This window comes from Primulina eburnea, chromosome 6 (genome assembly GCF_022965805.1).
Source record: "Primulina eburnea isolate SZY01 chromosome 6, ASM2296580v1, whole genome shotgun sequence".
Classification (NCBI taxonomy): Eukaryota; Viridiplantae; Streptophyta; class Magnoliopsida; order Lamiales; family Gesneriaceae; genus Primulina; species Primulina eburnea.
In genome coordinates this window covers 2,352,878-2,424,966 of record NC_133106.1, presented here as the reverse complement: position 1 = coordinate 2,424,966, position 72,089 = coordinate 2,352,878, and the positions used below count along the sequence as shown (strand labels likewise).

General features: G+C 36.8%; 3 protein-coding genes, 1 long non-coding RNA gene and 1 other non-coding gene across 21 annotated transcripts; 1 reads left to right on the top strand and 4 right to left on the bottom strand.

Annotated features, from left to right (window-relative positions):
• Positions 1–11,934: 11,934 nt before the first annotated feature.
• LOC140833753 (dephospho-CoA kinase-like) lies at positions 11,935–15,427 on the bottom strand. 8 transcript variants are annotated; one of them, XM_073198123.1, is made up of 5 exons: positions 15,302–15,427; positions 15,020–15,159; positions 13,688–13,871; positions 13,336–13,481; positions 11,940–12,489 (listed from the first exon to the last, which is right to left on the bottom strand). In XM_073198123.1, the coding sequence occupies exons 3-5, from the start codon at positions 13,793–13,795 to the stop codon at positions 12,045–12,047; spliced, it is 699 nt and encodes a 232-aa protein (XP_073054224.1). In that variant the 5' UTR covers positions 13,796–13,871; positions 15,020–15,159; positions 15,302–15,427; the 3' UTR covers positions 11,940–12,044. The 8 variants fall into 8 exon arrangements, with proteins under 8 accessions (XP_073054230.1, XP_073054227.1, XP_073054228.1 ...); XM_073198129.1 differs by lacking the exon at positions 15,302–15,427 and having other exon boundaries at positions 11,935–12,489; positions 13,723–13,926; positions 15,006–15,269; XM_073198126.1 differs by lacking the exon at positions 15,302–15,427 and having other exon boundaries at positions 11,939–12,489; positions 15,016–15,265.
• A 21,283-nt stretch (positions 15,428–36,710) lies between these two features.
• Positions 36,711–36,781, top strand: TRNAG-CCC (transfer RNA glycine (anticodon CCC)). Its single transcript has one exon. It is a non-coding gene; the product is annotated as a tRNA-Gly (tRNA).
• Positions 36,782–37,635: 854 nt separating this feature from the next.
• On the bottom strand, positions 37,636–40,377 carry LOC140833752 (autophagy-related protein 18a-like). Its single transcript, XM_073198120.1, has 4 exons — positions 39,473–40,377; positions 38,604–38,811; positions 38,115–38,241; positions 37,636–37,895 (listed from the first exon to the last, which is right to left on the bottom strand). Exons 1-4 carry the CDS (start codon positions 40,364–40,366, stop codon positions 37,805–37,807), a joined length of 1,320 nt encoding a protein of 439 aa, XP_073054221.1. The 5' UTR covers positions 40,367–40,377; the 3' UTR covers positions 37,636–37,804.
• Positions 40,378–41,528: 1,151 nt separating this feature from the next.
• On the bottom strand, positions 41,529–47,017 carry LOC140833751 (metal tolerance protein 2). Of its 10 annotated transcripts, none has more exons than XR_012118551.1 (12): positions 46,531–47,017; positions 46,315–46,384; positions 45,054–45,151; positions 44,819–44,973; positions 44,529–44,644; positions 43,969–44,065; positions 43,414–43,498; positions 43,030–43,092; positions 42,853–42,900; positions 42,581–42,726; positions 41,907–41,998; positions 41,529–41,822 (listed from the first exon to the last, which is right to left on the bottom strand). XR_012118551.1 is itself a non-coding variant. In XM_073198113.1 (12 exons), exons 1-12 carry the CDS (start codon positions 46,906–46,908, stop codon positions 41,705–41,707), a joined length of 1,524 nt encoding a protein of 507 aa, XP_073054214.1. In that variant the 5' UTR covers positions 46,909–47,015; the 3' UTR covers positions 41,529–41,704. The 10 variants fall into 10 exon arrangements, 6 of the variants coding, with proteins under 6 accessions (XP_073054214.1, XP_073054220.1, XP_073054217.1 ...); XR_012118552.1 differs by having other exon boundaries at positions 42,853–42,896; XM_073198113.1 differs by having other exon boundaries at positions 42,795–42,900; positions 46,531–47,015.
• Positions 47,018–60,845: 13,828 nt separating this feature from the next.
• LOC140833754 (uncharacterized) lies at positions 60,846–61,502 on the bottom strand. Its single transcript, XR_012118555.1, has 3 exons — positions 61,317–61,502; positions 61,003–61,103; positions 60,846–60,883 (listed from the first exon to the last, which is right to left on the bottom strand). It is a non-coding gene; the product is annotated as an uncharacterized lncRNA (long non-coding RNA).
• Between the last annotated feature and the right edge of the window lie 10,587 nt (positions 61,503–72,089).

The window sequence follows — 72,089 nt, the reverse complement described above, 5'->3', positions numbered from 1 at the left end:
GGAGGTGAAAGGTTGTTGATTACTTTTTATTAAAAAATTCCAAAAGCATGCAACTTTTGAGAGACAACTTTACACAACAACCTAGGCTAGTCTCCCACACTCAACTCTCACTTCACTTGGCCGAAATTTTTGAGTGTTTTCTCTCTCATTTTTCAAGTTTTTGTTCTTCATTTTGGAGAGCAAAAATCATTCTCTTTGAAAAATCCTCAAGTTTTTCTAGTGCAAAACTTGAGGGGATTTACCTTGTTAAGTGGTGGGCTTGATTTTTGGAGGAAGGAAGCTTGTAGACTTATCTTGCCAAGAAGACCTTAGTTGCTAGCAACTAAGTTGGAGCCATCATCAACTTCTTGAAGTTGATAGGTAAAAATTCTAAAACATCCTATATATGTTTTGTTTTGTAAATATTGCATGAAAAACCAAGGTGGCCGAAATTTCTATGTTATTTTTCGAAATTTATGCTTCCGTTGCGTTTCCGGCCACCGTAACCGGTCCGCTTTCAAGTGGTATCCGAGCTAAGGTTACGGTTTTTGTGCTATATTTACGTAATATTGTATTGAGATCGATTTCTAACCGCTTGAGAATTTTTTGTGCAAGATTTGCAAAGGGCCGAAAATTTTATTTCAAAAACCAAAAAAAAAAATAAATTTTCGGGCAGCATATTGCTGCCCGAGGGCTGCCCGGAATTTTCGGGCAGCAAAGGGCAGCCCGAGGGGGCTGCCCGAAAATGCAGTTTTTAAAATAAAAATTTTTTTTTTTTTGTTGCCGGAATCCGGCGACGGAGCTTCGGCGACGGCGATGACGGCTAGGGTTTCCAAAAGTGTTTTGGACAATCTTAGTGTCATGGGCCTTGAGTTGTTGGGCCATTAGATGGTCAACATAATTTTGTGAAATTTAAATGGGCCAAACTATTTTTGGTGAAAAATGAGTTTTGGGCCCTTAAGTTTAAATTTACAATTGTTGCACATATTTTCTCATAAAATAAATAATTGAAGTAGGACTTTAATTATTTATAGTAAATTGTGATTTACAAGAAATTCGATTATAAATAAATTAATTTGAAAGTAGACAAAGGTGTTTGTATACTTTGTTGATTTAATTTATAATTGTGGCGGTTAGTGATTGGATCAAGATATATAATATTGGATCAATTAATTATAGTGATAATTAATTGATGGTGTATGATATGTGATATTATGCATGAAGGATGATCAAAAGCCCAAGCCCAATTTGCTAGGTGTATGCTAGGATATTTGTGTTGTATGATTGTAATAATTATCAATTTATAAAGTGGGCTTGGTTTATGGCCCGTTCCCACCCCCATGAGATGTATCTCTATGTGCCATGGATATTTAAATGTAAATATTAGAATAGTGGAAGATCAAGATTGGAAGATGGTGGCCTTGGTGATTATGAAGATCGAAGACATGTAATATTGGATGCTAATGTAATAATTTAGTTGCATTGCATCCCTGCATTTACCCTAGGATTGGACCTAGGCCCGTGTTTGGCTCACACGGGCCATTAGTTTTGGGGCAATTGATCATCCTTGCACTGTTTTCTATTTATAATATATGCATGATATGTTATAAATAATGAGTATGTGCGTTATTATTATTATAATAACAAAGTTGCATGAATCCGGCAAACATACGATCAAACATGACGAGCTTTTAAAATAAAATTAATGATGAGACCTTTCAAAATTAAAAACCCTCATTTTGAATAAGATTCAAAATTAATATCAAGTCCGAAAAGGGGAATTATAAATTTGTTTATAATTTCCTTGTCTTCCATCGACAATGGATGCATGATGAACGCTACCCGTACTCGGGGCTTGGCTCATATTATTGAGGGGGCCCTGGGTGCCGGAAAGCTGTGACATCCATTGACATGGTGATGTGAACTACGTGGAACTCCCATGATTTCGGCTCATATTATTGAGGGAACTCATGGCGACCGTCTATTAAGGTTCAATATCGATGGGTTAGGCTTGACACGTAAAGATGAACGACGTCATATTATTGGGTCCTAATCAAACGTGAGACAAAAGTATACGTAGAGGGTTGCATGGCGATGCAATTGGAAACTACCTTTTAGGAGTTGTGATGGCCGATATTATTCGGGATCACAATTCGCTAATTGGACCTTACGTACCTACTGAGGAAAGTGTTTCCCGTTTTCACTAGAGGGTAGTGAAAATGTCAAAAACAGTGGGAGCGATAATTTATAAAGTAAAAGTCCAAACTTTATATCTTATTAAATATTTTAAAATAGTCATTAACAGTTATCTGTTTTACTTTTCAGTACAAATCTGTGACAATGTCATCAATTCGCAACCCGTTTTCCGTTATTCTCGAAAAACACGTTCTAACCGGACCAAACTATATCACTTGGCTAAGAAATTTAAAGATCGTCCTAAACTCGGAGAGAATCGCATACACACTGACTGAGTCGCCCCCTGATGAGGCTCCGACTGACTGCAGTCCCGAGGAACTGCAGACCTACAAGGATTGGTGCGACCATGACTTGAAGGCCAAGTGTTACATGCAAGCTTCGATGAACGATGAGCTGCAAAGGCGATTCGAGGATGCAAAGAATGCTGCTGACATTCATTTGCACCTCAAGGAGCTCTTCGGTGAGCAGACTCGGCCTTTGAGGCATGCCACAGTAAAGGAGCTCATCACTTTACGCATGCGAGATGGGACTTCGGCCCATGAGCATGGCCTAAAGTTGATTGGGCTCATGGACAAGCTCGTGGGCATGGATTTGATCTTGCCATCAGAGTTGACCACGGATGTGCTACTGTTGTCACTGCCTAGCTCTTTCGATCCTTTTGTCGTGAACTTCAATATGAACAAGCTCGAGCCCAGCCTTGAAGAGTTGGTGAACATGCTTGTAACCTTTGAGTCCACCATCAAGAAGGAGAAGTCGGTTCTTTATGTGGGCTCTTCATCTGGCACGAAGACCGGTCCACATGGGAAGGGAAAGAAGCGTTCTTTCCAGCGCCCCAAGAAGAGCGAGCCCTTGAAGAGGCAGACTCCGAGTCCCGTAGTGGCAGCCGCGCCAGCCAAGGCTGAGAAGACTGTTGACATCTGTCACTACTGCAAGAAGCCTGGACATTGGAGGCGTAACTGCAGGGAATATCTTGCGCAGAAGGGTTCTGGCAAAGGTATGTTCTACATTGAAGTGAATATCTCCATTAACTCTACTTCTTGGGTATTGGATACCGGCTGTGGCTCACATCTCTGTAATGATTTGCAGGTGATGGGAAGAAGTAGGAAGCTCAGGGAAGGTGAGACCTTCTTGAGGTTGGGCAATGGAGCAAGGGTTGCTGCCAAGGCTGTGGGAGATGTTTATTTATGTTTGAACAATGATTTTACTTTGGTTTTAAGAGATGTTTTATTTGTACCAGACTTGATCAAAAACATTATTTCCATTCCTATGCTTGATATCGATGGATTTTCTTGTTTATTTGGCAAAGGTGTTTGCAATATTTACAAGAATGAATGTTTAGTTGGTACCGGTGAACTTGAAAACAATCTCTACACCTTAAAATTAAAAGATATTCCACTTAACAATGTCCAAACGATAACAACAACAAATAAGCGCAAACAAGATACTCTTAATTCGGCACAATTATGGCATGCTCGATTAGGTCATATATCCTTAAGAAGGATGAACAAGTTAGTGGGAGTTGGCATGTTTGATATGTCCGATATTAATGCTCTCACGACTTGTGAATCCTGTCTGAAAGGAAAGATGACCAAAATTCCCTTTAAGGGCCATGCGGAGCGAGCCAAAGGGTTATTGGATTTGATCCATACCGATGTGTGCGGTCCGCTTAGCATCACCACTAAGCATGGACATGCCTACTTCATCACCTTTACCGATGACCATTCGAGGTATGGGTATGTGTATTTGATGAAATACAAGTCTGAAGCCTTTGAAAGGTTCAAAGAATTCAGAAGTGAAGTAGAGAAGCAATTGGGACGAAGCATCAAGACACTTCGATCGGATCGAGGTGGTGAATACTTGAGTGCCGAGTTCCAAGAGTATCTTAGAGAGAATGGGATTCTCTCGCAGTGGACTCCGCCCGCTACACCACAGTTGAATGGTGTTTCGGAGCGTCGTAACCGGACTTTGATGGACATGGTTCGGTCTATGATGGGGTTCACGGAGTTGCCGCCATCCTTTTGGAGATATGCGCTTGAAACAGCGGCACTGTTGTTGAACAATGTCCATACAAAGGCAGTTGACAAGACACCATATGAGATATGGATGGGTAAGCCTCCCAAATATTCTTATCTTAGAATATGGGGGTGTCCTGCTTATGTGAAGCAGACAGTGGGAGATAAATTGGATATTCGATCTATTTTATGCTACTTTGTGGGATATCCAAGGAATTCCATTGGATATTATTTCTATCATCCTCAAGAAACAAAGGTGTTTGTTTCTAGGAACGCAACCTTTTTGGAAAAGGAATTTCTATTGGATAGAAAAGGCGAGATGATAGAACTCGAAGAGGTTCGAGAGACACCCACAGTTGTAGAACCCACACCCGAGAAGCCAAGTGAGGAGATACAAGCTCCTAGAAGAACCGAGAGAGTCTCGAGACCACCTGTGAGGTATGGTCTGCTTCTTGAAGAGGGCCATGATGAGCCTAATCTTGGATGTGATCCAAGGACCTTCAAGGAAGCGTTATCGGATGCCGATTCATCCAAATGGCTTGAAGCAATGGAATCTGAGATGAATTCCATGCATTCGAACCAAGTGTGGAATCTTGTGGATCCACCTGAGGGAACTGTTCCCATAGGGTGTAAATGGATTTACAAGAGGAAACTTGGGGCGGATGGGAAGGTATTGACCTTCAAAGTGCGATTGGTAGCGAAAGGGTATACTCAAAGACAAGGTGTTGACTATGAGGAAACCTTTTCTCCAGTTGCGATGTTCAAGTCCATTAGGATATTGCTAGCCATAGCTGCATGGTATGACTATGAGATATGGCAGATGGATGTAAAGACAGCCTTCCTTAATGGGGATATTAAGGAAGAAATTTACATGTCTCAACCTGAAGGGTTTACATCCATCGGAAGTGAGCATATGATATGCAAACTTCAAAGATCTATTTATGGTCTTAAGCAGGCATCGAGGAGCTGGAACCTCAGATTCGATAGTACAATCAAAGAGTTTGGTTTTACTAAGAATCCTGAGGAACCCTGTGTGTATAAGAAGGTCAGTGGGAGTGCTGTGACATTCCTTGTTCTTTATGTTGATGACATTCTACTCATTGGGAATGATGTAGGAATGTTGCAATCAACAAAGATATGGTTAGCAAGTAAGTTCTCAATGCAGGACTTGGGTGAAGCATCTTTTGTATTGGGAATACAGATCTATAGAGATAGATCAAGAAGATTGCTTGGTCTCACACAGTCCACATACATTGATACCATCGTGAAGCGGTTCTCGATGGATGAGTCCAAGAGAGGACATCTACCAATGTGTCATGGCGTGTCCCTATCCAAGTCTATGTCTCCCAAGACTGATGCAGAGATAGCGGCGATGACACGAATTCCGTATGCTTCGGCTATTGGTAGTATCATGTATGGGATGATATCTACACGTCCTGACGTGGCATTTGCACTAAGTGTAGTGAGTAGATATCAATCCAACCCTGGTCTTCCACACTGGAAAGCTGTGAAAGACATCCTCAAGTATTTGAGAAGGACCAATAAGTTGTTTTTGGTCTATGGGGGTGGAGAACTGAAATTGGAAGGCTATACCGACTCTAGCTTCCAAAGCGATGTTGATGACTCGAAGTCAACCTCCGGATTCATATTCATGCTCAATGGTGGTGCTGTCTCTTGGAAGAGTTCCAAGCAAGACAGTACTGCGGATTCCACCACTGAGGCAGAATACATTGCTGCATCGGGTGCAGCAAAGGAGGCTGTTTGGATTAGGAATTTCGTCCAAGAGTTGGGCGTCATTCCTAATGGAGTTGCTCCTATCCCGGTGATGTGCGACAACACGGGAGCCATAGCTCAGGCGAAGGAGCCAAGGTCTCATCAGAAGTCCAAACATGTATTGAGAAAGTACCACATCCTCAGAGAGATCGTGGAAAGAGGAGATGTCGTGATTGACAAAGTCGGCTCCGCAGATAATGTTGCTGATCCACTAACTAAGCCTTTACCAGGACCATCGTTCGAGAAGCATCGCGAGTCAATGGGTCTAAAGTATATAGGTAGTTGGCTCTAGTGCAAGTGGGAGATTGTTAGAGTAGGTGCACGTCGAGCCAAGTGTTGGCCGACTGTTCACAATGAAACTCTTTGTATAAACGATCTTTATTTTAATAATATTTCAATTTATTAATTTGGCGCATCTTTATCTTTATACCCATGCTAGTTGCATAGATAAAGTCCTTGAATATACAAATAGTAGAAAGAATATGAGATGCTCATATGATGAGTATCATGAAACTCATATTTGGAATACTGTATATTCTAAACCGTTCCTAGTCGATTCAGCCGCCACTAAGAAGGATAAAGGCCGCTCGAGTTAGAGACTAGTATCTGCGATGTGAGTACCATGTTTCATTGGTAGGGGACATTGTGATGTCCGAGCATGCAGATAGGTGCTCCTGGTAGAGTGCACTGAACAACCCTCTATAAAGGACTTTCCAAGTGGTTCTCACTTATCGAGTGGAAAAGTCCTAGTTTATGGTTGTACACCATTAGTCCTTATGACCCGGGACAACATTGAGACTCTATATGCTAGCGTTTCACTTTGACTTGTTTACCGACTCTTATGGGGTCATCAGGTGGCAAGGTTGGGTGTTACGGCGAAACATATAGGAGTCGATGCATTGTAGCCGGGGATTCACCGCTTACCTACGGGTATGGATATCCTATGTGTTTTGCATGTATGTGTGGGTTGAAATCTCTGATCAGAGTATGGTGGTAATTATGAAAGGGGTTTCATAGATTACACCATCGATGCAACCACAACATGACACATAGTATCGATTCATTGACAACTCTCGATAAACCAATAGTTGTCGAATCGGTCGGGATATATGAGTTGAAGGGACCGTACTGTACGCTAACCATAATTGAATGGTTCTTGCAGGCACTATCATGTGATACCTAGGGAATCACGTAAGCGATGCTGCTAGGCGTTTAACGTGATTGGTTGGGTACTATCAGACTTGAGTTCTGACGTTCTTACTATCAAAGAGTTGATAAGTAAGAATGGAGCAATTGGGGTATGCTCGTATAAGGACATGTTTAGTCCGAATCACATTGAGATGTGAACCCACGGCTAGTTGTATCAATGAACCATTGAGGGCCACACAAGTACTTGCTTAGTAAATCCCGAAGAGAAGTAAAATAGTTCAATGTGTTGAACAGCTTATAAATGTGTTTATAAGCGTAAAGAAAATTAGAAGTATGACTTCTATGAGAGAAATATAAATTTTAATTTATGGAAGTGTTCCTAAGATTAAAATTTGGCCAAGTAAATAATGTAGTTGAAAATTGTGATTTTCATAAACATTATTGTGGACTAAATTAAATTAATTCAAGTGTTGAATTAATTAAACACTAGTGGACCTAGTAGAGTCTAAATAATTAAATTAATTCAAGTGTTGAATTAATTAAATAATATTGAGTCTTGTAGAGCTCAATTTAAATAATTATTTAACTAGTGGGACTTGAGTAAAATCAAGTAATATTTAATTAATCTCAAATGTGTTTGAGATAATAAAATTTAGTCTATGGTTTTTTAATGTGTTAAAAACCATATAATATATGTGAGACATGCTAGGGTTTGCATGCTTGGGAGGTGAAAGGTTGTTGATTACTTTTTATTAAAAAATTCCAAAAGCATGCAACTTTTGAGAGACAACTTTACACAACAACCTAGGCTAGTCTCCCACACTCAACTCTCACTTCACTTGGCCGAAATTTTTGAGTGTTTTCTCTCTCATTTTTCAAGTTTTTGTTCTTCATTTTGGAGAGCAAAAATCATTCTCTTTGAAAAATCCTCAAGTTTTTCTAGTGCAAAACTTGAGGGGATTTACCTTGTTAAGTGGTGGGCTTGATTTTTAGAGGAAGGAAGCTTGTAGACTTATCTTGCCAAGAAGAGCTTAGTTGCTAGCAACTAAGTTGGAGCCATCATCAACTTCTTGAAGTTGATAGGTAAAAATTCTAAAACATCCTATATATGTTTTGTTTTGTAAATATTGCATGAAAAACCAAGGTGGCCGAAATTTCTATGTTATTTTTCGAAATTTATGCTTCCGTTGCGTTTCCGGCCACCGTAACCGGTCCGCTTTCAATATGAGTTCAAATCCTTCGACTTGTGTTCTTCTACATCCTTCAACTTCAATTCTGCCTCATCTTTGCATAGGAATTCCTCCCACTTCACTTCTGCCTCATCTTTGTGTATGGATTCCTCGAAGAATTCTTCTTCCTCCAGCTTCGCTTCTGCCTCATCTTTGCATAGGGGTTGCTCATAGAATTCTTTTTCCTGATTGGTCATTAATTGATCAACAAAAATCGCTTCGTCCTCTTGGTTGATTTCGGACACTGGTTGCATTAGAAGCTCAATCTGTTCATCGATGAAACACAAAGAGTTGACCATCTTCTTCCACTGGGCTATGATTTCATCTAAATGTGCACTACGCTCTTCTTGTTGCTCAAATGGTTGGTTTACAAAATCGGGGCAAAATTGTGGAGGATATTGGTGACTCCAACCCTGCAGTGAAGGATCACAATGCCAGTGGTAGTCGAAATCTGCCATATCATTTAACAAGTGCATCGCACTGTTGTATTCCCTATTAAATAAGTGACTACCAGTTGCCAAAGTCCCATAATTTATACAACTTCTTGTTGCCTCGTCCAAACCAAAATAGAAAATTTGAATAAGAGTGTAGTTTGAAAAATCATGAAACCGAAAATTGTTTGCCAGATCATTGAATTTCCCCCAAGCAGAATAGAATGGTTTCGAGTATTTTTGGGCAAAATTCGTGAACACTCTTCGATGATCCATCTTGAAGTACCTCGCAATAAAACAAATAAATTAGAAAAAAAAAAGTTGATGTTTTTTTTTTTTGGGAAAAAAAATGTCTAGTCTCAATAAAGCAATTTATTCCAATATTCAATAAATTAGTCCCCAGCAACGGCGCCAAAAACTTGACCGACGATTTCGGTTGGGAATAAATCTAGCAAGCGGACTAGGTCAAGTTATAATAAATGGATGATGAGTCCAAGTATCGATCCCACAGAGACTAATATTTAATTACTAGAATTTATATCACTTAACTTAAGCTAGACGAAATAAATAAAAAGATGATATGTGGATTATTAATCTAAGCTTTAAATAAAATAATTGCAATTAAAAACGACGGATTCAGATATCAAGGAGGGATTCAAATTCAAATAAATAACTAAGACACACCACGGTACCAAACTCTACTATGTTGACACATGTTAAAATTCAATTAATTATTTAATTCTTGACAATTACGGTGAAATCCCCAAATTTATTTATTAAACGATTCCTCGAGTTAATAAACCTATTTAAGTCTAACAGTCCAATTATTTCTAATTGAATTTAATTAGATTTAAATGCATTAAATCTTTGTGAAATTTCAGTTTTCACCTAAAACCGCACACTGAAACCGAATACTATTTCTAGTCAGTTTAACCATGTGTTGATGACGTCTTTGTTGCTATATTTAATCAATCATCTTCCGATTCGTGATTAATCAACATACATGTAAATAGTTGATCAGGCTATTAACAAGAAATATTAAACCAACGTCAATCAATAATTAAAATCAAGAAAAATAATATAATGAAAATAAAACAAATATCAAATAAAATATTGTTTGGCCCTATCGTGGTCTTAGTCTAAAGAAAATTATTCCATGAATTCAAAAGAAAAGTGAGAACACATATTTAAGTTCATAGAAAAAAACAAAATAAAGAATGAGTGGAAGGAATTCTCAGTGATTTGTAGTGTGTGTGAGGAATTCCTCCATGTTTCTTCTATCTTCTTCCTCCCTGTAGCCTTCTGTTCTACGCTTCCTTCCTCTTTTCCCCTTCTCTGGTGTTCAATTCCGTTCCCTCTCCTTTCTTCTCTGTCCTTCTCTGTCTCTCTCTTCCGCACGCTTCTCTCCTCTCTCTTCCACGCTGATTTTTTTCTCTTTTGTTGCGCCTCCCTTTTGCACGTCTCAGCCTCTTCTCCTTGTAAATAAGATTGTAGATTTTATTTTCAAATATGAGACTCCATCTTTATCAAAACTTCAATAATATCAAGATAATAAATATAAGAATATTTTATTTCTTTTCCTTTGGTATTTTCTTTCTTTGAAGTCTTGTAGATTTATTTTATTTCCAAATTTAATCATTTTTCCTATTTTATTTAAATCTACAATTATTAATTCAATTAAGCATATGATTAGGGATAAAAAGTCTAGATAAGGACAAATATTATCAAATCAAATCCTTAAAATCTTTGTAACATTCGGCCTTATCAACTATCCACTTATTAATTATACAAGTCGCACATAAAATTCATAATTCAATTATAATTCATTAGATAATTTAAATCATGCAATGTGTGTTTTAGTTATATATTTAATTAACACAAACTCTAAACACATTACAGTGATCATATCACAAGTAAATTTCATTTTCAGTTAGGATCATTTGATAGATTAATCTACAAATATAAATATGTATCTATAAAGAAGATTTGAAATGAAAATAAAACATAATTAATATATATATATATATATATATATATATATATATATATATATATATATATATATATATATATATGTTATTTGTTCTCTAACTCACTACAAATCTCTTAAGCCTGGAGGTAAGTAATTTTCTTCATTAATTATGTTTTATTTTAATTTATGTTATTTGTTCTCTAACTCACTACAAATCTCTTAAGCCTGGAGGTAAGTAATTTTCTTCATTAATTATGTTTTATTTTCATTTCAAATCTTCTTTATAGATATATATATATATATATACATATATATATATATATATATATATATATATACATTTGGACCATTTATTGGGCCGGGCCCTGAGTCAACCGCTTGGTTGACCTCGTAAAAGGTCCGACTCTGGATATTACGGTGACGATGGAATCAGGTGGTAGGACAGTTGACGGCGACGACAGCGGTAGGGCGGTGCGAGAGCTGCTGCGGCCATTGACATAGTAAGACCAACCGTCTTATCCCATTAACGGTTGTCATTTAGTTGTCGCCTCTCGTTTTCCTGCTTTTTAATTTAACCATAATAAATGAGTAGGTCTTATGTGAGACCGTCTCACGGATCTTAATCTGTGAGACGTGTCAACCCTACTCATATTCACAATAAAAAGTAATACTCTTAGCATAAAAAATAATACTTTTTCATGGATAACCCAAATAGAGATCTGTTTCACAAAATACGATCCGTGAGATCGTCTCACACAAGTTTTTGTCTAAATATAAATCTCATTTTATTACTTCTTCATTTTGTTTATTTAAATTTAAATAAATAACGATATATTCCATTTTATTCCCAATATTCATAATCACTTTCCATACCCAAGTCGGGACGAAATCTTGCAAAATCCATTGATGATATATTTTCCGATTCAAGGATTGGATTTGCATTTGGCACGTATATTTCAAAAACACGAGAAGCTCAAATTATCTTTGCCTAAAACCACGTTCCATGTTCGTTGTTCAATATTTTTTTATTGAAATACATTGATACATTACAAGAGTATACATGTATTGAAATACATTGATAAGAGTATATATGTACAAAAGAAGGTTTTTTTAATACACAAGACTCACATTTCATGCGAGTTGCGACACATATCACCACGTGTTTTTCTATCACAGAAGTCTAGTTTTTTAAAAAGTTTATGCACATATGTGTTCTTGCAAATCATCCAACAGTATAACAAGTATAATTACATTGAGAGTAACAAGATTAGACATGTTTTTTGGTTAGGCAGAATCGAACAAATTAATTGGGCTTCAACGCTTTCCTACATACGATGACACCAAAAAGAATAGAAACAAAAGCCACAATAGCTCCATCTCTAGAAAGTGCAAATTCAGTCCATGTTAAAGGTTTCTTCACCTGCATCAACACTTCCCTGAAATTGTCATTCAGTTGCTCTATACTTCCCGTGTTGTCAATCACAATATCAGCCTTGGTCTTTTTCAAATCTAGACACATCTGAGAACCAATCCTACTGCTGGCCTCTTCGACTGTTGTCCCATCTCTTCCCATAAGTCGTCGAAGCTGAGTCTCCGAATCAACCCAAACCACAATGATGGGGTCAGTCCACTTGTCCATCTTTGCTTCAAACAAGAGAGGCACGTCGAGAACGATAATCTTGAAACCCCTCAACCATAGCTTGAACACTTCTAGAAAAATCCCAGATGAAATGTAAGGTGCCAGTAACCTGTTAAAGAATTCAGAACATCAGTTGAAGTTTCAGTGTTTCACATAACACAAAAATAGGCAGGAAAGGACAAGCAGCTTCATATGAATTTGTTGAAAATAATTAAGGAACGGTGATATCCAATTAGCTCAGTGCGTTCTGGTGGGTAGATTAACAAGGACCGAGATATTGGTTTCATTTCAGGGTAATAAAGAAACAGTTGCTGAGAAGTGATTTTCAGAGGCAACGATAATAGCTTTCAGAAATAACAACAATTGAAACATGTGGCCAACATGCTCAATCAACACAATGAGAAGCATATAATATAACGAATTAGCTACGAGCATGAGCATGAGCATGAGGATTTCCACCAAATGGTTTTGAAAAAAACTTGATAGTTACAGTTGAATATTGACAGAAGTAGCATAGCATTTGACAATTAATTCAATAAAGCACGATTATTTTTCACCAAATGCTGAACAAGGAGTGAGGACAACATTTACCAGAAGCCCTGAACATTTTGCTTGCTTTTAGAGTGTCTTCAAGCTTCTGCATTTTTTTCCACACCTCCACTTATGTTTAACACTTTATACAACATAATACCACAATAACTGCCTTCTAAAACAAACCATTCAGTAAAAGGCTTAATGGAATGTGATTTTTAGTTAGTCATAAAACATCCCAATTTTCGCCCCTAAAAAAAACCCAGGTTTCCTCATCATACACTCACCAAATCGATAGTCGACCAATGGAATAAATGGATAGAAAGAAATTTCAAGTACGACAAATCCTTAGGCCTTAAATAAAATATTTTAGTAACTACTGGTTCCGTCATCGCGTCATAAGCATATCCTTCATAAACAATACCTATTAAGAACTTGTCGCATATCAGAGTTGTTGAATACAATTTGTCCAAGCTTTGGGCGATCCACCTCTCCATCAGGCAGTAAAATCTCGTCCCCAAATGCTGCCACCACTTTTCTGCAGCCACCCGTGCCTTTCTTCAATACATTCTGTAACATATAGGAAATTATTACCAATTAAAAAATGTTCATATCCAATGAGTGGGAATGGTCAATACTAGTAAGTCTGAAAAGAGGGATCTGGAAAGATGGACTTAGATAAGATGAGGTAGTCACAGTAGTAAAATTTCATAAACATTAGATAATTCGAGCTAAACTTTTCAACAAACTTTAAGAAAATCAGGGCACAAGCATACACGAGCAACTACGTCAGCATCAACGATGGGAATACCATGAGCTTTGAAAAGATTGGAGACTGTACTCTTTCCGGAACCGATTCCTCCGGTCAACCCCACTATCCTCATGCCTGTAAGTATCCCTGGAGAACTTGAATGCCCACTGAACCTTCAATCTTCACGTTGGAATCTTCAAGTTCTGTGACTTAATTAACAAATAACAATGAATTTGGCTGATAGATTGGAGAAGAATTAGAAATCTGCGAGATAAATTTCAAGAATTATGATCAAATAGAATGAAAATATTACATGAACAACTGTATTAAATCAGTTAAACAAGAACAAGGTTTTTGTCGTGCAATATGATATTTTTTAATTCATTATTTTTCATACGATGATTTTTTCCATAAAAAAACTATAATCTATATTTATTTTAGCCCACCCTCGTTAAGTATCCTAGTTACATTCCATGCTCCCAGTGATATTACTATTCCACATATCTAGTGTTGCTCCACCTATTGTATGATTATTGGAAATTATCAGATACAAATGCAAAGCATGATGCCGACAATGTCGATGAACTATGAAATGGGAATCTCAAATCCACGGTCCTAGCGTCCCTCCAATCCTTGCAAATGCCACTCAACGAATCATTCAATAAACGGATATGGGCTCAACACATATGACTGGCATGATTCACAGATGTAGCAAGATGTGTGTTTCACAATAAATTCTCATAATCAAATTCATTTCCTTTGGTCCTCAATGCATCACTAAATCACGACATAATGATCTCAAATAATTGATTTCACTTGATCAGTTTCAGATATTCACATTCCATTATGTATTTCTAACATCTCGCATGTTACGTAGTTGCAGCATACTTTATTTCGTCATATAACGCCTGGATTAAGTTACTATGGCGTAAAGATTTGCCGTGAAATCAAATAATAGAAAAAACTTATCAAAATCCAGAATTTGTTGTGCATAAGTAGCTTAATTCAAGGGATCTGCTAAATTACACTAGTTTAGATCCAACTTTCTCAGTTCAATTTACATAACGGATCATCATAAAATTTAACAACTAATAACCCAGTTAACCAAACCTCGGTGAATCAGAAACCGTCAACAACACAAGAAACCACAACCAATTCAAGAACGCAGTCCAGCAAAATGAAAAATATAGGAAGCTGAATAATCCCAGAAAAAATCCAAACTACCCAGGATAAATTAAGAGAAGTTAATCCAACGAAACACCACGTGGAAGATAGAAATTCAGAATAACGCTATTAATCACCATAATCAGACATAATTAGAGAAGCCGCAAGAAAATAGTAACTGAGAAATACTTGCAGTAGAGCAAAGTTTCCCAAATCCCAACACAAGGGACACGGATAGGCTCTGATCTGATTAAGTTTCAGTTGTAGGAAAAGAAGAGAATTAGAAGAATTTTTTCCAGAAATTTTGGGCCACTCCACCAACAAAATCATTACCTGTTCAAAACTTACCACTCCACTCCACCAAAGTGAAATTAAACAAGGAACGGGAAAAACAAAAAAAATAAATCTTTAAGCAAGTAACTATATATTATATTAACACAAAATGGATTGGACTTGAGTAAAGTTGAAAAAAGACACACATTATACCAAGAAGCCAGCAATCCGTAGAATAAGATTTGAGTATCTACTTGGATATAAAATCTTTCCAACAGGAATCAAAACAATACAAAAAAAATGGTGTAAACAATTATAGCACAACAAATGATGTAGCCCGGTTAGATTGGGTGAGTTGCGGTGTGCAAACTATCCGAGCAGAGAAGTATAAATGATGTAGCTCGGTTAGATTGGGTGAGCTGCAGTGAGCAATCTATCCGAACAGAGAAGTATATTTTTCTTGTAAAGATTTTAATATAATAGGATGAATATGACCTGGCCTGATGGGACGATCCCGGGTGGTCTGGCTTGGTCTCTTAGGTGCTCTGTCTTGGTCTACATGGGTACTCTGGCCTGGTATGCCCGAGTGCTCTGTCCTAGACTGCACTGGCCTGGGCTGCCCTAGTGCTCTGGCGTAGTCTGTCTGGGTGCTCTGTCCTAGACTGTGATAAGGCCAACTCTTACAAAGATTTTAGGGATTTGATTTAATAATATTTGCCCTTATCTAGACTTTTTATCCTAATTATGTGCTTAGTTTAATTAATAATGGTAGATTTGAATAAAAAAAAGAAAAGTGTTTAAATTGAGAGATAATATAAATTTACTAGATTTCAAAGGGAACAAAATATCAAGAGAAATGAAATTAAATACTCTTATATTCTATTCCTTGATGATATTGAAATCTTGGAAAAATATATGTAAATCTATATAAATATCTTATCTACACTTTCTTTTACAGAGATGAGCTTAAAAAAGAAAGGAAGGAGGAGGCTCATTAAGAAGAATAAAAGGGCAGAAGCGTACAGAAGAAAGGGGGCTGGCCTAACAGAAGCACAGAAGGAGACGGAATAGGAGAACAGCGCGGAAGAAGAAAAAAGGGGAGGAAGAAGGAAGGCAAAACCAGCGAGGAATTCCTCACACGCTACAAATTACAAAGAATCTCTTTCCATTCCTTCTTAGTCATGTTTTCTGCATTGAATTTAAACAGTGAATTGCAATTTTATTTTAAGTTTATGGATTAGATTTTTATAGACTAAGGCCATGATAGGGCCGGGACATATTATTTTTTGATGTTTTGAGTTTGATTCAATTAGATTATTTATTTTATTCATTGATTGATGTCGTTTATCACGTGTTCTTTTAATTTGGCAAATTAAATAGAATATCTGTTGGTTAATCTAAAACCGGAAGGCGATAGATTAATATTTGCTTCACACATCAATCAACACATGGTTAAATTGACTAGAAATAGTATTCGATTTCAGTGTGCGACTTTAGGTTGAAAAACTGGAATTTCACAGCGATCTAATGCGGTTGAATCTAATTAAATTCATTTAGGAATAATTGGACTGTTAGATTGAATTAGGTTTATTAATTCGAGGAATCGTTTAATGAATAATTTTGAGAATTCCGTCGTGAATTAAATAATTAATTTATTGAATTTAAATTTGACACGTGGATTATAAGTTTGTCTCGATACCGTTGTGTGCCTTAGTCGTCTTTAAATAATTTGAATTTTAGTCTAATTTAATAATTTGGATTTTTTTTGCTTTAGTTAATTTATTTAAATTGTTTGATTTAGTTTTAATTAATTTATCTCCCCTCAATTGACTTTATTAGCCTAAATTAGGAAAAATAATTCATATTCTAGTAATTAAAACATCGATCTCTGTGGGTACGATACATGGACTCATCTCCAAATACTATTAATTGACCTAGTCCGCTTGCTAGATTTATTCCCAACCGAAATCGTCGGTCAAGTTTTTGGCGCCGTTGCCGGGGATTGAATTGTTTAATATTAGGATTTATTATTTTCTTGAGATTAGGTTTTTATTTAATTTTGTTGATTCTACACATATTCGTACGTTTAAAGTTTGTTTATTTATTTTCAGGGATTATCTTACTGTGCATGAGCCGTGTTAGAGGAGAGACAGAATTAGAGCCGTTTGATCCAGAGATTGAGAATACTTTTCGACGGAGACGTAGAGCACAAAGGGAGAAATCCTCAGACTTTGACGTGGAAGAACAATTAAAACAAGAGGAGAAAGTTGAAACAACAGGGATTGAAGCAATGGAGAACGCGGAAGATGATCTCACTGTCTATGATCTTACTAGACAAACCACTAGAGGTTATGGTTCTAGCATCACTCGCCCTACTGTGGAAGCAAATAATTTTGAGTTGAACCCATCTATCATTCAAATGATACAGTATCAAGTGAGATTTGGAGGATCGCAGACCGAGGATCCTAATGCACATTTGGAGGGATTTCTATCTATCTGTGACACAATCAAATTCAATGAAGTGAGAATGGATGCCATAAGATTGAGACTGTTCCCCTTCTCTTTGCATGGTGAAGCAGCAGAATGGCTTAGAAATCTACCAGCTGGTTCTACTACTACATGGAATGGTTTGGTGGAAATGTTCATGAATCAATAATTTCCACCCACCAAGCTAGCACAACTGCGTATTGATATATCATCTTTTCGCCAGAAGGATGGGGAGACACTACATACAGCTTGGGGAAGATTTAGAAAGATGTTGAGGAGGTGTCCTCAACATGGTTTCTCTTCATCTGAACAAGTTCAGATTTTCTATAACGGAGTTGATCCTTCCGTGCGTTCCATGCTAGATGCAGCAGCCAATGGTAGCTTATACAGGAAGACCCCACGAGTTGCACTTGAAATAATTTCAAATATGGCTGAAAAGAGTGCGGGTTGGACAGATATTAAACGAGAAAAGAAGGCTGGAGTTCTTGAAATGGATGTGTTGAATACACTTACCGCTAAGATTGATGGGTTGGCCCATCAATTCTCTCAACTGAAATCGAATCAAGCAAATCAGGTCCAAGGAATAGTCATCGAGGAACAACCCATCTTTGATGAAGAAGCAGTGAATTTTGTGGGGAATCAATGGAGACAGCAATCCAATGCATACAGTTCCACATACAATCCAGGATGGAGGAATCACCCTAATTTATCTTGGAAGAATACGGAGAATTCCCTCAATCCAACACATATTCCTCCACTGCCCATTCCTCAACAAGTGAGACAACAAGGATTATTGGTACCTGCAGCACCTCCAGGATTCAAGCAAAAATATCAAAGACCATTTTATGAGGATTTTATGATGAAACATGTTGTGGGAATGGAGACGAGACTGCAGAATCATGACGCTATCTTGCGAAGGTTGGATGCTCAAATGGGTCGAATAGCCAATCAATTAGCAAATCGACCCCTTGGAACACTACTAAGTGATACTGAGAAAAATCCGAAAGGAGTGAATGCAGTGAGTACAGTGGTCAAGGCCGAGAAAGATGAGCCAAAGAGGCAGAATTCTACAGATATGGAGGAAAAGAATAATGGAGGAATGAAACCAAAAATGGAAGATGCTAAGGAACAAAACACTCAGACTACACGGAAGACAGGTAAGAAAGGTAAGGAATTTTATTCTAATGATAATATTGATATTAATACACTTCCTTTTCCTCAAAGAGCAAGGCAATTACAATTGGATCAACAATTTTCGAAATTTCTTGAAGTTTTTAAGAAATTGCACATAAATATTCCTTTTGTAGAGGCTTTGGCTCAAATGCCTTCTTATGCTAAATTCTTGAAAGATATTTTGACTAAAAAAATAAAACTTGTTGATTTTGAAACTGTTAAGCTTTTTGAGGAATGTTCAGCTATTTTGCAAAATAAATTGCCTCCAAAGCTTAAGGATCCAGGTAGTTTCTCCATTCCTTGCACTATAGGTAATTCTAATTTTAACAAAGCATTGTGTGATCTTGGTGCTAGCATAAATCTTATGCCTTATTCATGCTTTGAGAAATTGGGGATTGGAGAAGTTAAACCAACCATTATTTCCCTTCAACTTGCTGATAGGTCTATTAAATATCCTAGAGGGGTTATAGAAGATTTTTTGGTTAAAGTTGATAAATTTATATTTCCAGTTGACTTTGTTGTTCTAGACATGGAGGAGGATCGTGAGATCCCCCTTATTTTAGGCCGTCCTTTCTTAGCTACTGGAAGAGCACTCATAGATGTTCAAAAAGGTGAGTTAGTTTTGAGGTTGAATGATGAGAAGGTAACTTTTAATGTTTTTCGTAGTATGAAATATCCTGGATCTTCTGATTGTCATAGAATATATGCTATATATTGTTGAGTGTAGTGTGCAGGATACTTTGATTGAAGACCCACTGGAAAAGCTTTTGGTTAGCCCAAAGTCCACGGAATCCAGCAGAGAAGAAGTGGAGGAATGTATGAACTTTTTAGAGGGATCAAAGCCACTGCCAAGATCGGTGAATTCGAAGATTGGGGAGCTTGGACATATTCCAAAATCACTTAAACCTTCCATAGAAGAACCCCCATTCCTCGAACTCAAACCACTCCCTCCTCATTTAAAATATTTATTTTTGAAGGAAGAACATAAACTGCCAGTAATTGTTTCTTCTTCCTTGACAGGTGATGAGGAAGATAAGCTCTTGAGAGTGCTGAAGGATCACATATGTGCCATTGGATGGAGCATAGCTGACATCAAGGGAATAAATCCATCCATGTGCATGCACAAAATTTTAATGGAGAAGGAGCACTCTCCCACTACTCAACCTCAAAGGAGATTGAACCCAGCTATGCAAGAGGTCGTCAAAAAGGAGGTAATCAAACTCCTTGATGCAGGTATGATCTTTCCTATATCCGATAGCAAGTGGGTAAGTCATGTGCATGTTGTTCCTAAGAAAGGGGGAATCACTGTTGTTGAAAATGAAAATAACGAATTAATCCCCACTAGAACTGTGACTGGGTCGCGTGTTTGTATTGATTATCACAAATTGAATGATGCCACAAGAAAATATCACTTCCCCTTACCTTTTGTTGATCAAATGTTAGAGCGTTTGGCAGGTCATGCTTTCTATTGTTTTTTAGATGGTTATTCTGATGTGAATCTTGACACGAATAAATAGCAAACACGATTAAAAATAAATCGCACCCTCTATTCAATTACGATATTAAGATTCGTGTGTTTTTCCCGATCTTTTGAATCAAGTATTGTGTGATATTCACCTCTAAACTAGCAAGAGTTTAGCAACAAATAAACACGAGGATAAACAATCGAAAACTATACGAACCTTCGAAGAACTTTGCCTACGACAATCCGCACAAGCAACGATCGACAAACGCCACAAAGTTAAAAACTTTGATAAGTTTGATTTTGATTTAACAAATCTTGGCTTTGAAAAGTTGAGAGAAAATTCTCAAAGGGTTTGATAAACTCAAAATATTATGTGTATTGTGTGTAATTTTCGTCCCTAATACATTATAATAAAGGAAAGATATCAAAGATCTAGTCTCCCAAAATAATAAAACTCTAGAAAAGGTAATTTTTCTCGGCCAAAACTCTAGGACACGGACCCCGTGTGTGCCTCCGTGTCCGGGTCCGTGTACACTCAGGTAACAACTTCAGCTGGAACAAGGGACACGGACCCCGTGCTCACCTCCGTGTACGGGTCCGTGTAGACACGGTCTTCGCCTATGTAGTAGGGCACGGACCCCGTGCCTGGGTCCGTCTTCAGGTCCGTGTAGGCTCTGTAGTTGTTCATCTCAGGGTGTAAAGGGCACGGACCCCGTGTGCAGGTCCGTGTGCTGGTCCGTGCAGACTCGGCCGATGAGAATAATGTTTGAATCATGTTCCTTTGGCCTTCCAACATACTCCCATGCATCAAGACCCCTTCATCATTTTGCTCCTCGCACGTAAATCCATCTTCTTTGCTCATACTCCCGTGCAAGGCTACCACGATCGCATCATCCTCCCCTTCTTGAAAAGGATTTGTCCTCAAATCTTGCCCCCTTGCACAAAAACGAAGCAAGTTAGTAACAACAAAGAGGATATTATCAACATACTTACCTTTAAGCGCAAGTTTGTAGATGCCATTGCCCACACGCGCCATCAACGCCTTGATCCCTAACTCCATGGCAGCATTCACTATCAACTCACCAACATCAACATATATCAAATAATAAATGACATAAAATGATAGAATACCGTTAAGTATCACAAAAATCAAGTTCCTCCCCTTCTTAGACCTAGTCAACACAAAAATGAAATCCATACACGTGTACGACCATAGCTCACTAGGAATAAGAAAGGCTTCAAGCAACTTATAGAAATCAAGCTCAGGTGCCCTAGCCCTATAGGCAATGCATTCTTTGCTATTCCATTTAACATACCTCTTCATATGCAACCAACATAGAAATCCATGAATTTTGTCAATGATGAAATCACAACAATACGCCTCACTAATGATTATTTCATAAAATGAGCATAACATGAACAATTTAATCTCCTTAAAATTATATTCATCATGAACAAAGAAATTATTATATTCATTTAACTCACCACATGAATTTAATTCTAATGCACATAGGTCATTGTCATGACAAAGTGTCAATTGGACAAACTTTGAACACTCAAAATCAATAACATTCGAATCTAATTCATGCAATACATCTCCCTCCTCATTTCTATGACACTTCGGCAACAAGATTAAATCACATTCATATCTCCTAAACATCACATTTTCAAGTTGCTCCCATAATTCTTGAAGACAAGACAACAATGAATTAAGGTAAAGAAGAAAATCATACCTCATAGTTGTTGTAGTGGCAACTAACCTTACCTCGCCGTGATTGCACTTGCATTCTCTAGGCTCAAACTTTTGGGTTCTCCCTTCGACAGGATTCACTTGTCTCCTTGTCATGATAACTCCAAGATCCTGCAAATAAGAAATAACAATGCTCGGGATTGAACCGGCGATTTCATCACAATATGGGTAAACCACTTTGTACAAAGGTACATGTAATGGTTTTTGCAATAATAAACAACTCTCAACCTCACTCTTTTCACTCCTTTGGGCCATCAAATGATTTTTCTTTTCTTTTTCTTTGGCCTCTTTTTCTCTCTCTTTTTTCTTTTCTATGGTCATCTCACTCTTTTGTTCACTCTTTCTTTCGACCATATATTTTTCTTTTTCTTTTTCTAAGGCCATCTCACTCTTTTGGACACTCTTTTTTTCGGCCTCATCTCTTTTTTTCTTTTTCAATTGATCCTCAAGTATTTGTTTTGGTGACAAAGGTATTAATACAATTGGTTCTTTGTTTAGGACAAATGAGTACCTATTCTTGAAACCATCATGTGTTACCTTCCTATCAAATTGCCAAGGTCTACCCAACAAGATATGACAAGCATGCATGGGCACCACATCACACAAAATCTCATCACTATACTTTCCAATCGAAAAAGATACTAGTACTTGTTTGCTAACCGTCACTTCCGCACAATCATTCAACCATTGAAGTTTATATGGTTGAGGGTGCTTTAAAGTAGGCAAACTCAACTTCTCCACCATCTCAACACTAGCCACATTAGTGCAACTTCCCCCCATCTATAATAACGTTGCAAACCTTTTCGTTCACAAAGCACCTAGTATGGAACAAGTTCCCCCTTTGATTGGTCTCCTCCTCCTCGACTTGGCCAATCATGATACGCCTAGTCACCAATGATACTCCTACAACCGCCTCATATCCCTCATTGGGATCCTCCAATGCAGGCATATCATCATCACTACCCTCGCTTTGGGACTCATACTCACCATAAGCATTCGAAACCATCACCCTCTTATTAGGACATTCACTAGCAATATGACCCAACCCTTGACATCTAAAGCATTTAGTATCCCTAGAACGATTAGAAGGAGTTTCAGATTTACCTTGGACTCCTTGTTTAGGCGCCTCTTGCTTAGTGTCAAATCTTGGCTTGGACTCCACTTTATTCTCCTCACGCTTCACAAAATTGGATTGCCAAGAAGAAGACGAACCTCCAGTTTGGTTGGTGCGGCCAACTCCACGCCTTTTTAGTTGTTGCTCCACCTTTATGGCCATTTGCACCATCTCGTCTAGATCCAAGTAGTGCCTAAGCTCAACTTGATCTTGGATTTCCCTGTTTAAGCCACAAAGAAAACGAGCCATGGTTGCTTCATTATCTTCCTCAATATTGGCCCTAATCATGACTACCTCCATCTCCTTATAGTAGTCCTCAACACTCCTTGACCCTTGCCTCAAGGTTTGAAGCCTCTTAAACATCTCCCTATAATAGTGATTAGGCACAAACCTTTTTCTCATCACGCTCTTCATCTCATCCCAAGACTCAATAGGCCTCTCATTACACCTCCTCCTAGTGGTCACTAATTGATCCCACCAAATGAGAGCATAATCTAAGAATTCAACCACCGCCAACCTCACCTTCTTTTGTTCGGAGTAGTGGTGACATTCAAAAACAAACTCTACCCTCTTTTCCCATTCTAGGTACGCCTCCGGGTCCGATTTCCCATGGAATGAAGGGATTTTCATCTTAATGCTACCCATGTGACCATCTTCCCTAGTCTCCTCATATCTACCCCGCATGGCTTCCCTTCTTCCTCTACCAAATCCTCTATCTCTTCCATTCCTACCCCAATTCTCATTTTGACTCTCATCGCCTCCTCCTAGATCATACTCCTCGTCATCTCTACCCAAATCCTTAGGCTTAGGTTTACCCCCACTAACACTAACCTCAAGTTTACCCAACCTCTCATGCAACGACTCCATTTGGGTCGTCATCGCCCTACTAAAATCCCCAAACAACGCATCCATTTGGGCCTTAGACACCCCCGAATTCGAACTATCTCCTACCTCCCTCTCCATTTAATTTCAAATTTGTACCTGCAAGAAAAGGTTAGTAAAAATAAAATAATCCTCACCCAAATGCTCACGGTCACTCCAAAGAAATTCTCTCGTTTTTTTTTTCCTCACAATTTTGTTTGCTCACAACAAATACTCACCGTTCACTCCAAAGAAAAGTCACTCGCACTCAAGTGTATCACTCGAATTTTGAAAGCTCTCTTGGAAGTGCTCAAGCTTTGTATTGCGGGTATATCAAACAATCAAGGTTCAAACTTGTGAACAAATGCGACCGACTCACTTGGACTGTGTAGACAAGAAATTCGAATATAGGGAAATTTTTTTTTTTTTTTACTGCGAGAGGCAATTGAATATGACTCTCTAAAGGGAATAGAACAATATATCAAAAAGAAATAATGGTGAATTTTCGGAATTTTTGTACTCTTTTTTTTTTTTGGCTTGAGTACTACTCGAAAATCCCAAAAAAAAATCACCAACAAATTTCGAGAATCACAGATTCACGAAAAAATTTACGAAGAACGATAGAACAAAACAGATCTGAAAATAACGAAGAAATAATACAGATCTGCAATTTAAAAACAAGATAACTAACTTGAATTCAATAAACCTAAAGCTCTGATACCAAATGATGTGAATCTTGACACGAATAAATAACAAACACGATTAAAAATAAATCGCACCCTCTATTCAATTACGATATTAAGATTCGTGTGTTTTTCCCGATCTTTTGAATCAAGTATTGTGTGATATTCACCTCTAAACTAGCAAGAGTTTAGCAACAAATAAACACGAGGATAAACAATCGAAAACTATACGAACCTTCGAAGAACTTTGCCTACGACAATCCGCACAAGCAACGATCGAAAAACGCCACAAAGTTAAAAACTTTGATAAGTTTGATTTTGATTTAACAAAGCTTGGCTTTGAAAAGTTGAGAGAAAATTCTCAAAGGGTTTGATAAACTCAAAATATTATGTGTATTGTGTGTAATTTTCGTCCCTAATACATTATAATAAAGGAAAGATATCAAAGATCTAGTCTCCCAAAATAATAAAACTCTAGAAAAGGTAATTTTTCTCGGCCAAAACTCTAGGACACGGACCCCGTGTGTGCCTCCGTGTCCGGGTCCGTGTACACTCGGGTAACAACTTCAGCTGGAACAAGGGACACGGACCCCGTGCTCACCTCCGTGTACGGGTCCGTGTAGACACGGTCTTCGCCTATGTAGTAGGGCACGGACCCCGTGCCTGGGTCCGTCTTCAGGTCCGTGTAGGCTTTGTAGTTGCTCATCTCAGGGTGTAAAGGACACGGACCCCGTGTGCAGGTCCGTGTGCTGGTCCGTGCAGACTCGGCCGATGAGAATAATGTTTGAATCATGTTCCTTTGGCCTTCCAACATACTCCCATGCATCACGACCCCTTCATCATTTTGCTCCTCGCACGTAAATCCATCTTCTTTGCTCATACTCCCGTGCAAGGCTACCACGATCGCATCATATTCTGGATATATGCAAATCCCCATAGACCCCGAAGATCAAGATAAGACAACTTTTACTTGTCCCTATGTACATTTGCTTATAAAAGAATGCTATTTGGTTTGTGTAATGCTCATGCTACTTTTCAACGTTGTATGATGTCGATTTTTCATGATATGGTTGAAAAGTATATTGAGGTCTTCATGGATGACTTTTCTGTTTTTGGTTCTTCCTTCTACTCTTGTTTGATTAATTTGTCAAAAGTGCTAAAGAGATGTGAAGAAACGAATCTTGTACTTAACTGGGAGAAATGTCATTTCATGGTAAAGGAAGGAATTGTCCTTGGTCACAAAATTTCTGAAAAAGGTATTGAAGTGGATAGAGCTAAGGTAGAGATCATAGAAAAGCTTCCTCCTCCCACTAATGTCAAAGGAATTCGTAGCTTTATTGGGCATGTAGGTTTTTATAGGCGATTTATCAAGGATTTCTCAAGTATTACTAAGCCTTTAACTAATTTGCTAATGAAAGATGTTCCTTTTGTTTTTTTTTAGGATTGTTTACAAGCTTTTCAGGCATTAAAGCAAAAGTTGACCACAACCCTGATCATTGTTGCACCAGATTGGCATCTACCGTTTGAACTCATGTGTGACGCAAGTGATATTGCTTTAGGGGCTGTTTTGGGGCAAAAGAGGGACAAATTCTTGCATGTAATCTACTATGCAAGCATGACACTTTCAGGAGCTCAATTGAACTACTCCACCACAGAAAAAGAGTTGCTGGCTGTTGTTTTTTCTTTGGACAAGTTTCGGCCATACCTTGTAGGGAGTAAAGTGATAGTCCACGGATCATTCAACTTTGAAGTATCTCTTAAACAAGAAGGATGCCAAGCCAAGATTGATAAGATGGATCCTTCTATTGGAAGAATTTGACATAGAGATCGTGGATCGCAAGGGGACTGAAAACCAAGTTGCTGATCATCTATCGAGATTGGAGAAGCCCGAGGAAGGTAAGTATGTAATTAGAGATGAATTCCCTGACGAGAAACTTTATGCCATCTCTAATTTACCATGGTATACTGATTTAGTCAATTATTTGTCATGCAAATTTATTCCTTCTCATCTTACATATCAGCAGAAAAAGAAGTTCTTTTCAGATTTAAAATATTATATTTGGGAAGATCCTCTTTTGTTTAGAATTTGTGCAGATGGCATTATTCGTAGGTGTATTCCAGCGGAAGAGGTAAGTTCTATACTTTCTCATTGTCATAGTGGTCCAATTGGAGGACATTTTCGGGCAAGTAAAACTGCTACAAAAATCCTTAAAGCTGGATTCTACTGGCCTGCAATGTTCAAGGATGCACACACTTATGTTTTGAATTGCAATGAATGCCAACGTGTTGGTAATATTTCAAGGAGACACGAAATGCAATTGAATAATATTTTAATCTTTGAATTGTTTGATGTGTGGGGAATTGATTTCATGGGGCCATTTCCAGATTCCTTAGGAAATAAATATATTTTGGTGGCTGTGGATTACGTATCCAAGTGGGTGGAAGCAAGTGCTTGTAGAACCAATGACTCTAAGGTTGTGATCCAATTTTTAAAGAAAAATATTTTTGCAAGATTTGGCACACCTAGAGCCATTATTAGCGATGGGGGAAAACACTTTTGTAATCATTATTTTGATTCTCTGTTAACTAAGTATGGGGTCACGTACAAGGTGGTAACACCTTGTCATCCTCAAACTAGTGGTCAAGTAGAAGTGTCAAATAGGGAGATTAAGAAAATTCTTGAGAAGACCGTTGGATCTTCGAGGAAAGAATGGGCTAGTAAATTAGATGATGCATTATGGGCATATAGAACAGCATTTAAAACCCCTATAGGAACTTCCCCTTTTCGTTTGGTCTCTGGAAAAGCTTGTCACCTTCCTGTTGAACTAGAGCATAGGGCATTATGGGCTACTAAATTTTGAACTTTGATGTGCAAGCTACAGGTTATCAGCGTCTTCTACAACTCAATGAGCTGGAGGAATTTCGTCTTGATGCATATGAGAATGCGAAAATCTACAAGGAAAAGACAAAGAAGTGGCATGATGCAAGGATTGTGCACAGAGAATTTGAGTCTGGACAAAAAGTTCTTCTTTATAACTCTCGTTTGAAACTCATGACAGGTAAACTTCGTTCCAAATGGTCCGGGCCTTTTACTGTTACTGAAGTTTTTCCCTTTGGTGTTGTAGAAATCCGTGGAGATTCTGGAAATCCCTTTAAAGTGAATGGACATCGACTGAAAATTTTTCATGAAGGAATTGTGGAGCAAGAGGAGCCGAGTACTCCTTTGCACGATCCAACCTAATCTATAAAAGGAATTGTCTAGCTATAGACAAGAAATTTAGCGCTTGCTGGGAGGCAACCCAGTGATTTATTTTATTTCGTTTTAAATTTTTTATTTTTTTTACTTTTTCATTCTATTAGTTAATTCTCTGTGATTTTGGTGTGTGTAGGGAATATTGGAATGCAGTAAGATGACTTAGACTCTGGAAAGGCTATACTGTTGAAATACAAGATTTCCAGCAGTGGGGAATTCTACCATCCGGCCCCATGTACCACTCCATGGAACTTAAAACACACTGTCAGGGAAGTGTTCTCTTACTATTCTACATCCAAATTCTATATTCTTTTTGAATGGCATGACACTGAGGGCAGTGTAAATCTAAAGTGTGTGGGGGGGGGGGGGGGTGATTTTATTTGTGTTTGTTTCACGACACCACACTTAACATGTGCTTCAATGTTTAATCCTCGAGCATGAAAATTTTTCTGGTTATTCTTTGAGAAACTGCACTTGTGATTACATGACACACTAATTGATTTTCTAAATCTTTGATCACCCAAGAAATTACATCATACCTAGAATTGATTGAGATGAGCTGTAGTTGTAGCAGAAGGATTTGAGCACAAACTAGATTTGTATCATGTTTTGAGACATCATCTATGCACTTTAGGTCATACTTATATGAATTAATCGTGAATTGGTAAAAGGCGAGCTCATGAAAAAAAATGAGAAAAAAAGATAAATAAAAGAAACATTCTAGAACTTGTCCGATTATCTTTCGAGGCGAAAATACGGAGGAGAATGACTTAGGGATGATTTAGGCGATCTTTGGACCGTTTGAGCCTTTCGAGCCTACCCAATGCATCATTCATATCCCTAGTATTCCCTTTTGAGCCTAATAAATCGAATGGAGTGTGTCAAAGACATATAATTAGCCCCCATTCGTATTCCTTCAAAATCCCACATCAACTACCCAATTTTAGCTCATACATTATTCCTCTACCTTAATTTTGAGAGAAATAAATTCTTTAGCGCTTTAAAATTTTCAATAACTCTCGTGTGCTGGTTGATAAGAAAAATTGGAGGAGTTTGAAAAAAATCATAAAGAATGAGAAAGGAGTTGATGAAAAGATATATATAATTATAAAAGAAAAGAAAGAGGATTGAACGGTGTATGATGTGGTGATTGAAAAACTTAAAAGGGAATGTTGTTGAAGATCGAAAAAAAATGGAGGAAGAGAAAAAAATATGGGGGAATATGAATGAGAGTAAAAGGAAGATGAAAAAAGCTGGAGGAATGATGAAATTCAATAAAGGAAGGAAGATAGGAGATGAAGGAATGCGCTGAAGGAATGATTGTTTATTTTCTCTCATTTTGAATATCCCTACCTTTATTGTATCCGTGAGTCGTGGCCTAACGTTATAAGCTTAAAAAGACCTATTAACCGGGTCATATTCCTCCAACATTTAGTGGATAAAGATATGAAAGATAAGCTTATGGAGAGTTTCTTTATATAAAAAAAAATCCAGAAAATATGAGCATTCCTTGAACTAAAACACCTTTGAGGAATATGAGTTTTGACTTCCACACTACACACGTCTCATTATCTTGATCTTTTCTAGTGAATGCTTGAGTTTTAAAGTTGCAACGAAAGTGAATTTTACGATTTTCGAAGTGTGATATTTTGATTGAGTGTGACGGAATTTGGTAGGTTGAAAAGTGTTGATTGTGTCATTCGTTGTGGTGAATCATTGAATATTCCTCGGTTATATTTTTATTCTCTAATTTGGTCGAGGACGAACAAAGGCTTAAGTGTGGGGGGGATGATAAGGCAAAATCTTACAAAGATTTTAGGGATTTGATTTAATAATATTTGCCCTTATCTAGACTTTTTATCCTAATTATGTGCTTAGTTTAATTAATAATGGTAGATTTGAATAAAAAGTGAAAAGTGTTTAAATTGAGAGATAATATAAATATACTAGATTTCAAAGGGAACAAAATATCAGAAGAAAGGAAATTAAATACTCTTATATTCTATTCCTTGATGATATTGAAATCTTGGAAAAATATATGTAAATCTGTATAAATATCTTATCTACACTTTCTTTTACAGAGATGAGCTTAAAAAGGAAAGGAAGGAGGAGGCCCATTAAGAAGAATAAAAGGGCAGAAGCGTACAGAAGAAAGGGGGCTGGCCTAACAGAAGCACAGAAGGAGACGGAATAGGAGAACAGCGCGGAAGAAGAAAAAAGGGGAGGAAGAAGGAAGGCAAAACCAGCGAGGAATTCCTCACACGCTACAAATTACAAAGAATCTCTTTCCATTCCTTCTTAGTCATGTTTTCTGCATTGAATTTAAACAATGAATTGCAATTTTATTTTAAGTTTATGGATTAGATTTTTATAGACTAAGGCCATGATAGGGCCGAGACATATTATTTTTTGATGTTTTGAGTTTGATTCAATTAGATTATTTATTTTATTCATTGATTGATGTCGTTTATCACGTGTTCTTTTAATCTGACCAATTAAATAGAATATTTGTTGGTTAATCTAAAACCGGAAGGCGATAGATTAATATTTGCTTCACACATCAATCAACACATGGTTAAATTGACTAGAAATAGTATTCGATTTCAGTGTGCGACTTTAGGGTGAAAAACTGGAATTTCACAGCGATCTAATGCGGTTGAATCTAATTAAATTCATTTAGGAATAATTGGACTGTTAGATTGAATTAGGTTTATTAATTCGAGGAATCGTTTAATGAATAATTTTGGGAATTTCGTCGTGAATTAAATAATTAATTTATTGAATTTAAATTTGACACGTGGATTATAAGTTTGTCTCGGTACCATTGTGCGCCTTAGTCGTCTTTAAATAGTTTGAATTTTAGTCTAATTTAATAATTTGGATTTTTTTTGCTTTAGTTAATTTATTTAAATTGTTTGATTTAGTTTTAATTAATTTATCTCCCCCCAATTGACTTTATTAGCCTAAATTAAGAAAAATAATTCATATTCTAGTAATTAAAACATCGATCTCTGTGGGTACGATACCTGGACTCATCTCCAAATACTATTACTTAACCTAGTCCGCTTGCTAGATTTATTCCCAACCGAAATCGTCGGTCAGACTGCCCGGGTGATCTGTCCTGGACTGCCCGGGGTTTGACAATGTGCACACACTCAACAAGATAATGTCAGTGGGGCGCCAGAAGGGTTTTCAGCGTAGCCACTTCGATGCTCAAGTTAGTACAAGGTTCACCAAGTAGAGAGAGAATTTATTGAATGCAGTAGATTGTCATGTCCTGTTTAAATGAGCAAACCTGTGTATTTATAGGGGAGAATATGACATCGATTATAGTGCATGGACATTGTTCCTGATTAGACAGCTGCTCATGCCCTGTATTCTGACAACTGCCTATGTCATGTCATCTGTTAATAGGCATGACGACCCATACTGTTGGGGTCTTGTCATGGGCACTAATTATCATGCTAATGATGCATGGTGATCCACACTGGTCGGGTGACCTGAACCCTGGCGAAATACCCTGGTAGGGCGAAAGTACCCTGGTCGGGCTGGAATGCCCTGGTCAGGCGAAAGTATCCTGGTCACCTTGGTCGGGAGAAAGTACTCTAGTCGGGCTGGAGTACCCTGGTCAGGCGAAAGTACCCTGGTCGGGCTGGAGTACCATGGTCACCTTGGTCAGGCGAAATTACCCTGGTCGGGCTGGAGTACCCTGTCTAAATTTTACTCGTGCTCTACTCTTTACATCATATTGGATTTTAACTTGTTTTAATTTTTCTCTTTCCGCTCAAGTCCAAGAATGACCCGAGCCCTTCCCAAGGTATCATCACTCCCTCCTTAAATAGTCGGGCTAGAGTCATACTCGCTGTCACGATCAATCATGTTTGGACTTCTACAGAAAGTTAGTCAATTTGTCTATAAAAGAATCGGGGGCTTCATGTCTTTCAGAGATGGGATGAGGTGACGGGGTCTCATGTTTCTTGGACTGTAAAATAGTGTGTCGAGGCTTCATATCTCCCGGACATAAGAATAAGATGCCGAGGCCTCATGTCTCCCGAACTTAAGTATAAGATGTCGGGACCTCATGTCTCCTGGACTTTACTGGATAACTCGGGTGCGGAGCCCCGAGCCAGGGAACAGATCCATGTACTTTAATGAATGGTCGAGGTGCAGAGCCCCAAGCTAGGGTACTGATCCCTGGACTTACAGAATAACCAGGGTACGGAACCCTGGCCGGGGAGCGGATCCCGGGACTTAGAATGGTCAAGGTGTGGTGCCCCGAGTCAGGGTACGGAGCCCTGGGCTTATTAATAATCAAGATACGGAGCCTTGGGCCGGGGAGCATGTTCCGAGACTTGGGAATAATCGAGGTGTGGTGCCCCGAGCCAGGGTACCGAGCCCTGGGCTTATTAATAACCAAGGTACGGAGCCTTGAGGCGGGGGAGAACGTCCCGGAACTTGAGAATGGTCGAGGTGTGGTGCCCCGAGCCAGGGTACGGAGCCTTGAGCTTATTAATAACCAAGGTACGGAGCCTTGGGCCAGGGAGCATGTCCCGGGACTTAGGAATAGTCGAGATGTGGTTCCCCGAGCCAGGGTACAGAGCCCTAGGCTTATATAATGGTCGAGGTGTGGAGCCCCGAGCTAGGGTACGGATCTCTGGACTTAGAGAATAACGGGGGCCTCATGTCTCCAGGATTTACAAGAATATGACGGGGCCTCATGTCTCCCAGACTTAATATATGGTGTCGGGGCCTCATATCTCCCGGACTTTAGATAAAGTGTCGGGGCCTCATACCTCATGGACTTAAAAGATTTTGCTTTTTCTGTTGTATTTGTTTTATTAAAAACCAAATCACTAACTTGGAAACACTGAATCCGAATTCATTTTTGGTATAGTGAAACTTCTCTGGTTGAGCTAAATTAGGTGACTAATATAGCTGTATGCTACTTAGTGCATAGCAAATGCTCTTCTACGCCAATCCGGGATAACTGACGAGCTTTGAGCCCATATGAATTCCACATATAACATCTGAGTGTCGGGCTGATCGGACTTATTTTTGAATAGAAACCATATCTAGATCTATAGATCTAATTTCCCACAGACGGCGCCAATGATGTCGCCCGGGTAGATTGGACGAGCTGGGGTGGGAAATCTACCCGAGCAGAGAAGTGTATTTTCCCTATAAAGATTTTAATATAATAGGATGAGTATTACATGGCCTGATGGGATGATCCCGAGTGATCGCCTGGTCTCTCGGGTGCTCTGTCTTGGTCTGCCCAGGTACTCTGGCCTGCTCTGCCCGGGTGCTCTGTCCTAGACTGTCCGGGTGCTCTTTCCTGGACTGTCCGGGTGCTCTGTCCTGGTCTGCCCGGGGTCAGACAATCTACACACACTCAACAAGATCATGTCAGTGGGCGTCGGAAGCCACTCCGACGCTCAAGTTAGTACAAGGTTCACCAAGTAGAGAGAGAATTTATTGAATGTAGTAAATTGCCATATCTTGTTTAAATGAGCAAACATGGGTATTTATAGGGGAGAATATGACCTCGATTATTGTGCATGGACATTGTTCCTGATTTGACAGCTGCCCGTGCTCTGTATTCTGACAACTGCCCATGTCATGTCATCTATTAATAGGCATGGTGTCCCATACTATTTGGATCTTGTAATGGGCCCTGATGATCATGCTAATGATGCATGGTGACCCATACTGGTTAGGTGACCTAAACCCTGGCGAAAGTACCTTGGTCGGGCGAAAATACCCTGGTTGGGTTGTAGTACCCTGGTTGGGCTGGAATACCCCTGGTCAGGCGAAAGTACCCTGGTCGGGCGAAAGTACTCTGGTCACCCTGGTCAGGAGAAAGTACCATGGTCGGGCTGGAGTATCCTGTCTAAATTTTACCTGTACTCTACTCTTTACAACATATTGGATTTTGACTTGTTTTAATTTTTCTCTTTCCGCTCGAGTCCAAGAATGATCCGAGCCCTTCAAGGGTATCATCAACAAACATTCTGCTAGTGTTAGAATATATAAATTTGATAAACAATTTTTTTAAAAACTGAAAATTACATAACACACATCATCGATCACTAATATATATAACAATCGGGGCAAAGGTGGTGTTTCCTACGGATCTCGAACATTAAATGTAATAGCCCAACCTTTTATCATGTTAATCCTTATGGTTTATTGTTGTTATGATCATGCTTTATGATTTACTGATATGGATTTTGTTGAATGGTTACTGGTTATGGATATGTTTCTGGAATGATTATTGTTTTGGTATTATGTTCATAGTTGGTGATGATTATGGAAATGAATGCTTATAATAGAAAGTTGATCTTGAGCCAAATAGGAAATTGAAGTGCAGAAACGGTATGAAAAATGTGGCAGTAGTTGTGGTTTTTAGCATAATGTATTGTATATTGATCCCATTGATGCGAGGCCATTTCCATTAGAAAGATAAGATATAAGGCTATAACTTTCATGTTTTGAGTTTTGTTCAAATCATTAGGGAAGACGAGCCAAAAGTGACCCGAAATGTGTCGTGTGTTTCGTTGTTCCTGCACTGACACATGTTGGGAGAATGGACATAACTTTTTACTCAGACCTCCAAATGACGTGAAACCAGTGGAAGATTTAAGAAAACACATAGGGCTACAACTTTCAAGATGACCACTTTTGCTAATTCGGAAGTTAGAAATGAGTTTTTCGGCAGAATATGGCGCGCATATGTTCCAGAACTCGCGCATATGCGCCGGATGGGCAGAACATGGCGCGCATATGCGCCCGGAAAGTCGCGCATATGCGCCCAACAATCTGTAAAAAAAATAAAAACACGTTTTTAGGCTCTAAAAGGTTTATATATTGCATTGGATATGGCTTATTCTTATTTCCAATTTCCTTTCTCTTCTCCTTGATCGATCAAACCCTTCCTCCCTCAAGTTTTCTTCCCTTCAATTCTTCACTCCAAATTTAAATATTATACTATATTTCTTAGTTGCTCCTACCTAATTCTTCAAACTTCAAGGTAAGAACTTACTATTCTTGGAGTTTATAAGGGTTTGGAGTATTAAGGGTTAAGTTGGGTTCATGATTCATTGGATTATTGGAGATGATTTATGATTATGGTTGTGATTATTGTTGTAGGATTCATTCAAGATCATCATAGCCATCATAGTGATTGTGGGTAGTAAGTAGAAACTTCTCCTTGAGCTCACATGATGAATATATGTATATAAGCCAAGTTTATTGATAATTAGCTCCTTTCATTGGTATATATTTGATCTATATATTGTTATATGTTTATTGTTCAAGGATTTTCATTGAATTCATTGATCAAGGAGCTAACACACCATTGTGCCTACCAAGTGTTTGTATAAATGCCTCAATAAGAGCTCCTATGATTAAAGCCAAGGAATGATAGTAATTCATGCATGTCATTGACCAATCACATGATTATGAGTATCTCTCACAGTTTTGATATATTTATATATCAAAGAGATACTATTAACAGGTCACAGGTCACAGACTATCATTTCCTTTCCTTTCACTCATGCCATGAGATACTATCCATATTGCCTTGATTATGTAATGTTCATTGAAGACAGTATCGCTCTACTTTCATTGCCAACGTTTTAAGCCAAAGTTATATATATGTAATTGCTATGTATAGCTTTCTACTTACTGAGTTTATTCTCATTCCATTTATGTCATGTGATGCAGGTGATAAAAAGAAGTGAAATTGATTGTTCGAGGCGGAAGAAGTCATATAGAATGCCATGGGAAAGACTTGTTATCATGTCACTTTTTATTTGGGATACAATGAACATGAGAAGTTTTAAAATATCATGTAGTTTGTTAAATGAATGAGGGGAAAAACAAGTTAGTATGTTGGCTTGTGGTGATGAGTTGAATGCTATTTTGTGAACGATCATGTATATTAGTATTGATAATGTTTATGATGTAAAGGATATATTGTTCTTTCCTTTTTAAATGTTAAGGCTTCCGCGTATGTTATTTATTTAATTTAAATGTCATGGGAGTGAGGGTTGTTTCATTAAACATCCTTATGTGAAGGTGGAGGGAAAGGAAGAAGAGGAAAGACGAGGCGTACAAGGATGTCGAACCCGAACAAATTTAAAGAGACTGTAAACGAAGTATTTGTATGTACGGATTGTACTTTAATGTCAAAGATAAATTCTTTCATTATCTTAGTTCCACGACCAATCGATTCGAGACGAATGTTAGTAAAATTTTAATGTTTGAATTCTGTTCGAATTAAGTATATTTAAGTCGAACTCGATTTGAAGCTCAAGTTTTTTTAAATTTTTCAGCTCGAGTTCGACTCAAAATATTCGAATATATTTATGAGCTATTCGAACTATTATATGGATATTAAAGTTCGAGAATGAAAATTTCAAAGCTCGAAATGTCCGAAAGCTCGAAATGTATATGTATTTAATATATAGTTAGTATTATACTAATAAAATATTATTATTCGCGAGCGGCTTATGAACTATCGACAAATAATTTGGGCTCGAGTTTGGCTTAAAAAAATTCGAACATTTTTCGAGTTCGGATTGAGTTTCGAACCAATTATTTATTAAATTTATTAAAAAATTTACGAATCAACTCGAATTGTTTAGTGCCCTATTCACATCCACACAAGAGACGGATGTCATTTATACCGTAGAAACTTTGGGTCTCAATCGAATCCAACTTTCGCAATAATTTTATATTAGAAAGCCGAATAAATGTGATTTTTGTCATATGCTATATTTTCCAAGAATTCGTATATTATGTTATTAACAATCAAATAAAAAGCGCATCTAGTGTAGTGGTATCATAGTACCCTCCCACGGTACTGACCGGGGTTCGATTCCCCGGATGCGCAATTGCTCATCATTTCTCACCTTTTTCGGTCTAAACATCGGTCAACTAATATTGAAAAATTTGTGCACAAAATTAAATTTTGAATATTTTTCAGTGTTTATAAAATAAATTTTAATATGAAATATAATGAGGTTAAAAGTATTTTTTTAAATTAATATTTGAGTTTTAATTTTCTTGAATTGTACATTTTGCTTCATTCATAAAATAATAGTGCAATGGAAAAGGTATTTTGGGTAAAAAATTTGGTACATCATGAGAGATCAATTAAGGTGTTTTTGCTTTACATATATATATACACAGTAATAATTATATGAATGCATTACATGCTTACACATTTTTTTTCTTTATATGAATAATTATTGTTTAATTTAAATTAATAATTAGATTATGGAAAATTTCAATTACCAATATCTATAAGTATTATATTATAATAAGTAAAATTATCCTGTTTTTTAAAAAATAGAAACAATGATGTGATTTGTTTGTGGGAGGTCAAGTATTAATTAAACGTTTTTAAAAATGAAAAAACAGTTTTCAATTTTTATTGTAATATTAATCATTTTACGTCATAAAAATAAAACTACCATATTCATAACAATATTTCTATATACATATAAACATATTCATTAAAAAAATACATAAAATCATTGACTCCTAAAAAAATGATTGAATTACACCATATAATCCATCCATACGCAAGTTATTATTATTATTATTATTATTATTATTATTATTATTGTTTTGGAAAAACAAAAATCTATAAAATGAATTTTTTTTTTTAAATATTGTTCCACCTATACCAACGAATGAATAATATGTGTTCTTCGTGGATCCGGTTAAAACACAAACAAGAAACACAGAAGTACAATTTTTTTTTTGTTCACAATTAATCAGTCGGTTTCACACAAGTTGGTTATATGCATACAGATATTTACAACATCACGATTCCATTGATTAGCAGAAAGGCAAGATGAGTAGAGGGGGACATAGAATATTATGCCCCGTAAAAGCAGAAGAACATACGCTAGAAGGCTTCTTCAGGCTTGAGGAAATTATGATACTCCAACTGTGCCATTTCCCCACCCGTTGCTGGGTCGAACTTGCATCGGTAAAAACTGCATAAAATTCACACAAATCAATAATTTTCCCAAAGAGAGTAATCCAAAAGAGAAAAACCGCACCACATGACAGTATAAATGCAGAACAATGGATTTCTTGGAGACATGTTTGTCACTGCTTGTGCATCATTGACTAGGGAACCATGACATTTAAAATAGCACTAAGAGATCTTCCTAATCATGGCAATCTTGTGTATTATAGAGTTTTCAACGAACCTTCCATCCAAGCCAAGAATTACGACTGTATTCTTTTGGTGACCAAATGCAGCAATGTGTTGAGATCCTTCAGGCAACCGAAACTGAGCCACTGACCATTCAGAACTGAAGTACTTGGGGAGCACTCCTGCCAAATGAAAGTCTCACTTAGGGTGGACCCAAAGGTAAACGAAAACAAATGTGGCTGTAAGTGTTCGCTTACAAACTTTTTTGGACGCCAATGACCCACTCTTAGGAAAGATGAGGTGCATGAAACATTATGACTATAATCTAACACCCACAAAATAGTAAAACCAAACGGAAACCAGAGTAAATAATTTGTGGAGCCACAAAGGCATCCATGGATAGAGTATAAATGCCAGAATACATCCAACAAAATCAATGATTTCACCAATTCAACTTGATTATAGGCCAGAAAAAAGTCGTCAACTTCTAAAATCCATACAGAGGGAAAAAACTATCTGTTCCACATTTGACCAAAAACTGTACCTTTGATGAAAGAGAGAGAAGAAATAGAAGTGTTAACAGCAGTATTTGAATCAGGGGGACTATTAGACCTCTCACTTCCAACATTTCCTGGATTAACCTTTAGGCTAAAAACATGAACAGTGTCCTTATCACTTGAGACAGCCAGCCACTGGGCAGTGGGTGAGAATGCCAGGCTATATATTTCCGCTCTGTCTGCACCCCTCCGTACCTGCATCATATTTTGTCAGCTATTTGTTCCATTCAGAAACAGTTATGCTTTCACACGCACCAGTGAGATAAATCAAAGACATACTAATGCAGAATCGAAACACAATTTGCCAGTGTTAAATTTTATTGGACCCTAAACCAAGCTCAAATTTATCAAAAACTGGAAATAAAAGTGGTAATAACAGTAAAAAAAGTATGGTAGTAGACAATGGGCAACAAAAGATAATACATCAGTTGAAAGTTCACTTAACTCATACAGCAAGTAATCTTTGAAGCTACCCTATGAACTAAAGGAGTTAGACCATGTTCCATTTCCTGAATAAAAGAACATGTTTGACTGTGACATTGGGTTGAGTATGTCAATTATTCCTTGAGTATGAAACAAGGTCTTCAAATAAGAATTGGAAGCAATTAAACATAATAAATTCTACTGATTCTATATGAAAAGAATTTCAGGTATTATATTACCAACAATACATCAATCGAGAAGAATTTCAGGTATTATGATACAATTTAGCAACAAAGCCCAACAAAATCTACTCCAAGTCTCCAATCCTCAACATATTCACCAGTTAAATCTTGCCGAACGAACGAAAACCTCAAAGATGGAGCATTCAATAATCACAGATAAAAATAGAAAGGAATTAAGACGAATAAGTTACCTCCTGCAATAAAGAACCATCATGAGTATTGAAAATTCGAACCAGGGTTCCTTTACTGCTTGCCGTGGCAAGAAAATTGCCATCCTGAGACAATGTAAAGCAGGCCATCCTCGAATCATGAGCAAGAATAAACTTAGTCCTCTTGGATGCGTAATGCTCCACCCTGACCTGTCCCTTCTGCAAACCCGGACAAACCAACACAAACGACCCAGCTATCTGCGACACCGCACACAAACCCTTGGGGTTCGCGATCGTTTCAATCTGATTCAACAGCTTCAAATCCGAAAAATTATAGACATATATCTTATGCTCCAGAACAACCACGATTCTATCCCTTCGTAATCGAACCCCACGAACCTCAGACCTAAAGGAAAGCTCCCCGATGCACCGGCTCTGATGATCGTCCCAGATCATGACCTTGTTCACCGGATACTGCGGCGCATCGCCGCCACCAACTAAAGCGAGGATATTGCAGCGGAAGAGCATCTCCACAGCGCCAATGCCACCGTTGCAGTCGAAATCACGGCGGAAGATCTCGCGGAAGGGGTCACAGTTGTAGATTCTAAAGCCTCCGTCGGTTCCTGTGGAGAAGCAACCGTAATCCTGATTGAAGGACACGTGCAGAAGCTTCGCCGCGCGATCGATCGCAGCAGGGTTTGGTGCAGCGGAATCAGCGCCCGAAGATCTCCCGGAGTAATCATCATCGGGCGGGTCGTGTTGAGGCCATGGCTGCTGCTGCTGCTCCAGGTACGGATGGAGCATGAGATTCGGGTCCGGGTCAGAATCCGGGTGAGAGGGAAAGCTGCAGAGAGTAGCCATGGAGAAGAAAAGAATAAGGAACACACGTGAAATTATATCAAGGACAACTGCTCTCGCGCTCGTAATCCCCTGCATTTGCGATTTGATTTTCCTTACAAATAGGTGACACGTAAGTCGAAAAAATGACTCATATTGAGTTCGATTTTAAAAATTAATCCACGGAGAGATAATTGTACAAGTCCATTATATTACGTAACTCACATCGACTCTTCAAATCGACATGAGGCGTTTTAACATATCCTCGAGTCTAAAAATAAATAACCGGAGCGTAAAGATATTAATAAATAGTCCAATTATGGACAATCCAATACATAACAATGGACATGAGTTCTGATATCATGTTAAGATCGAAACTTTGATCTAATTCAATCTCAAAAGTTAATTCAAATAGGAAGATTGTGCAAGTCCATATATGCAACTCACAAAATCTCTATCCAAACTATGTAAGATATTTAACAATATATTGTTTTAATGTTAGCGTTAAGTCCAAAAATAAACTAAATAAAAAATAACATAATGAATTGAAATTTGATAATATAAAAATTATAATAAAAGAAATACAAAATAAAAAAAATATTCATTATGTTAAGATAAAAGTTAACAAGAATATATATATTTATACAATATTATTAAATTTGACATATTTAAAATAACTAATTTTAATGCCACGTATTTTTATAAACCAAAATTCTTTTTTCCAAAATTACTAAAACATTATATTTTTATTTTTAAAAAATTAAAAAAATATGTTGTAGTAAATATGTATCTAATCTAAAACAATCTTGTCCAAATAAATTATTTTTTTATATTTATCCAAATTCATATCACCATCTAATAAAAAAATAGTTATTAATAAATATTTTTAAATTTTCTAATTTTAATATAATCTAATTTTTTTATACAAATAATGTAAAACCAAAAAATTAATATTTATGGCATCACATGCATCTAGCATATACTAAGCCACACATCAAATAAATTTAATGTACTTTTTTAAAAATAATTATTTTTGTAATTTTAACCTTTTGACAATCAATGAGTATTTCAAAATTTAAACTTACCATATATTAATTTCGAATAAAATAAAATAATAATGTGAACATATATTTGCTTATGTTTAACATTGCCTAAGTAAATTCACTAGATCACACACACACACACACACACAGATATATATATATATATATATATATATATATATATATATATATATATATATATATATATATATATATATATATAAACGCATGTAAAATTTCTATTATTTTATTAATAACAATAGATATCGATTGTATATTTAGTCATCTCTAAACAGATACATTTTTTCAGCCATGTAGTCCAGCAGGATGTCTTTCAGGTTTTGATACAAGAAAGCATGGGCATCTCCTGGGAAAAAGGTGGTTGTCCAATGATTCACTGTTGCAACTCGGGCATCGGCTGGCCGAGCCGCAGCTGAATGGAGACGAGCATAATATTCGGCATAGCCTCCAGAATCTTTTTCTCTGCTTCTTTCGAAACTTTTACTGCCTCCCTGAATCCGGACCAAAGTAAATTCTTCGGGTGCCAGAAACTTCATAAAAGAAAAATATTAAACCATTTGGTGGTGATGTCTGACCTGATCAACATCTCGGGTGGCATGGAAACCTCGATTTCAAGAAATATCTGTCCTTGCAGCATGTGCCGAGTAATGCGCTCGACTACCATTTTCTGAAATCCATCCGAATATTTTCACATGAATGGAAGAACAATCATTTGCCTTAGCTTAAAAGAATCTAAAACAGTTATGGCACAGCGCCATGGATGAATAAAAAAAGATTTCTTCTTCACTGTTCCACCCCCTATTTTCTCCAGAAGAAAATGAATCTAAACACTCCTTCGTAACCTTTGATACTAGTGTACCGACGCACGCGTTGCGTGCTTGTATAATATTTTTTATAATTCATTTGATTTATATTTAAATGAGGATCATAATATAACTATAAAAAATAGTGAGGGACTAAACTGTAATTTTGATAGATAAATTAAAAAATAAATGAAAAATAAAAAAATAAAAAAATGATCTCAATAGGAATTGAACTTTTAACCTAAACCATTAAGAACAAAGACTCTAACCGCTGAACTACATATAACTTACATAAAAATTTTAACATTTTATTAATATATATAATTAATAAAACAGACCATGACACCAAAGTTAGTTACTATAAGTGCCTCACCCTTAATAGATAGTAATAGATACAAACCCATCTACCTATTGGTGAGGAAGTAAGCGATTTGAAAGGGGCATACCTCTGGGAAATTGGAGGACAATATATTGGAAACATTATCCTCAACATCTGTTTGCTCCAATGTGGCGGTGCCACTCTGGTGCTCCGAGTTTTTGAAGTTTCTTTGATTGTTAATTATGTCAGGCGATATGTGTGAAGTTGATGGCTCTACAAGGAAATCAGGAAGAGAGGCTACATTTCATGTCCCAAGAAGGAAAAAATATCATACTTCATACCTATATGTATGAAGACTTCAGATACTTCAGGATGGGATTGCTGAATTTGGCGACGTACATTTTCTCCAACATCATGTGCAGCACTAACACTAGAAAAAGGATCTACCTACATTAAGGAAATATAGGTTACACAACTTTTAGAATGCTTAAGAAACACGAAACAACTTCGACAAATGAGAATTTTACTTCTATTTTATGTGTAGCATGATCGGAAAAAATAGGAGACTTGACCAACCTCGATATCAACATCAAGATATAAGGACGAACCAGCTCGTCTTCCTCTGAGGTGGTTGTATCCCTACAATTTCATAATATATTTATAGAGAGAGCTTTAACATCCAATAACAATTTGGTGTAGCCAAGGATAGTTCTGGATATGCAAAATTCTAAATCATCAAGTTTGCCATGCGTAACAAAAAATAAAAGTTGAAATCGATATAATAAAAAGTGTATTATCAATGTCCCTAAAACTTTAGAATGGATAATGTCCAATTATGGATCGGTCGTGATAAAATAGAAAAATGGGAGGGTATAAAGTACAAGTGTTAGCTAAATCAAGAAACTCAGATTATGAACTCAAAAGAAAGAAAACTGAATGCTACAGCTAAAATTGACTTGCCTTGACTCCCTCGACTGCCAGAATTGTGTCTTTAAAAAGTTCCAGATGCTGTGATGGAACAGCAGCATCCACCAGTTCCAAGACACTAATTTAGACATGCAACAATATGGAAAACCATGTTAAAATTCTACATCCGGTCCCTCATCACGTTAACAAAAATCAATGGAACTTTTTATTTGATTTCATAGAATTCGAAAACCTATGCCTTTTCTAACAAAGTAATTCATTCAAGATAGGCATGGACCTAGGAACTAAAGAAGAGAAACAAATTGGGTGCATAGCGAAAGGGGGTGGCAACTCCAAAGATCAGGTGGAAGCGAAACTTGAATTTTTTGAACAATTACAAAACATTTTTAAAAAAAATCAACTAATGGGATACGAACATCTCTCACCCCCCACAAAATCCACTTTTGAGTTCAGAGAAAGAGACTTAAAAACTCTCTAGGAGTTGAGCATAATTAGGATGTTCGGTTTCAATGAAAGGATTCACCATCACATATACAAAGAGAAAAGCTGTAGCTTCTAAAACAAAGAAAATATAAAACAATAATACACCTCTGGTAACCACTTTCAATTCCAGCTTTTAGAATCATCCCAGAGACAAGAAGTCCAGCAAGAGGATCCAGAAACCTGACCCCGAGAATAGATCCACCTGATATTGCAAATAACAACAAATATCGTCAGTGAGTGAAAAGCCCCATTAAACGATAGCATCGGTAAGTAGTAGACATTTTAAAAAAATAAGTAAAAATTTTATTTCTGAATCCTCAAATGCAAAGAAAATGGAATGCGCATGAGCAAATGCAGCCAAGGGCTGATTCAAAAATGCGAAAGGGAGCTGAGGATAGTTGTTTTGACTTTTCTAGTAAGATTGACAGGAAGAGTATCTTATCCTTAATGTGTATTTTAAATTAATGAATGACTTCCGTTACTTGTAAAAAAATAAACATGAATTGTCAATTTTTTACATTTTTGACCCTATCAGATCCACCTCTGACTGAATCCAAGGTTTTAGGAAATACAGAATTTATATCTCTAACAAATAGAACCTCTTCATATGCATAATAATGTTAAGCATCAATCAATAATTGAATTCTATTTATCTATATATTTACCAACCCCAACGAGAGCCACTATTGATGAAACAGCATCAGCACGATGATGCCAAGCATTTGCTTTCATAAGGCCACTGCCTGTTCTCTCACCTGCCATCTTTGTTATCCAGTATAGCCTGGTTTAATCAAAGTACAAAAAAGTCAACATAAAGATCCGAGGTTAGGAGATATCTCAAAAGGTTGCATTTCAGAATTTTGGGAAATTCAACCACAAAACTAAAGAAAAGAAATCTTTTTAAAACTTTAGGCACCAAATGATGTTTTTATCTTAATGATAGCTGTATGTTTACCCTTCCTTAACAGCTATAGATATCAGAGTCATATTCAATGCAAGAATCGGGTGGTTCATGTCGATTCCATGGTGGTGCCCATGGTGATGATTATCATGCAGGTGATCATGAGCCAAGGACTGATTAACAATTTCAGGTGCAGCCGAAAAGATTTCCTAAACATGAAACAAAATTATATCTCAGGAAAGAAACATATAATTATGCAAACTATAATGAAAATAGCGCAAAAATATACCAACAAGACATCGAAAGCATGCCATGCAATGCCTCCAGCAGTTGCCAAAAGCACGCCAGAAATCGCTAGGGCTCCTAAAGTCTCAAATTTACCGTGTCCTGAAAGAAGCAAGACCATCATGAACTGAGAGAGAAGGCAATTTGAATTCTATCAAAACTTTACACCTCGTGACCTCAAAAATTTCTAACAGTGATAATATATCCAACAAAGAATAGTCCACATCAATTGTCCTAGAAAAACTGTATTAGCAACTCATTACAAAAATAAAAATGATAAATATAAAACTAAAAGAAAGTGTGAGAGCATGATTAAAATGATCTTCAAGTACTACTACAGACTAAGAATAATAATATGAAAGAAGGAAAAATAACAAAAAGCGCGCTCTTGCAAATGTTTTGGAGAAGCCAAGAAATCACAAATATCTACCAGGTATTAGATCTTTGCTCATATGTGCTTTAGTTAGTGACCTATATTTAGTTTGGAATGCTCTATAAACATTTGAAGCAAGCAATAACACTGGATTTGGTTTCCCCTCTTTCTCTTCCTTGACTCTCCCTTTCCCATTTGTCGTCACCTTTCCTAATTCTTCTTCGACTTGTCAGGTTGAAAATTCACTCAAAGTAGTGTCACATGATACAAATTGGTGTCAAGTCAATGATGGTCATTCACCAAGAGATAAACTCTAAAACGATGTTCTAAATGCCATCAAGGATTTAAACTTCAATTCAAAATATATCCTGCCTTGAGTAACCAAAATTTTCTATGAAAATGAAATCTGTTGATGGAAGTATTGAGGAATTCAGACTAAGTTTCGTAGCCATCCATGTTGCTCGGGATTTCATTAGTCAGTGGACTGCATTTTGTTGGTGTTCATAAATACATGTCCATCATAAACACTGGAAGCAGGCAATGATATTAGATGTGATTCGGTATCTTCTCTTCCCCCAAAAGACAATCCTTTTCCCCTCCTTCATCATCTTTCCTAATCATTCTTCAACTTCTGGAGTTGAACACTCACTCGAAGCAATGGCCCACATGATACAGATTCAGAATATATCATTTTGGCAATGGCTAGCTGGCATTTTGGCTGTGCACAAACTAATCCTATCGGATACCCCAAAACGTAACTTAAGCTATCAGTGATTCTAGTAAACAATTTCACATCTTGATTCCACACCTTCATACCAAAAAATATAATGGCAAGTAAAGTTAAAACATGTGAGGTGAAACAAGTAGAGTGAGGATACAGATCAAAAGTGACCGTATGGGTGTTCTTTGTCCTTTGGTACTCTCGCAGCCTTAAACGATAACAATGCCACCCCACTCAATACCTACACCATCAAAGACTTGCTCAATTCAATCAAGAAACCAAAAGCAAAAACTTAAAGAGGGAAATCTTCAAGAAGATAAAAAAGGAGATACAAAAATTTCCAAAAGCAAGTTAATCAAACAAAAAAGACAAGAAAATAGATCGTACCACATCAGAAACCGAATGGGCCGCATCAGCAATAATCGCAGTACTACCAGAAAGGTACCCGGTTAAAGATTTTCCGGCAGCCAAGCCAATATCCGCCGCAAGACCAAGCCGGAAAACCCTCTCACCCTGTTCACCAGAACAGCTGTTCCGCCCCTCATGCTGGTGATGCGTGTTACCCACGTGCCACCGCTTATGAATCTTGAAGCTTGAGTTTTCTGCATAAGGAATCGAATGACCATACAACTCAGAATTCACGGAAGCTTGAGCTGCAGCACATTTCTTGAAAATGTTGGAATTGTAGGACTGTGACGATGATGAGATCCTTGATATGCAAGATTTGTGAAATGGGCTGAGCTTGATCAACAACCTAAACCCCATTTTTCTTGAGGTTTCTTCTTCCTTCCTGCCTGCCACCACCTCAATCAAAATTAAGAACTTCCAGATTCCTGCGTCAATCAAAAGCTCGAAAAATGAGCTATTTAATTCATATATTTTGATAAATAATTTTCTGAATTTTATTAGATATTTAACTTTTTTTTAACATGTATCTGAGTTCATATATTTTTAAAATTTATTCAATATTTAAGTACTATCTCATGCCTCAAATTATATATATTTCAAAATAAAATCTTCATGAATAAAAAAGGGCAAAAATTTGTGTGAGATAGATCTCTTATTTGGCTCATCCATGAAAAAATACTATTTTTTATTTTGAATATGGGTAGGGTTGACCCGTCTCACATATTATGATCCGTGAGACGGTCGCACATGAGACTCACTCATAAAAAAAATTAACAATGATTGTTTTTAAAACATATTTATTTTTTTTATTTCAGGTTACTATAATTTATAGATTATTTATTAGTTCGAGATTAATTTAATAAACTTCATAAAATAACGATTAATCTATTACGAGTTCACCGTCGTAAAATAAAAATCATTTATCTGTATCATAAATAATATGTTATGGTAAAATATTTTATTCCAGTGTAGTTTTCAAAATAATTTTCTAATTATCATTTTTAGTTATATTATATTATATAATAGTATAATGTATTTCTCCGACAATCGCCTTTTTGATACGTGCGATTTTAGTTTTTTTTAAAAAATTAAAAGAAACAGCGCCATCCGCGTCATTACGATTTTACCTAAACCAGTCAGCCCCTCTCCCCGGAGAGAGAGCAGTGGTAAGCAATGGACAGCCTAACGGCTAGCCTCCCACTGCAATTCTGCTACTCCGATGTCGTTCGCTTTACATTCACTCTCCTCTGACCAATTTGCCTGCATGGCGGTTCATACTGATTATTGAGCACTTTATTCGGTGTTTGATTAAGAAGTGGTTAAGAGGAAACTTAAGCGGATGCTTTTTTATTGGATTTTACTTTGATTATAGTTACGCAGCTGAGATTTTTTATGATGTAAACTGCAGGAACCGTATCTAATTACCAAACTGGAGTCAGCTGAGATATCGGTAGATTGTGCAGTACCACAGCTTTTAAATTTCGCCTGTCGTCACGGGATGATAGAAATTTTACGCGGCTGATGTTTGGATATTTTCTGAATATTGCCATCTTTGGAGACCTAAATGAATCATTTAGAAATAATAGGTCGATGGTATAATTCTGCGATGGATGGTTAACATTGATTGGGGTTTTTGTGTTCCTTTGTTGTAACTGCTATCTGATCTTTCTCTTTGTTCTGAACAAGTACATAAACAACAAGTCGAGACAAGGATGTTCTTTTATCCACAAGACGAAATCGTCCGTATGAAGTGCTATACGTTGCAGACAATCATATCTAAGATACAACGACTTCAAGTCGAGAGATTACAGCACTACAAACTCTCGAAAACAACGAATAAAATTATGCAGCAACTTTCAAAAACGAAGTGAAGTAATATGCAGCAAGATGTCAAGAAGAAAAAATTATGTATGAGAGAGATTATTTATAAATGATCACCGGATATGTAGAAGAGACACGACTTTTCAGATAAGATGCGTAGAAAAGTCACAACTCTCTTCGAGTAGTGAAGAGGCACATTGTTTGGTGCAAACAACAGTCTTGAGTAGATGCAACCTTTGAGAAGGGACGCACACTGTTTCGTGTGTTAAAAAACAGTGGGAGGCGCGCTGGGGCGACATTCCAGGCGCGCACCAGCGGGCCTCGTTCTTTGCATGCACTCCAAAGCGGAGGCACACATTTTGTCGCATACCAACGCGAGTGCTTCTGTGCGCGCACCAGCGCGGATGGTTCTATTAACAAAATTTATTTTCCAAATAAATTTGATCCAAAAATATTAGATTAATATTCAAGCACCGCACCACACCACGCTCATGGCGCGCGTGTATTTCACCGAGACAAAGCCTATCAACGTCTCACATCCTCTAACGTTCTTCACTTTTATTATATAAAAATAGGTTTTGCTCCTTCCAACATATCCTCTTGATGCAAGAAACATAATGCTTGAAGGTTTGTTTTGATAACTATGTATTGAGTTGTAGACTTACCACATATACGTAACTAATTTGAATAAAAATATATTTCTTTAATTTTTTTTAAAAAGATTTGGACTACTCGATTTTTTTCTCATATTTTTTATCCTATCGTTTTCTTTTGCTATTTGTCATATTCTCTTAACAAATACACATAATTTATTACCATCTTCAATTATTACATTTTTTTTGGACAATCAATGATATGTAAATTTTTTTATTTATAATTATGTCGGATTTTATTATCTGTTAAGTAAAGTGACAATCATTGTTAATAGATATTTCTACTTTTCTAATCACTTTTAATTTATTAGATACTTATAATCGATAACATATAAACTGCATATTATTATTACAATCTACTAGCATATAAAAGTATTGACGCACTGATTAAAAAAACTATTGATGAATGTTGTCATTTATTCACAATTTATAATAATAATATTTTTTTACAATAAATCATCTTTTTACTTACTCTTATGACACATATTTTAATATTTCATAATAACAAATAAACATAATGAATATAATTAAATTATTAATGTCTTATTGGTATTATTTGTAGATAATAATATCTTTAATTTTTTTATTGTTTAAATATCTTTACGAGATAATTTGTGTATCTTTGTTTTGAGAAAAATCTATTGCATTTATAAAGTTTGAATAATAAATATAATTTTATAGTATAGTACATTTAATTTGAAAACTGAAGTCATTGTATGAAAAACGACACTTCTTTTTCTCTTTCTAGTTTTTTGTCACTCAAAGAGTTAATATTTTTTTCTCATTTGTCTTCTTCATCCAACTGTAAAAAGTTATAAAAACAGAAAAAAATATTCATGCCTAGAAAATATTTTTATTTATTGTCTTTCTTGTCTATACATTTTTTTTTAAAATGTGAATATATAATTTACTTCATTGCCTTAATCGGCATATATCTTCATTATATAATTTGTGTACATTAAAGGTAAACACAATTATTTTAAATATAGTATAAAATAATAGGTGGAAAAATTTATTGATCTTTTAGTTTCAAAACTATAGTGATAACTGTATGTAGGTGCACTATTTCATTGTGACGATTATAAGTTTATTTAAATATCTTATTTCTCGATCAAGAATCAAACTTTGTTTATTTCTTATTTTGAGGATCGACAAATTCAATATTTCATTTAATGTTTTAGTTAATAATACTTACATGAGTTATATTGTGCATTTCTTCAATCTGAAAAGAATCAATTGTCATTCAATCTATAAAAATATCTGAAAACTGAAGAATGCGTTCAAATTCAAAAATCGACTAACATGTAAGGGATCAATTCAAAACTAAAAATTGATGAAACTTTTTTCTTCTAGTTTTACGATCGAAAAATTTAGGACCGAATATTTGTCGTTTTACCAAAATCTATACCTGGTGGTAATGATACATGTCAAATTTTTTAAACCATACAAATCAAGTGTCACATTTCAATTATTTTACCCAGCATGAACAATTATTGTACCCAACAATTTCTCTCCTAATAATTGCACCCATTGCAAACAACAAGAATCAAACCCGTTACTCTGGCTCTGATACCAATTGTAGGACGTACAATTTTACCAAAAAAGATAATAAATGGTGGTAACGGTACAACTTGAATCTTTTAAACATTACAACAACTCAAGCACAACTTTTCAATTACTCTATCCAGCAAGAATAATTATTGTACCAAAAAAATAAATTTATTCAAATGACTATTTACTTTATCATACATTTTATAAGACATGTAAGTATAATATATACTTGATATTGTATATAAGTAGCAGAGAAAAAAATCATTTTTATCTATTTGATAATTTATATTTTAGAGATAAAAGAAAAAAAATACATAGCATGTTGACAAAATCCGAAAACCCGAATTAAAAGTCGAATTACTACCTTCTTCATTTAAAAAAAAAAATAATTAATACATTTTTCTTGACCTTTCAATTACCAAGTGTCAAAATCAATAAACTAAATGTTGGAACATTTTGGTTGTGATGATTGGAAAAAGAAAGCCTACCAACTGAATTTTAGAGGTAAACTAAACTTGGAAACCTAACTGATTACGAACCTAACTGATGAATAAATCAAGTGTGAAGGACACTATTAGCTAAACTGAATCGAGGTCGACTGATTAAGCTCCAGAATAAAATCTTTTCGCTTTCTAGTAAATCAGTCTGATCAGTGATTAAATATCAGATTCAACTGATATAGCTTTCCGTATTTACCGATCAGTGATTAAGGTTCAGAGTTACAGTCAGAGTTCTGTAAGAGTTCTAGTAAATCAGTCAAGCAGCGTTTAAGTCCTGCTGAAGTGTATGATTTCAAATTGCTTGTTATTACCAAAAATTTTTAATGCAAACCTTCTGCGTTGAAGAAGGAGTGACGTAGGAGTGTTGAAATATTCAAACACCAGAAACAATCTCGTATTCAAATTACATTTTCCCTCTATTTTGCTTAACCATCTTCAACCATTTCTACTTAATCATTTCTTTAACCATTTTAAGGAAAATCCTACTCATAAGAACCAAGTTCCAAAGTTGCTAACTCAACTGAAATATATTTTTGGTTAAATTTATTTACCCTCTCTAAATTTTAGTTTCGATCCTAACAAGTAGCGTCAGAGAGATTAATTCTTGTCCCTGAACAAAATATCTTTTATGACATCATTCAGTAAAATTCTAATGTTCTCTAAAGAAGATTTTTATGATTGGAGGATCATGATACAAGATCATTTAAGTACTCAAGACGATGATATGTGGTTCATCATCATAGATGGACCAATGAAAATATTGAAAGCAAATACAATCATAGCCATCACTGAGGTGCTCCTCAAATGCTTGAAAAACCAATGAGCGAATGGAAGCATGAGGATAAAAGAAAGAAAATCTTGAAAATGTGGCTAAATATATTATGTACAAAACTCTTAACAAAAATACATTCAGCAAAATCAAATGTGCAAAACTGCAAAAGAAATATGGGAAAAATTGATTTAGCTATGAGAAAGAAATGAGCATATCAAACAAAACAAGCTCTCTGTGGCCATATGAAAGTTTGACAATATCAAGATGAACTCGGGAGAATTTATGTCTGATTATTATGAAAGAGTTAGTGAAATTACAATTGAACTCAATGCACTAGAAAAATGTATAACAACCAAGAGGTAATATTGAAGGTAATGAGAGGACTCCCAAAAGAATGAGATGCTATGACTATAGCAATACGTGAATCCAAATATTTGAGCAAGATGGAGCTCTATGATTTTTTTGCATACTTAAAAGCTTATGAATTCGAGTTACAAACCGGATAGGATTATCAGTCTATCTCTCAACTGAATAAGGATCTAACTGCAGTAAAACTGGAACCACCAGTTTTGAATGAAAAATCAGATGTCATGTCACTGTCTGTGAAGAAATTTGGCAAGTTTCTAAGAAAGAATCAAGGCAATTTTCAAAACTCCGACCGAAGATCCTATCAAAATAAGGAGTCAACTGATGACTCAAGTGCATGTTTAAACTGTGACAAGACTCGCCACTTCATAGAAGATTGCCCCAAACCGAGAAATGATGACATGAGGTCATCTGAAAAGGGCAAGAGATCGTTTGACAAAAGAATATCAAAAGATGAGAAGAAATCATTTAAGAAGAGACATGATCAAAATGTGTTGATAGTTGAGGAAAGCAAGTCAAATTGACTGACTCAGACTATGGGCCATCTGAATTGGAAGATTCAAGTAGTTCTAGTGATGATGAAGAAGTGAATTGTTCAATAACCAATGATGTTGAGCAAGAATCTACCAGTGAGCGGGTATTTAATTTTAGCTCAACTGATTTATCATGAGAGGATCTTATCAATGCACTTTATGACATGGTCAATGAATACCAAAGACTTTTTCAATCATTCGAGGAAATTAAAGAAAAATTGACTTGCCAGACAATGAGACTGAAACTGACTGGGAACGATATAGTGAAATTGTAAGTTTGAAGAAAGAGATGCTAAACTGAAAATTGAGAATGAGAGAATAGATGATGAAAACCATAAAATTAAATTTGAAAATATGAAGCTAACTGAATTAGTTTCATCATGGAATAAGTCTTCAGTTACCTTAACTGAATGCAAGAGTTACATAAACCTGTTGGACACAAAACTGGTCTTGGTTTCAGAAACAAGGAAAGCATTCTCGAGACAAGTACTCAACCAAAACTAAATATGTGGAAAAGGAAATATATTCACTTTGTAAGATCCAGTATGATACATTAATTTCAAAAACATATCATCAAGTTGCAAAGCCTGTTAAAAATATGAGTAAAGCTAGAAAGTTTGGTGTTGGTTACATGCCTGGGAGTTTCAATGTTAAGCTAGACTGGGAGCCCATTCAAACCTGCCTAGCTAGGCATAACTCGATTAAAGACAAATATAACCGATACTTTAACAACAAACCTGTCCAGAAATGATATAGGCTGGCCAATGAAGTTGAAAAGGGTAAAAAACATATAGTTTCTACCGTACACAACACACCACACACATGCACGTGCACAACGTATTTGAAACACAAAAAGTGGTCGGTCAGTTAAACTGATCCAAGTTTGGATTCCAAAAAGACTAATCCCGTCTGGACCAAAGTAAGTATGGATACCAAGAGTTATTCGTAATTTGTGATTTCAGAGCACGATAACTGAACAAATCAAGGAGTCAGTTTGGTACTTGGATAATAGATATTCAAGGCATATGACCAGTGAAGCTAAACTACTATTAAAACTGATTCAATTTACTGGACTCAAGATCACATTTGGAGATACTTATCAAGGTAGAACTATGGGTAATGATAATGTAACGACCCATTACAGGCCCAGTGGACCGCCCATACGGCCCACTGCCCCGATCGACCCAAGGCTATCCCGATCTTGGGCTCCCTCTATGGGGCCTTTTCCCTCACGGGCTTTTCATAGGCGCCGTACGGGTTACTCATAGAACTCCTCCAGCCCATGAACTGGAGTCTGTGCCTTCCCAGGATCGAACCTAAGACCACATGGATATATAGGTACTTAGCACAATCCTGGTACCAAATGAGCTACTAGCTCACGGGCTTTCCATAGGCGTCGTACGGGTTACTCATAAAACTCCTCCAGCCCATGCACTGGAGTTTGTACCTCCCCAGGATCGAACCTAAGACAACATGGATATATAGGTACATAGCACAATCCTGGTACCAATTGAGCTACTAGGGAGGTACAAACTCCAGTGCATGGGCTGGAGTAGCTTATGAGTAACGATGCCTATGGAAAGCCCGTGAGGGAAGAGTCTAGAGTTCCAGAGAGAGCCCATAGTCAGAGCCCAAGATCGGGATAGCCTTGGGTCATTACAGATAAGCTTATCCATGGTAAAATTATCATTAAATACATATTATTTGTTGAAAATATGAAATATAATTTGATCAACGTAAGTCAGTTGTGATCATGATTATTTAATTGAGTTTAGTAAGCATGTCCGTACTATCAAAGATATTTTTGGATGCATTATGATGACATGTGACAGGTGTGACAACATATACAAAATCAGTTGGACTACTCAACCTAGTAAACCATTGTGCTTCATTGCTTCCAACTTACCAAGGAATTGGTTGTGGCATAAGAGGTTAAGTAATTTAAATTTCAGAGTCATTGCAGATCCGATCAAGAATGATTTAGTTAATGGTCCGCTTAAAATTGAATTCTCCAAAGATAAAGTCTGTTCAGCGTATCAGTTTGGTAAGCAAGTTAGGTCATCTTTTAAAAACAAATGATGTAACTCATCAACCCGAAGCTTAGAACGGTTGCACATGGACTTGTTAGGTCATATATCAGTCATGAGCTTAGGGAGAATGAAATATACTCAAATTATTGACTTTCTAGTTTAATCATGTACCCATTAACCCAATTTCAATTTCTCATGTACTAATTTATCAATAGTTCGTGTATCAAAATATTTTTTACTCATTATTTATTTAGTTTTTCTAGACTTCATAAATTCAATATACTCTTAATTTCTCACCCTCATGATGATTGATTGTGTTAAGATTTTAACAACCCGTCAAATAAAAATTGGCGGATCATCTTACGACCCCATTTGATGGCAGGTTGTTGCTTGCTATAGTAAATCGACTAACTCGTTTTAACATCTCTAATTCTATTAATTAACTCAATGAAATATTTTTGAGTTTTTTTTCCGAATGGCTTTGTATTTCCATTTTCCATTGGGCTCTTTTAGTTTCTAAAACCTCCCTCGGATCACAAGAACTCTACTATATTTTGTACTGTATTTCATACTATAAGAATTAAGATAAGGTAAGGTAACCCAAAAAAAGAAAGATGAATATTAAACGTAAATATTAAAATAAGTGAAAAGTATTCTTCTTCTTTTTTTCTCTCAATTCAATAACACTCATTCATCTATCAATCTTGCTAAAATATGCTTCCATGGGTGGAAACTCCTTCACAATTTCTTGTCAATCAGGCAGACAAAATAATGAGAGGCAAACCTCATCACAATGTCGTGTAATCTTCTTTGAAGATGACAACATTAGCTTAATCATTGCAGATTTAACCACAAAAATGGAAATTATGTAATTGTGGAATTAGTCAAATTCTTTACGTTAAAATCAACATATGGATGATTTAATCCATTCAGATTTTCGAACATACCCATCTAGACGAAGAACTATGTAAACATCTTCAACGAGAGTTATTGTAGGTCCCACGTGCGGTAATGTGAGATAATAAATATGAAAATAAAAAATAAACTGGACACCGAGATTTACGTGGAAAATCCCCTAAATATTATTATGGTAAAAATCACGGACAAGATGAAAAAAAATTCAACTTTAATATTTTACGGTGTACAACCACTTACTGTGTTTCACAAGAGAACACACTCTCCTAATACAAGAGAACAAACACTTCTCAAATATTATAGAACTAAGCACTCAATGCTATAGTATAAGACAAAACTCGAAGAAGATATGATTTGAAATGAGGGGATGAGGCACCTATTTGTAGTAGAATTTCGAGGTGTGAAACCGCTTATAAAACGCGTTCCGTCTGAGCATTTTTTTCCTTTTTCAAAAATGCCAACTTTTCCAACCTGTTTTTATTCAACAAATTCAGCCAATTAAATTCTTTGTATGTCAATAATTCCAATTTGCCGACCCCATCATTAAATAACATTTGCTGACGTTTCTCCCACTTGGAGATTTGATTGGAAATTAAACATATCTCAACACATCTTTTCAATCTTGCCATTACATGTTGCTTACGTTTCTGCTAGGTCACTTGAGGATCTACACCGATCAAACTTATCAGTGTTCACTGGCTGGGTCAGAAAATCAGCTATATTATCTTTTGTATTGATTTTCTGCATATCTACGCTTTCTTCTTTTACTACTTCTCGAACAAAGTGAAATTGAACTCCAAAATGTGTTTCGTTCTGGAATGAAATGCTGGATTCCTTGCGATGTGTAAGGCACTCTGACTGTCACAAAACAAAAGAACATTATCTTGTTTGTGCTTGATCTCCTCCAATAACCTTTTAATCCATATTGCCTCCTTGCAAGCTTGAGTAACTGCCATATATTCCGTTTCCGTCGTAGATAACGCCATGACTATTTGCACTTTTGAAACCCAGCTTACTGTTCCACTCGCAAGTGTAAACACATAACTATTAGTAGATTTCTTTTTATCAGGATCACCTGCATAATCTGAATCGATATAGCCTTTGAGTGCAAAGTGTGATCCTCCATAACATAATACAGCATTTTAGGTACCCTTAATGTATATAAGGATCCTCTTAACTGTACTCTAATGCTCTCATTCAAGATTCGCCATATACCGACTAACTACTCCCACTGCTTGAGCAATGTCCGGTCTTGTACAGATCATGGCGAACATCAAACTTCTCACTGCTGATGCATGTGGTACTCGAGACATCTCCATCCTCTCTGCTTCACTGCTAGGACACATCTCGGAGGATAACTTGAAGTTAACGGGAAGACGGGTTGATATTGGCTTGCTATCTTGCATGCTGAAGCTTTGCAAGACTTTCTTCAAATAATTTTTCTAGGAAAGCCAAATCTTTCTGTTACTTCTATCTCGGTGAACTTGCATATCTAGAATCTTGTTTGCTGGTCCCAAGTCCTTCATATCAATTCCCTAGCCAACTGTGCCTTCAATCCTTGGACCTGATCTTTGTTGGGGCCTGCTATCAATATGTTATCCACATACAACAGCAAAATGATATAAGCATCGCCAGACCTCTTGAAATATGTACAAGGGTCTGCATTCAATCTGTTGTATCCAAGGCTCATGATATAAGAATCAAATCTCTTGTACCAACACCTCGGTGCCTGTTTGAGACCATACAGAGATTTGTTCAACCTGCAAACCAAATTCTCTTTGTCTTTTTCCACAAAACCTTCTGGCTGGAGCATATAGATTTCTTCTTCAAGATTTCCATGAAGAAACGCCGTTTTCACATTTAGATGTTCTAGATGTAGGTAAAACACCGCACATAATGCCAACAATATTCTGACTTTTGTAAGCCGAACCACAGGGGAAAATATTTCATTGAAGTCAATGCCTTCTTTCTGAGCATACCCTTTTACCACCAATCTAGCACGATACCGCTCCACTTGGTTATTGCCATCAGGCTTGATCTTATAAACCCATCTGTTTCCAATGGCTTTCCTCCCTTGTGGTAGTGTAACAAGATCCCAAGTTTTATTCTTGTCTAATACCTCCAACTCTTCTTGTTATCATCCACAAGGATACATCCGAGCTTTGAGTAGCCTCATAGAAACTCTATGCCTCAACATCCTCTGATAATAGACAATTTGAAATATTACTTTCAGTGACATAATCTTAAAGCCAACCTGATGGTCTTCTGTCTTGAGTTGACTGCCTCACATTAGAAACCTCAGACTCAACATGCTCTTGTTTTTTGTGCTCTGGTACTGCTTAACAAGAAATTTATCCTTCGTCCATCTTATTTTCCACCTGAAATATAGCAGTTTCTGAATTCAATTTGCCTTTGTCTCCCTTTACTTTATCTTCCTCAAAGATAAATTTTTGCAGATGACAAGCTTGTGGACAGTAGGATCCACAAACAAAACCCCTTTACTCCATCAGCATAACCCAAGAAGATACATTTTCTGGATTTTGAATCCAACTTCGATCTTTCTTGCTCATTGTACAGAACGTACACAAGACTTCCAAATGTACGGAAATGATAATAATTTTTCGGCTTCCCGGTCCACATCTCCATCGGAGTCTTCAGATCAATCACCATTGAAGGAGAAAGATTCATAATATAACAAGAAATTTTGACTGCTTCCGCCCAAAATGACTTGTCTAGACCCGCAATCCTCAACATAGCTCTTGTTTTGTCCAACAAGGTCTTGTTCATGCGCTCTGCCACTCCATTATGTTGAGGTGTGTAAGCCGTCGTAAATTGTCTTTTGATGCATTTATGTTGACCATATGCATCAAATTCTTCACTGGTATATTCTCACCCATTTTCAGTCCTCAGACACTTGATTTTTTTTTTTCAGAATCAAGTTCAACCCGTGCTTTGAAATCTTTGAAGATCTGAAAAACATCTGATTTCTTCTTGATTGGATACACCCAACATCTCCTAGAGAAATCATCAATAAACAAGATAAAGTATCTCGCTCCTCCTAGGGATCAACGGGTTCTTGCCAAACATCCGAGTGAATCAGCTCCAATATGCTTTTGCTTTGGGTAGTAGAAATGTCATACTTTAATCCGTGTTGTTTACTGGTGACACGATGCTCACAAAAGGGTAGTGACACTTTTGTAAGTTCCGGCAACAGCTTCCGTTCTAAGAGAATTTTCAACCCTCGTTCTGACATATGCCCGAGCTTTCTATGTCATAACACTATTAATTCTTCTCCTGAACCAATTGATTCAACAGCTAGTTCTGTCTCTTTGCGCGTTTCTCCCAAAAGTATATACAGATTTGCAGCAACTTTTTCCACTTTCATAACCTCAAGCACACCCTTCACAATTTTCATGATCATGTTCTCGATCCGTGTTTTGTACCCAATATCATCCAATTGCCCCAAGGACAAAAGATTTTTTCTCAGTCCCTTCACATGTCGTACCTTTTGTATGGTGCGAATGGTTCCATCAAACATTTTAATTTTGATAGACCGACACCAGCGATTTCCAAGGCATGATCTTTTCCCATGAATACAGGTCCTCCTGAGACTGGTTCATGATGATCAAATCATTTTCTTCAAGACGTCATGTGCTACGTCGCTCCTGAATCCATAATCCATGTATCACAAAATTTGTGCCTGCCTTCTGCAACTGTTGCCTCTTCATTGAATAATATTTCACCACTGCCAGAAGTACTGGCCACATTTCCTTGAGAACTCTTCTCGATACTCGTATACTCTTTCTTGAAGTGCCATTTACCGCTACATTTAAAGCAGTAAATATTTTTTTCTTACTTCTTGACTTTGATCTACATCGTCTTTGGCTCCCATTGGAGTCATGGTCCATAAATCTTCCTCTTATCATTGGTAAAGCCTCTGTTTGCTTTGATGTTACCAACTTATCTTCCTTATTCTTGCGCCAGCTTTCTTCTCCGAGAATCGCAGTTAAAACTTCGTCGAATTTTAGAAAGCCCATAAGAATACTGTTGGTAATGTTGATGATAATTTGATCTTATGAATCTAGTAGACTTTGAAGTAGAAGCTTCGCACGTTCATTTTCCCCTATTTTATGCCCCATGGAAGTGAGTTGGGCAAATAGAATATTAGTGTGTTGATATGGTCGGTCATCGATGAGGGTTCCGCCATCCGAAAAGTATAAGGCATTCTCTTTAGGAAAATCATGTTGTGTAGGGACTTGACCTCGTACATCTTTGTCAGAGTATCCCAGATAACGTTTTTTGTTTTATCTCAGAGATACTTGGCAATACTTTGTCTGCTATAGCCAAGTGTAAATTGGAAACAACATTTTCATTCATCTCATTCCACTTTCCATCATCCGTAATTTTCACCGATCTATCTCCAATAGCTGTCAAGCAATTCTACTTTCTTAAAACTACTTGTATCTTTATTTTCCACAGCATAAAATTGCTTTTGTTGGACTTTGCTATATCGTACCTGTCCGCCATTATGTCTACAACAATTTAATAGAATGAACAAAATAATCTCGCATTAATAAAAAATACGAAAAAATATTTTCTGATGTGGAAGATCAGTTTAGGCTGTAACCACAGAGCATACTCAAAATTTTAAGAAATTTTAAACCAAGGCTCTGATTCCACTTGTTGGTCCCACGTGCGGTAATTTGAGATAATAAATATGAAAGTAAAGAATAAACTGGACACCGAGATTTACGTGAAAAACCCCTAAAACTTATAAGGGTAAAAACCACGGACAAGATGAAAAGAATTCCACTATAATATTTTACGGTGTATAACCACTCACTGTGTTTCCAAAGATAACACACAATCTCTTAATACATGAGAACAAACACCTCACAAATATTATAGAACTAAGCACTCAAATGCTATAGTATGAGAGAAAACTCGAAGAAGTGATGATTTGAAATGAAGGAATGAGACACCTATTTATAGTAGAATTTCGAGGTGTGAAACCGCGTATAAAACGCATTCCGTCTGAACAATTTTTCCGTAGTCAAAAATTCCAACTTTGCCAACCTATTTTTAATCAACAAATTCAGTCAATTCAATTTTATTGTCTGTCACCGACCCCATCATTAAATAACATTTGCTGAGAGTTATGCCTTTAGATTTCTGTTGATCCCTGATCCACCTGGTAATGAGATAATCAGAGGAAAACTTATCCTAGTGACAAATTATAATTATTTGTATGTACATATTTATGTTTATGAAATAAAGAAAACGAATTTAAGGTTAATGTCGTCTATCAACCCTTCTAATTCAACCGGTGAAACCCCTTCTGCCTTGAATCGAATCTCAGCTTTGAGTTTTGATTTTGCTACTATAGATTGGGTTTTGTTATCAAATTCTTCCTGCCAAGAAACCAGCAGATTGTATCAACGGTCTGAGTTATTGTTAAATATACAAAAAGCCGAGCAACTTATATGTTTTATTTTACAATAGATGCTCAAATAATAACAAGTTTGTGTAACACAAACGCATACATGTCACATAAATCAAAGATAATTTTATGAACTTCTAGCCATGGCTTGCAAAAATTATACACAAGAAGTTCGTCACCTTACCCCAATAGATGGAAGAGATGCACCTGCCTTTGGAGAAAGACCAAAGCCTTTCTTTGCAAATTTCGATTCTTTCCCTTCACCCCATATGATAGGAACCAGAATACCCTCTCGACTCAGAAGATCAGTTCGGAACCTTTCGATATTCTTCAATGCCAAAGCAACAGTCTCTTTATTACCAGTTAAAATAACCTATGGCTCATAGGCAACTATAATATCACAAAAAGATCAAAAAAACTAAGAAACAATATTCTTAGGAATTATAGAAAATAACTAAACGATGGTTATGAATCATAGTGTTGTCTTAAAAATAAAACATATATTTGATTATTATCTGCAAGAGATAAGTGCAACTCAAGAACTGTATATAAAGGGTAAGAGAAAAAGTGTCACTGTTGTGTCTCGTGGCTGCACAAGTTCCACGAGAAATTATGAGTTAATTTTCGTTTTTTACCACGTGAAATTGTGTGCAAGGTTTTATTAAATTAAGCAGTAGTATCCAATAAATATAGGTTGTCCTATAAGGATAAGGAACGGGTACAAATGAGATTTGAATCTTGAAAAGACTAAATTTATTATTTCCAAATGAACAAAAATAACCAAATTTGTCTAAAACATGAATTGAAATTAAATTTTGTCGAAAAGACGGTACAACATAAGTCTTTTCCAAATTCAAATAATGACTTGTCTTTAATAACAACCGAAGAGTTCTTATATCCTCTATTGCTGCTATTTCAGCATTCCCCACATAGATGGATTTTTCAACATCATTTGGTTGTCTGCTCGAACTCACAGACAATCAAATCAGATATATATACGCCAGAAATGTATAATAAAGGTTAATCAGAAAACTCATCTCTCTGAACCAATCCTGAAATCTCAGTCTTATATTAGATTCTATCTCTCAAATAGTTTCTTTGAGATTCTGATAATCTTACTGTGTTTTTAATAACACAATAATGTTCGTTCTGAAATATCTTTCTTTTACGGATCTCCGATTCCAATCCGGAATAAAAATTCAAAAGTATAATATCGTAATACCCCTCAAAATAGCTCTGAAAAATCAATCTCGCAATACTGGCTATACAACATCCGTATATACAAATCAACAACTCATAACAAATCAACATCATCAGCTGTTATCAAATCTGCTTATCCCGGTCAAGGATCTACTCAATCTCCGGCTTCAAATACCAATAGTCATCGTCCGACTTTGGCATATTTAGTCTGTTCATTCGAAGCTGGTTTTCATTCTTTTCTGAATCAGCTTCATTTTCTTTGTTAGATTTCTGCTTTTATCAAATTCAATCTCAGATATCACCGTAATATCATTCCCATTCAAAGGAAATCCGCAGTACTCAGTGTAAAATGTCTCATCTATACTATCTTAATACTCATTTGATAGCTATCATTATACAATAATTCATATAGTGACAATATATCATGTCAACTAGTGCTAGCATCTAGCACTACAGCTCCATAATTATCTTCCAATATCTGGATAGTACACTCTGACTATCTATCATTCTGTGAATAATATAAGAAAGAGCTCATGGTATATTCTGCCATAAGTACAAATTCCATCAAAAATCACAATCTGCTATAGTCTACTTAAACATTATGTTCAATCTGACCATTTCTATGACATCGATCTTTGTCATCCGGTCTTGTTTGTACGTCATCTTGTACAAATTACTATATATAGATTGAACAATATGTCAATTACAATCATATTATATCACAATCTGGAAAGTATTGCAGTAGTCTCATTACGAAATTCATCGAAATATACTCCCCATGTCTAGTCAGAAATATACAAATTCGGTAATAAATCTTCTGATTTCTATCTTTCTGTCTTCATTTATTGGCTATTCAGGCATATCAGTATAAATTCTGCCAATATTTTAGTACAAATTCTGCCACGACTGATTTAATCTGTCTATATTAAAAATGTCTGTCCGAATATTATACATTCTCAGTCACCAAAATGAAAAATGAATCCACTACTGTGTGTTTCTGACACTATCTGTCATTTTAGATTCGAACTATTTGATACAAACAAATCAGTTAATAATGTAAATTAAAGAAAAATACCTACCTGGTATTGGGTTCTGACTATCGATATCAAATTTTTTTGTAAAATTCTGAAACATTTGACATCACAAGATAATCATTCCATATAGTAAAAATCACGTATCTGTCACTCTGATCGATGCTCTGCTCGGATTATCGAAATTAAGTTCTGAACATTCTGATCACATTTCTAAACTGCTTTAATTCTCGAAATCAACTCTGATTCGGTTTGAACTGTATATACTCTCCATGGTTCACAATATTCTGTATCAAACATGGATTAAGAACAACAATACTATCAAATCAGACTCAGAATATCAATAATCTATACTGATCTAGAAGCTAACAATTCTCAAGCAGTTCAAAACATAATCGGATAAGATAATCTGCCAACTCAGAAAAAAATAAATTTCTGACATTTCTGATATTTCTGATCTTTCTGATATCGGTATCATTCTCAGCCACTGATCACAATCTCAACTGTGTCAAAATCAATCGGTATACTAACTTCAGATATCACATACTCTGAATACAATCTGTTTCAAACAGGATTCATATCTGAATAATTTCTGTATACAATAATCACAGTTCTCAGAGTATTCAATACAATCTTCAGATATTCGATTTAATCAATCAGATGCTTCAAATATTTCAAATATCATAGATACAACGAGCATGTAACCATCAAAATATCTCTGAATATACTGAAACATGCCACAGAGAAACACTAAATCAAATGTAACTCCTGGTCCGTACTCTTCTACTGATCTTTCAATTCTTTCAATTCATTCTGTATCATTCTATACATTCAATACCATTCGGTACTGAATTCTAAAACAACAAACAATACCTGGTATCGATTCAATTCTGAAATTTATCTTTCTAATACAAGAAAAATCTGAAATCTTATCTAGGCAAACATCAGCCAACTCGTATATCATTGGCAAATCTGCCAATGCTAGGCTCGATTTCATTACGTCTACTGAATACATAAGGATACCATCTGCTCCTTTCTGTATCAATCGAGTCATAGACAATACATATATCAAAGGAATTCTAGATCTAGAATCCTTACTGTGGAATTTCTACTCATCAGCCCTATCTGGTCTGAATCTTATATTTTTCTGGAAGGAATCTACAATAGTTCTGTACTTGTTCAGCATATTAATATCAATAATGCGGTCTAATCAGAAACACAAGTACATCATAATCTAACTCGATCTCATTCTCCTGTTACCGTAGTATACAATATTTTACAGAAATCTCTGATATCATTCTTTCTTTCCCAAAAGTAAGGGAATCAATACTACAGTACAAACAGACTCAACAAATACAACATATATCGATGTCTTTCATTCAAAGATAATCATAAGGAATGCATTAGTATATATCAATACATATGCAATATAATCATAAAAGAATAGTACCTGCCACTATATCATCAAGTGCCTCTTGGGTCTGTTCCTCGATCACTACCACCAGATGGTCCTGATCCCTGAAATCTCCGGGAATCTCTCTGTGGACAAACTTTAACAAAGTGTCCCCGCTGTTTGAGATATTGCAAATACCAGTCACTCCCTGGCATTGTTCTGTAGGATGTCTTCCTCTGCAAGTTCTGCAATACACTACAATGTAACTTAAGCTAGAACCACTGGAGCTAGATGACCCGCTCCCTAACTTCTTGAACTGCTTCTTTCGAGCTTGTAACGGTTCTTTCGTCCCACTACTGCTACTGCCCATCTCAACTTTGTGAGGCAGTTGCTGTGAACTCGATACTGGAAGAACATACGATGCTTTCTTTTGTCCTATCAGAACTGTTTCTGCTTTTTTGGCTCTGTTCAAGGTATCAGCAAAATTAATCGGTCATTTTACATCCACTAATGTACGTATCTCCGGATTCAATCCCTGAATGAACTGACCAGATATAGCTTCATCATTTCTAGCCACAAGAGGAGCAAAACGTAGTAAAGTAAAGAACTGTGCTAAATACTCATCAATACTCAGCTGACCCTGTCTCAAGTTTGCAAACTCTGCGCCTTTGTCCTGTCTATATGATACGGGGAAAAATCGTTGATAAAATTCAACCTTAAAAATTTTCCATGAAATTACTGAATTGCGCTGTTCTAGGGCTTCTTTGGTTACCAGCCACCAACTTCTTGCAGCTTCCTGTAACTGATGCCCAATCAACTTAACTCTACACTTATCTGTGAAATCAAGAAATTCGAATAACATTTCTATGTCTTGAAGCCAATTCTCACAATCTACCGGCGTCTCAGTACCCTGCAGAATCGGCGGTTGAAATGACTGAAACCTCTTCCATTGCATTTCCATCTGAGTCTCTGATATATCTATCTGTTTAGTCGAAGTACTGTCCCGTTCTGGAATTCTTCGTGGAGGTGTAGCTGATTACCAAAACATTAGTAACCCAAATACAAAAAATCTGTTTCACTCTTTCTCTGATAATCTTACTGCTGATCATGAATCAAATCTGATTCATACTCAATAATACATAATACCAATTCAACTCAGATAATCAGGTACACATGTATTTCAAAGCAGTAAAACATAATCTCATGCTAGAATACACAATGTCAATCAACATTAAAAAAAATCTCATGCTAGCAATCGCATGCAAGGAAAGAACACTCAATCTATCTACCTCACTCATTCTATTCTATCTCAGTCTAAAGGATCTATCGCTCTGATACCACCTGTTGTGGTTGTTAGAGTAGGTGCACGTCGAGCCAAGTGTTGGCCGACTGTTCACGATGAAACTCTTTGTATAAACGATCTTTATTTTAATAATATTTGAATTTATTAATTTGGCGCATCTTTATCTTTATACCCATGCTAGCTGCATAGATAAAGCCCTTGAATATACAAATAGTAGAAAGAATATGAGATGCTCATATGATGAGTATCATGAAACTCATATTTGTAATACTGTATATTCTAAACGGTTCCTAGTCGATTCAGCCGCCACTAAGAAGGATATAGGCCGCTCGAGTTAGAGACTAGTATCTGCGATGTGAGTACCATGTTTCATTGGTAGGGGACATTGTGATGTCCGAGCATGCGGATAGGTGCTCCTGGTAGAGTGCACTGAACAACCCTCTATTAAAGGACTTTCCAAGTGGTTCACACTTATCGAGTGGAAACGTCCTAGTTTATGGTTGTACACCATTAGTCCTTATGACCCGGGACAACATTGAGACTCTATGTGCTAGCGTTTCACTTTGACTTGTTTACCGACTCTTATGGGGTCATTAGGTGGCAAGGTTGGGTGTTACGGCGAAACATATAGGAGTCGATGCATTGTAGCCGGGGATTCACCGCTTACCTACGGGTATGGATATCCTATGTGTTTTTCATGTATGTGTGGGTTGAAATCTCTGATCAGAGTATGGTGGTAATTATGAAAGGGATTTCATAGATTACACCATCGATGCAACCACAACATGACACATAGTATCGATTCATTGACAACTCTCGATAAACCAATAGTTGTCGAATCGGTCGAGATATATGAGTTGAAGGGACCGTACTGTACGCTAACCATAATTGAATGGTTCTTGCAGGCACTATCATGTGATACCTAGGGAATCACGTAAGCGATGCTGCTAGGCGTTTAACGTGATTGGTTGGGTACTATCAGACTTGAGTTCTGACGTTCTTACTATCAAGGAGTTGATAAGTAAGAATGGAGCACTTGGGGTATGCTCGAATAAGGACATGTTTAGTCCGAATCACATTGAGATGTGAACCCACGGCTAGTTGTATCAATGAACCATTGAGGGCCACACAAGTACTAGCATTGTAAATCCCGATGAGAAGTAAAATAGTTCAATGTGTTGAACGGCTTATAAATGTGTTTATAAGCGTAAAGAAAAATAGAAGTGTGACTTCTATGAGAGAAATATAAATTTTAATTTATGGAAGTGTTCCTAGATTAAAATTTGGCCAATTGGATAATGTATGTGAAAATTGTGATTTTCATAAACATTATTATGGACTTAATTAAATTAATTCAAGTGTTGAATTAATTAAACACTAGTGGACCTAGTAGAGTCCAAATAATTAAATTAATTCAAGTGTTGGATTAATTAAATATCATTGGGCCTTGTAGAGCCCAATTGGAAATAATTATTTGACTAGTGGGCTTGAGTAAAATCAAATAAAGTCTAATTGGGCTCAAAATGTTTGAGACAATTAAAAGTCCATGGGCCTTGTAATAGTTACAAGCCCACATGCAAAATATACTAGGGTTTGCATGCTTGGGAGACCAAGGGGTGGAGAATACTTTTGAATAAAAAAATTGCATGGCATGCAACTTTTGGCTTTTGCTTTTTGCAACACCAAGACAAGAAAAATTAAGTCATTCTCACTCTCTTTTTCTCTCACTTGGCCGAACACACACACACACAATTCTCTCCATTTTTCTTCTAGTTTTGTTCTTCAAGTGTTGGAGAATAAAAATCTTCTCATTGAAAAATCCTTTTGATTTTCTAGTGCAAATCAAAAGGGGTTTTACCTTGCTTAGTGGTGGGCCTAATTCTTGAAGGAAAGGAGGTGTGCTTGTAGATTGTCATCCATTTCAAGAGCTAAAGTGTTCACACTTTAGTTGGTGCCATTCATCAACCTCAAGGGGTTGATAGGTAAACCTTCTTCATACACCCTATGTATGTTTTGGTTTGTTTTGTAAATATTACACCTATACCAAGGGGGCCGAAAATTTCATGATAAAACTTAAAATTTTTGCTTCCGTTGCGTTTCCGGCCTCCGTAACCGGTCCGCTTTCAAGTGGTATCCGAGCTAAGGTTACGGTTTTTGTGTAATATTTGCATAATATTATGTTGAGATCAATTTCTAACCGTTTGAGATTTTTTGGTGCAACAAAATGCAAGGACCGAAATTTTAGAAACAAAAAAAAAAATGATTTTTTCGGGGCTGCCCGAGGGCTGCCCGAAAATTTCGGGCAGCCGAGGGGCAGCCCAAAGGGCTGCCCGAAATACTGTTTTTAAAATAAATTAAAAAAAAAAAATTTTTTGTTGCCGGAATCCGGCGACGGAGCTCCGGCGACGGCAATGACGACTAGGGTTTCCAAAAGTGTTTTGGTGAATCTTAGTGTCATGGGCCTTGAGATGTTGGGCCATTGGATGGACAACATAATTTATGAAATTTAAATGGGCCAAAATATTTTTTGGTGAAAAATGGTTTTTGGGCCCTTAAGTTTAAATTTACAATTGTTGCACATATTTTCTCATAAAATAAATAATTGAAGTAGGACTTTAATTATTTATAGTAAATTGTGATTTACAAGAAATTCGATTATAAATAAATTAATTTGAAAGTAGACAAAGGAGTTTGTATACTTTGTTAATTTAATTTATAATTGTGGCGGTTAGTGATTGGATCAAGATATATAATATTGGATCAATTAATTATAGTGATAATTAATTGATGGTGTATGATATGTGATATTATGCATGAAGGATGATCAAAAGCCCAAGCCCAATTTGCTAGGTGTATGCTAGGATATTTGTGTTGAATGATTGTAATAATTATCAATTTAAAGTGGGCTTGGTTTATGGCCCGTTCCCACCCCATGAGATGTATCCCTATGTGCCATGGATATTTAATTGTAAATATTAGAATAGTGGAAGATCAAGATTGGAAGATGGTGGCCTTGGTGATTATGAAGATCGAAGACATGTAATATTAGATGCTAATGTAATAATTTAGTTGCATTGCATCCCTTGCATTTACCCTAGGATTGGACCTAGGCCCGTGTTTGGCTCACACGGGCCATTAGTTTTGGGGCGATTGATCATCCTTGTACTGTTTTCTATTTATAATATATGCATGATATGTTATAAATAATGAGTATGTGCGTTATTATTATTATAATAACAAAAGTTGCATGAATCCGGCAAACTTACGATCAAACATGGCGAGCTTTTAAAATAAAATTAATGATGAGACCTTTCAAAATTAAAAACCCTCATTTTGAATAAGATTCAAAATTAATATCAAGTCCGAAAAGGGGAATTATAAATTTGTTTATAATTTCCTTGTCTTCCATCGACAATGGATGCATGATGAACGCTACCCGTACTCGGGGCTCGGCTCATATTATTGAGGGGGCCCTGGGTGCCGGAAAGCTGTGACATCCATTGACATGGTGATGTGAACTACGTGGAACTCCCATGATTTCGGCTCATATTATTGAGGGAACTCATGGCGACCGTCCATTAAGGTTCAATATCGATGGGTTAGGCTTGACACGTAAAGATGAACGACGTCATATTATTGGGTCCTAATCAAACGTGAGACAAAAGTATACGTAGAGGGTTGCATGGCGATGCAATTGGAAACTACCTTTTAGGAGTTGTGATGGCCGATATTATTCGGGATCACAATTCGCTAATTGGACCTTACGTACCTACTGAGGAAAGTGTTTCCCATTTTCACTAGAGGGTAGTGAAAATGTCAAAACAGTGGGAGCGATAATTTATAAAGTAAAAGTCCAAACTTTATATCTTATTAAATATTTTAAAATAGTCATTAACATTTATCTGTTTTACTTTTCAGTACAAATCTGTGACAATGTCATCAATTCGCAACCCGTTTTCCGTAATTCTCGAAAAACACGTTCTAACCGGACCAAACTATATCACTTGGCTAAGAAATTTAAAGATCGTCCTAAACTCGGAGAGAATCGCATACACACTGACTGAGTCGCCCCCTGATGAGGCTCCGACTAACTGCAGTCCCGAGGAACTGCAGACCTACAAGGATTGGTGCGACCATGACTTGAAGGCGAAGTGTTATATGCAGGCTTCAATGAACGATGAGCTGCAAAGGCGATTCGAGGATGCTAAGAATGCTGCTGACATTCATATGCACCTCAAGGAGCTCTTCGGTGAGCAGACTCGGCCTTTGAGGCATGCCACAGTAAAGGAGCTCATCACTTTACGCATGCGAGATGGGACTTCGGTCCATGAGCATGGCCTAAAGTTGATTGGGCTCGTGGACAAGCTCGTGGGCATGGATTTGATCTTGCCATCAGAGTTGACCACGGATGTGCTACTGTTGTCACTGCCTAGCTCTTTCGATCCTTTTGTCGTGAACTTCAATATGAACAAGCTCGAGCCCAGCCTTGAAGAGTTGGTGAACATGCTTGTGACCTTTGAGTCCACCATCAAGAAGGAGAAGTCGGTTCTTTATGTGGGCTCTTCATCTGGCACGAAGACCGGTCCACATGGGAAGGGAAAGAAGCGTTCTTTCCAGCGCCCCAAGAAGAGCGAGCCCTTGAAGAGGCAGACTCCGAGTCCCGTAGTGGCAGCCGCGCCAGCCAAGGCTGAGAAGACTGTTGACATCTGTCACCACTGCAAGAAGCCTGGACATTGGAGGCGTAACTGCAGGGAATATCTTGCACAGAAGGGTTCTGGCAAGGGTATGTTCTATATTGAAGTAAATATCTCGATTAATTCTACTTCTTGGGTATTAGATACCGGCTGTGGCTCACATCTCTGTAATGATTTGCAGGTGATGGGAAGAAGTAGGAGGCTCCGAGAGGGTGAGACCTTCCTGAGGATGGGCAATGGAGCAAGGGTTGCTGCCAAAGCCGTAGGAGATGTTTATTTAATATTGAACAATGATTTTAAGCTTGTTTTGAGAGATGTTTTGTATGTACCAGACTTGGTTAAAAACATTATTTCCATTTCTATGCTTGATATTGATGGATTTTCTTGTTTATTTAGCAAAGGTGTTTGCAATATTTACAAGAATGAATGTTTAGTTGGTACGGGTGAACTTGAAAACAATCTCTACACCTTAAAATTAAAAGATATTCCACTTAACAATGTCCAAACGATAACAACAACAAATAAGCGCAAACAAGATACTCTTAATTCGGCACAATTATGGCATGCTCGATTAGGTCATATTTCCTCAAGAAGGATGAACAAGCTAGTGGGAGTTGGCATGTTTGATATGTCTGATATTAACGCTCTCACGACTTGTGAATCCTGTCTGAAAGGAAAGATGACCAAAATTCCCTTTAAGGGCCATGCGGAGCGAGCCAAAGGGTTATTGGATTTGATCCATACCGATGTGTGCGGTCCGCTTAGCATCACCACTAAGCATGGACATGCCTACTTCATCACCTTTACCGATGACCATTCGAGGTATGGGTATGTGTATTTGATGAAATACAAGTCTGAAGCCTTTGAAAGGTTCAAAGAATTCAGAAGTGAAGTAGAGAAGCAATTGGGACGAAGCATCAAGACACTTCGATCGGATCGAGGTGGTGAGTACTTGAGTGCCGAGTTCCAAGAGTATCTTAGAGAGAATGGGATTCTCTCGCAGTGGACTCCGCCCGCTACACCGCAGTTGAATGGTGTTTCGGAGCGTCGTAACCGGACTTTGATGGACATGGTTCGGTCTATGATGGGGTTCACAGAGTTGCCGCCATCCTTTTGGGGATATGCGCTTGAAACAGCGGCACTGTTGTTGAACAATGTCCATACAAAGGCAGTTGACAAGACTCCATATGAGATATGGATGGGTAAGCCTCCCAAGTATTCTTATCTTAGAATATGGGGGTGTCCTGCTTATGTGAAGCAGACAGTGGGAGATAAATTGGATAGTCGATCCATTTTATGCTACTTTGTGGGATATCCAAGGAATTCCATTGGATAT

Excerpts from the sequence above, each read along its gene's own strand:
- LOC140833753 (XM_073198123.1), bottom strand. The coding sequence starts at position 13,795 with ATGAGGATAGTGGGGTTGACCGGAGGAATCGGTTCCGGAAAGAGTACA. Across the intron at positions 13,482-13,687 it reads ATGCTGACGTAGTTGCTCGT|AATGTATTGAAGAAAGGCAC; the intron begins GTATGCTTGTGC and ends TATATGTTACAG. Across the intron at positions 12,490-13,335 it reads ATGCGACAAGTTCTTAATAG|GTTACTGGCACCTTACATTT; the intron begins GTATTGTTTATG and ends ATTCTTTAACAG.
- LOC140833752 (XM_073198120.1), bottom strand. The coding sequence starts at position 40,366 with ATGCAGGGGATTACGAGCGCGAGAGCAGTTGTCCTTGATATAATTTCA. Across the intron at positions 38,812-39,472 it reads ATGGTTCTTTATTGCAGGAG|GTACGGAGGGGTGCAGACAG; the intron begins GTAACTTATTCG and ends AATATGATGCAG. Across the intron at positions 37,896-38,114 it reads ATTCTTGGCTTGGATGGAAG|TTTTTACCGATGCAAGTTCG; the intron begins GTTCGTTGAAAA and ends AATTTTATGCAG.
- LOC140833751 (XM_073198113.1), bottom strand. The coding sequence starts at position 46,908 with ATGGGGTTTAGGTTGTTGATCAAGCTCAGCCCATTTCACAAATCTTGC. Across the intron at positions 44,974-45,053 it reads ATGCTTTCGATGTCTTGTTG|GAAATCTTTTCGGCTGCACC; the intron begins GTATATTTTTGC and ends TTTCATGTTTAG. Across the intron at positions 44,066-44,528 it reads AGTGGCTCTCGTTGGGGTTG|GTGGATCTATTCTCGGGGTC; the intron begins GTAAATATATAG and ends TTGCAATATCAG.